The sequence below is a fragment of the Pantherophis guttatus genome, chromosome 1 (genome assembly GCF_059756535.1).
Source record: "Pantherophis guttatus breed Tessera chromosome 1, ASM5975653v1, whole genome shotgun sequence".
NCBI classification, from domain to species: Eukaryota; Metazoa; Chordata; class Lepidosauria; order Squamata; family Colubridae; genus Pantherophis; species Pantherophis guttatus.
In genome coordinates this window covers 38,590,999-38,663,087 of record NC_142063.1, presented here as the reverse complement: position 1 = coordinate 38,663,087, position 72,089 = coordinate 38,590,999, and the positions used below count along the sequence as shown (strand labels likewise).

The window sequence follows — 72,089 nt, the reverse complement described above, 5'->3', positions numbered from 1 at the left end:
TTTAGTTTAGTTTAGTTTAGTTTAGTTTAGTTTAGTTTAGTTTAGTTTAGTTTAGTTTAGTTTAGTTTAGTTTAGTTTGGATTTATATACCGCCCTACTCCCGAAGGACTCAGGGCGGTGAACAGCCAAAGATAAAACATATATAATATAATATAAAATTTAAAAAACAATTTAAAACACATTAAATAAATTTGGCCCTACTGATTAAAACACCCCTATTTTTAAAAGCAAATTAAAATTAAACAATTAAAAGGAGTTAGGCCAGCCCAGCGTGCTGGAATAAAAAGGTCTTGAGGGCACGGCGGAAAGTGCGAAAATCCAGGATCATCCGAATCTCCTGGGGGAGCTCGTTCCAAATGGCAGGTGCCCCCACAGAGAAGGCTCTCCCCCTGGGGGCCGCCATTCGACACTGTTTGACTGACAGCATCCTGAGGAGTCCCTCTCTGTGGGAGCGTACTGGCCGGTGAGAGGCTACCGGTGGCAGAAGGCTGTCTCGTAGGTACCCAGGTCCTAAGCCATGGATCGCTCTAAAGGTGGTAACCAAGATCTTGAAGCGCACCCGGAAGACCACCGGGAGCCAGTGCAGCTCACGCAGGAGAGATGTTACATGGGAACGCCAAGTTGCTCCCATAACCACCCGCGCGGCCACATTCTGGACCAGTTGGAGCCTCTGGGTGCTCCTCAAGGGGAGCCCCATGTAGAGAGCATTACAGTAGTCCAGGCAGGAAGTGACAAGGGCATGAGTGACCGTGCGTAAGGAGTCCCGATCCAGAAAGCGATGCAACTGGCGAATCAGGCGGACCTGATAGACAGCCCTCCTGGCCACAACCACCAGATGCTCTTCTAAAGACAGCCGTGTATCCAGGAGGACACCCAAGTTGCAAGCCCTCTCTATGGGGGCCAACGACTTGCCCCCAATAGTCAGTGATGGCACCAACTGACTATCAGGACGTCGGAAACCACAGCCGCTTGGTCTAGGACTGGTTGAGCCTGAGTCTGTTTCTCCCCATCCAGATCCGCACTGCCTCCAGGCACTGAGACATCACTTCAAGGGCATCATTGGGGTGGTCCGGGGTGGAGATGTACAGCTGAATGTCATCAGCGTAGTGGTGGTACTTCACCCCAAAACCACGGATGATCTCACCCAGTGGCTTCACATAAATGATGAACAGAAGGGAGCGAGAGGACCGACCCTTGTGGCACCCCACATACAAGGTGCCTCAGGGTCAACCTCTGCCCCCCTGCCAACACAGACTGCGACCGGTCAGAGAGAAAGGAGGAGAACCACCGCAACACGGTGCCACCCACTCCCAACTCTTCCAACCAGTGCAGCATGGTCGATGGTATCAAAAGCCGCTGAGAGGTCTAATAGGACCAGGACAGAGGAACAACCCCTGTCCCGAGCCCTCCAGAGATCATCAACCAACATGACCAATGCCGTTTCCTTGCTGTACCGAGGCCTGAAGCCCGACTGGAATGGATCTAGATAAACCGTTTCATCCAGGTACTGGGGAAACAACCTTCACCACAAAGCGAAGGTTGGAGACTGGACGATAATTTGCTAACACTGCCGGGTCCAGGGAAGGCTTCTTAAGGAGAGGCCTCATCACCGCCTCTTTCAAGGTGGCAGGAAAGTCACCCTCCCTCAATGAAGCATTAATAATCCCCTGGAGCCAGCCTCGTGTAATCTCCCAAGAAGCCAGCACCAGCCAGGAGGGACATGGGTCCAATAAACATGTGGCCGCACTAAGCCTACCCAGAATCCTGTCCACGTCTTCGGGGGTCACAGGGTTCACCATAAAGAATAGTGCTGTTAATATATTCCAATATATATTTAATATATTCCAATTTCTTCCTAAGGAAATTGCTTATCTTCAATAACTGTTCTAAATAATTTCTCATGATCTCTCCTCTCACTGGTATGTAGCTGCACACATATCCTCATGCCTACTTTTTTTTTCTTGTTGCAATTTCAAGTTGGTTAATAAGTCATTACTTCTCTGCTAGGGACATTAGCATGGATTTGACAGAATTCCCTAGTCCTTATGTAACCCAGATAAGATTCAGTGACCTTTCTGAATCAGCAGTTGATTTTGCCACTCTAAATTTAGTTGTACACAACACCCCTTAGAATGCCTGAGAGGTTGTATAAACTATCTGAGAAAAAGTGTTTACATGTGGGTATTCAAAAACAAGCGAGGAAGGGAAAATGTCACAATCTTAAAATGATGATAGAATATTTCATATTAATATTTCTCTCCAAGAAAACAGGAGGTTTATTTTGAAATTTATGGTGGAAAATACCATACAATTGAAAGGTAATAGCAATCATAAAACAATTACTTGATTTAAATATAATAACAAAATTCCTAGCTTTTGGAAATGTAGGGTGCCCATATCATATATTGCCAATGTACCTTTCTTGGTCTTCTAAGATACTCCGATATTATTAGAACCTGGAGTATAAAAATGCATTTGCCAAAAGTATCTACACAGGCTGGAATATTTTCAAATGTGTAGATATTTTCTATCTACACATAAACAAAGAAATATTCAGTTTCTAAGAATATTTGAAAAGTAATAAAAATACAAAAATTTGTAGAACTTTGATAGTTCTATGCAGTGGTGGGCTTAAAGTAATTTAACAACCGGTTCGCCTAGTGACTGGTTGGGTGGGCATGGCTTGGGGGGGTGTCATGTGACTGAGTGGGTGTGGCCAACTCAACGTCACTCACAGCAAGGTGGGCGGTGCAGGCGGACTGATACTGCAGAGACAGGGCAATTTCCTACGTAACATTCTGAGCCCCTTCTCCCCACTTGGGCTGACAAAATAAAAGCCCATTTAAGGATCGCGACTGCCAGACCCATTCTCACAGTGGCAACCTGCACTCATCCGAAGTGCAGTGGCAGGGGGGAGGTGTGTCCCTTTAGAAAGTAATGAACTGGTGCGTCCCCCGACTCAAGGCAAAGGACAAGCGGATGGCATCCACCTGTAGACCCCAGGGAAGGTCAGAGGTGGGAATTGGCATGTCCCCTGACCTGAGGTGAAGGGCGAGTGGTAGGCATCTGCCCATAGGCCCCAGGAAAGGCGAGAGGCAGGAACTGGTGTCTTACCAGCTACAGTGAGCAGAGTAGGCGAGGTGTGGAGATCAGTTAGGACACATGGCCAGCATGGTAGGCCATGCCAAAAGCAGGCAAATAGGTGAGGCACAGAGATAAACTGGGCCATGTTGTCTGGGCAAGCAGCGAGCGAAGGAACCAGAGTGTAGCTGGGCATGGGTATTACTCTAGCCACCGGCCAAGGTGGGCAAGGCGAGATAGGGCAAGGTGGGGTGGGGTGGGCGGGGCCAGCCAGTGGTGAGATTTGCCAGTTCGTTGAACTGCGCAGAATCATAACAACCAGTTCACCTGAACAGGTCTGAACTGGCAGCACCCCACCCCTTGATAGCAAAGCAAGAATAAACAATTTTCACTGACTCCTCCAACGACAAAGATTCAACCAGCTGCTCAAACCTTCCTCTAGTTTACCATGCTAATTCCCACAGTGGCCAGATAATTTACACGATCTACATTAATAGTCAGTCAGATGGCAGTAAGTCCCCTGCTATGCTTGATTTTCCACCCCACCCTAAAAAAGGGAAACAGAGTTAAGACCAGAATAGTAATTGCTCAAAAAAAATCCTACTGGGAAATCCCAACAATAGTCTAAAAGCCTAAACACTTCACAAAGCACTGACAAACCACTCCTGTGTCATTACCAAGAAAACATGGCAATTGTGTCCAGGAATTGACACAATCTTTATCTTTTTAAAGATCCCCACATCTTCAGATTTCAAATTCCATTGTTTAATAATGTACTAAATACTTTTATTTAACCTGAATCTCAAAATATTCATTCTCCTTGGATAATCTCAATTTATTCTATAGGAAGATTATTCTATATGAAGATAATTTGGGATGGATAATTTGGGAGAGAAATGTATGTCCCATTACCTAATTCCTCTGCATAATATTATATGCTATCCACATTTTCTCCTTTCATTCCTTTTTTTCTAAGCTAATATTACATGGATAGAGCAAATAACCATTGTAGGAAGTTAGCACCCACCCCTCTCCTAGGAAAATGGGATATTTTAGGAAATATTAAAAGGGCAGAATATTTCCCCTAAAAGGGAGGCAAAATCTCACACACACACCCCACCTTTGTCAATGGGCCATTAAGGCCTGGGCCAGTCTATTCTACATAACAAAGATCTACCTTATTCAAGCAGAACCATAATAGGAATTGCCCAAAGCCCCTTCATTACATCATTACCCAGCAAGGCTCAACCAAGTCTGGGACACAACCTACAGAGTTACCCCTGCATGGCCCCATGGATGTCTGACAACCAGCCAGAATACAAGCTCAAATTCAAAAGTCCAGAGAGGATATAAAATTCATGCACGCTCAGCATCTCTCCCCCCCCCTTTTTTTTTTTTGCCCAAGATCTCCAATGCGTGTGATCCTGTTCATCAATAAACCTTTCCAAACAACTTCCATGAATCCAGTGTCTTTTTCCCCACTTGGAACTGAACCCAGAAGGACATTTCTTCCAACACCATGTCACATACATAAGGTTACAGAACACAGCTCAAGTGTGAAAATATGCACAGAAACATTTTTAAAATTCTGAAAGCTGCAAAATCTAAAGCAATGTGCCAGAGACGCTGTGCTCCTTTGAATTTTGGCTCCCACCACAATGATTTTCTTATTCACCTGATACACAATTGGCAAGGTAAATAGAGACAAAAACAATTTAGCCATTATTCTGGTATAGGTCTTTATTCCAGTTCAGATTGTCAAAGCCATTTAGATTATCTTTAGGAGAAAGTACTTGTTAATTCCCTTCATTTCATATGCAATTATCCTCTCAAATGGCAGCTAGTTCCAGCCAGTCAAGAAAATTTTTGTCAACAGATGTCAACATGTTCCTAGCACTGAAGTATATATTATTTGAACAAACTTCTTATGGGTCTGCCCAAACTCTTCTAAAACTATAGGAGAAGAGCAGGCAAAGCTGGGGGTGGAGCTAAGTGAGTTATAAGCTTAGAGTCCTGGTCTAAGTCCAGCCCCTCTTGAATTCTATTGACTCTTATCTGGTGCCAATGTAATGTTATACATTAGTTGAGTAGATTCTTCAGTTACCCAGTCTGTACATGTTGTGAAATTAAGACATTTTCATCATGTCTTCTAACTGCTTTCAAACATTTCATTCAATGTCACAGCACACTTCATGTCCATAGATCCAGAACTAGTGAAAAAATCCATGGCAGCAGTACTACACAATTTACCTGACTTTACTGAGAGAAACCATATTTACACAGCATTCAAAAGAGACAACAAAAAGCTAAGGAAACTGAATTGGACATGTGGATATGTTATGAGTACTCTCATGAAATATCTATGAACAAATATCTATGAACAATTTCATGAGTACTCTCATGAAATATCTATGAACATTCAATCAATCAGAATAGAGCTGGAAGAGACCTTGGAGGTCTTCTAGTCCAGCCCCCTGCTCAAGCAGGAGATCTATACCATTTCAGACAAGTGACTGTCCAGTCTCTTCTTAAAAACCTCCAGTGATGAAGCACCCACAACTTCTGAAGGCAAGCTGTTCCACTGGTTAATTGTCCTCACTGTTTCTCCTTAATTCCAGGTTGCTTCTCTCCTTGATTAGTTTCCATCCATTGTTCCTTGTCTCGCTTTCTGGTGCTTTGGAACTTAAATTGACCCCCTCCGCTTTGTTTCAGCCTCTCAAATACTGGAACACTGCTATCATGTCCTCCCTAGTCCTTCTTTTCTCTGGACTAGCCAAACCCAAATCCTGCAACCCATTCTTCATGTGTTTTCGTTTCTAGGCCTTTATTAATTTTAGTTGCTCTTCTCTGCATTTTTCCAAAGTCTCAACATCTTTTTGGTAATGTGGTGACCAAAACTGGATGCAATATTCCAGGTGTGGCCTTACTAAGGTTTTATAAAGCGGTACTAATACTCATACTCATATCTTCTTTTTTATTTAGCTGGCCCTCTCCCTCATGCAATGCCCTTGTATGGCATCCAATTTGTACACGTTCATAACATGGCTACCATGACAGACTAAATTATAACCATCCATTTATCTAAATACAAAGTGGTACAGTAACTTCCAGTCACTCTATCTTTTCAGGAGACACCTTATCATCCTGCTTTACTTTTGCTGTTCTTTTGGGCAGAAACATTTTTCAACCAAACAGCGGGCTATAGTCAGCCACCATTTTTACTTCTAAGAAGGCCTACAATCCTATGGGAAACCCAAGGGCATTCTTGTCAAGAAAGAAGCTGACACTTTGCTCTATAGCATCACAGTTTTGCATTTTAGAAATTAGAAGTATAGTTTAAAAATAGTAACTGGCTAAGGGGGACAGTCTGGCAGATGACATGGAGATGGTTACAGAGACATTGTCATCTGTACAGACTTTATTGTCTATCCTTGTTATAGAACATACCGGTGACTATATTAAAGATGTTCAGTTTACAGATTAATTCAACATTTGGCATTGTGGATATATGTGCATGTGGCAGAGAGGAAAATCAAAGAAAGAGAAAACTTTAACTTACTGCACCTGTGTATAGTTTGCCAATTGCACAGTGGCAGATAGGACAGCACTCCAGAGGGTCAATGTCATTGCCCAGAGGATCATTGGTTACCCTCCCCCCTCTTTGGAAGAGCTTTATAGCTCCCGCTGCCTTAAGAAAGTTCAAAACATTCTTAAAGATTCATCTCATTTTGGGCATCCTTTTTTTTTTGAAATCTGGAAGATGTACAGGATAATAAAAACAAGGACAAATAGGCTGAAAAACAGCTTCTATAGTTACTAACAGTAACTATATTGAATTCTACTGTATAGTGCAATATTAATGCAATATCGGTTTTCAATTTAATTGTATAGAATTGTATAGAATGTGAAAATAAATAAAATGTACACTGATTTAATTTCGTTGTATGAGGTGCAATGACAATAAAGTAAACTAAACTAAACCAGAAAAAGTAAAGGAGATAAATGATGGCTGAGAAAGCAAGCCAATAGACCAAAAGTTCAGAAAATCTTAGTCAGTCTCAAAACTAGGCTCCTGGATCATAGGTTATACAAAATCTATCATGTAGTCTGTTGTATCCTCCTTATGTTCATAGGCAGAGGTCCTTCTCCACCTAGGAAAAATACAGTAGCCACTGCCTGGTCCCACCTCCCTGAATGCACTATCTGCTGGTGAAAACACAATTGCTACTTCAGTTTTTGCCTCACCATGGTGTCCATACATCAACTGATTCACAAACACAGATTGGTAGCAGAAAATTGGCTCACTGGAGCATACTGATTATAGTAGCAACAACACAAATGCTAAAATTCAGAAAATGGAGAATAGTGAAAGAGCTCAAATGGTTACACACTATGATTCCACATCTGCTGTGCAATGTTAAATTGTAATTTTGCACAAGCAGTGTCCCTTCAAAAAAGCATGACTAGTAAATGCAATGAGGAGTATCTAAACGTGAAATTTCATTTGGACCATAGATCAACTCATTCCTTTAGTAGTCAGGGATTTCTGTTGAAGAATATACTTCACGAGTATATTTGAGCTAAGGTTTGTTGTTAAAAGGGGGAACAATAGCTCAGTGGTTAAAGACACTAAGCTTGTCAACTGGAAAGCTGACAGCCTGGGTTCAAGACCCGAGCACCATGAGATGGAGTGAGCATCCATTACTTGCCCCAGCTCCTGCCCACTTAGCAGTCTGAAAGGATGCAAATGCAAGTAGATAAATAGGGACCACTTCAGTGGGAACGTAACAGCATACCATGTGCCTCTGTGTATAGTCATGCTGGCCACATGACCACAGAAATGTCTCTGGACAATGCTGGCTCCCTCAGCTAAGAAATAGATATGAGTATCACCCCCTAGAGTCGGACACGACTGGACACTTTTACCTTCACCTTTTTGTTGTTATTATGGTATATAACAGAGTTCAAGTGGTGAATAGATTTTGTGGGTATGGGTAAAAATGAAAAGAAACTGAAGGCCTATACAAATGCAATTGTAATCACCATAATCTGATTTGCCAAAAATAAAAAAAAGGAACTCCCACACCCTTAAAGTCAAAAATGGAATGGAGATGTCTCATTGGAGATGTTTCATTATCTGATGTATTTGGGTCCACAATTTGAAAAACACCATCATAATTCTTTGGGAATCAGGCAAAGGGAAGTGAGATGACTGAGTCATCATGCATTTAACTGTTTAAATTTGCAGGCAGCAGTTCGTGTGGATTTTAGAGGGGAGTCGTTTCTAATCCTGCCAAATACGTCATTTGTTACTGAGTCTTTATCCTTCCCTCTTGATAGTTGGCATCACACCTTCTGCAAACAGTGCATTATTCAATTGGATAAAGGATTCATAACTGAGGCATAGTTGTGCACCAGAGATTTTTTATTTATTAATCAATTTTATATAGCTGCCTGAGTCACCAACAGTGACTCATTAATATTTGTGAACTGCACAAAGGTTGTTATTTCATTTTATTCATTAAATTTATTGGATGCTTATCTTACCACAAAGTATGGATAATGTATGCCAAAACATACAGTAATTGTTTATTATAAAACAATTACACAAATTGCCATCAAAAGGTAAGCAAAGGAAAGAACTTTACAAATCTAGAGTAGATATAAAAGACACAACCTTGAAAAAAAAATATGGTTAATATTAGAAAAAAATTAACAATGTTAGTACTAGAAGCAAATATTATTTTTTAGAGGTGTATCATCCTTTGGGTATTTGCATTGTATTTCTGTTAAAAATTGTACAACTTTGATCTTCTTAAGCTATATAATTTCTACTGAGACATGCTTGTGTTTCAGCCTCTTGAATAATGTATTTTTTTAGTTCTTTATCAAATAGTACTACTGGTTCTTCATTTTTTTAGGAGGAAACAGGTCTAGAAATAAATATATGAGGAGTCCTTCATTATCCAAACTAGGTAACATCATCAGGACTAGCACTGATTATGTTACCTAGTTTGGGTAATGAAACATCTGCAAGAAAACAACCAAGCTCAGAGAGCATCAAGGACCCCTCATTTCAACTCAGTGCTACAAATATTGTCCTTTATTTGTTATTAAATATATGCTTAATTTTGCTTCATTTTTAATTTACTCATGGAATTTCCCAGGTGGGAAGGAGTGATCCTTTGGAAAGTTTAATCTATTTTTTTTTAAAGTACACACTCATTCCACTAGATAATCAAACATCATAAATTAACCTCAGGTCTGAAGGAAATTCATTCAGTTTTCTTAATTGATTTGGATGCCCTTTGTAAAAAAAAAAAAAAAGAAGTCATAAGAAACAAACAGCTCAGGTACTGAAACTATAAAACACAATAAACTTTCTGTAACAGTTAAAAGTCTACTTCTTAGCAAATGTGGAAACTGGAAGTTTTAAAAGAACAATACTGAAATTATAATTTTCTTTGGAGATGTTACCTACTAAAAGAAGAAGAAATGCAGTTGTGTAATAGCCTTCTTCCTCATTTCATTTTGCAGCGTTCTTGCTTCTCACGGTAGACAAACAGATGCATCCGAGTGCCTTGCAACACAGACTGTAAGAAAGCATGTGCACCCCTCCCTCTTTTCCAGTTTTTTGACCAACCCATTGCTACATCCACATTTGGAACTGATCAGGAATGAAGAATTAATACTGTAATTCTTTTAGAGAAAAGTTCAAGAAACCTGACCAAAGATCATGGCTTCAGGGTGCAATGCCAAATCCAGTTTCACTAAACAGCATCTTCAGACCCTCTCCTTTGATACAGTTTTGTTTCATAAATATTTCATAATTTAATGCAGGATCTGATTCGATGTGCTGAGGAACTCTAGCTGATCCACCAAGTAGAAACAGATGGGATCATTGTGCAGGATTTGGCTTTTTCTACAGAAGTGAAATAACAACACTGTTATGCAAGACAATAAACATTTAGTTGCAATAGTCATCACAAGAATTTCTTTTCCGGGATTAGCTACATAGCAATAGCACTTAGACTTATATACCACTTTTACAGCCCTCTCTAAGCGGTTTACATAGTCAGAGTATTGCCCCCAACAATTTGGGTCCTCATTTTACCCACCTCAGAAGGATGAAAGGCTGAGTCAACCTTGATCCTGGTGAGATTTAAACTGGCAAATTGTAGGCAGCCGGCATCCGGCAGTCAGCAGAAAGTCTGCAGTACTGCACTCTAACCACTGCACCACTGTGACTCATAAGGACCAAAACAGCCTCTCCTAAGCCTGTTATTGTGCAGTTGTGCTGGACCACAGTTCTTATCATCTAGAGGTATTGAGGACAAATGAATCATGGAGTCAGTCATCCAAACTATCTTGAGAAGTCCATAGCTGGAGACAGCTGAACAAGATTACTGCAACTTCTATCGATTTGCTAAATTCCAATAATTAACTTTCTCCACAGGAAGGAACTGAAAATACACAAAAATAGGCTGCCAGATCCTTTTGATGGAAAATAATTGTGCATATTATTTTATTTAAGGTCTTTACCCACAGCCACATAAATACACACCAAACAGATGGGTGGCACTGTCAGTTCTGACATTGCTGCAATAGACAATTCAGGAATAAATTTTAGGTTTATGGAGAAGAGGACATTAATTCTTTTCTTCTTGCCACATGTCATGTGATTCCTCCCTTCTTTCCATCCCCACCTCCCATTCATATGGTAGCTGCTATCAGCCCGAGGCAAAGCTCCTCTTGGCATTATGGGACGTTTATACTTAAGAGTAAGGATAAGGTTGGCATACAGTTTTGATTAGATTTATACTAGGCAAGCAGCTTAAAGAATGACTTTTTACAATGGCTCAGTGAACCTGTAAATATAAGGACCAATATACTGAAGAAAAACCAATCTATGCTGGGATGCAATTAGCAGGGTATGCAGGGTATTTATTTTTGCTTTGAGTCTACTATACAAAAGCAATTTTAAATCTCCATCCCAGACTGACCTAAATGTGTGGAAGTCATGACCAGGTGATTGCAGCTTCTTGAAGGTTAACAGAAGACAAAAACTGGTTACTGAAACTTTTGTTAAGTCAAGGACTAGCAATAGCACTTAGATTTATATACCTCTTTACAGCACTTCACAGCCCTCTCTAGGTGGTTTACAGAGTCAGCATATTGCCCCCAACAATTTGGGTGCTCATTGGACTCACCTCAGAAGGAAGGAAGGCTGAGTCAACCTTGAGCCGGGTGAGATTTGAACTGCCAAATTGCAGGCAGCCGGCAGTCAGCAGAAGTAGCCTGCACTACTGCATTCTAACCACTGTGCCACCATACATACTCTTTCATACTATACATTCTCCTATTGACTACACAAAGGAGTTCCAAAAGAATAATCTGTGTGCTATACCATCTAGGTCAGGGTTTTCGAACTGGTGGCCCGCAGGCCGGATGTGTCCTGCGCAGGCCATCCCCACCCCAACTCTGCAAAGGGGAAAAACATCATGTAACGGCAACATGACGCCGCGAGTTTGACATCCGTGATCCAGGTCTTTATATCCTTGATCTTAAATATTCTCTTTATATAAATTTATCAATATATTGATAAAAATATATTTATTAGATATTAATAAATAATAAGCCACTGTTCCTATAGTGTAGGAGAATATTTGAGGCATCCCACAATTATCTCTAATTGGATCAACTTAAATAGCTACGCAGGTGTTCAAATTTTGTGGGAAATTCCATCACCATTCCCTAATTCATACAACAGTGTATTAAGTAAGTTAGAGGGCATGATATGAGTCATCAAGATTTCTAATAATGTTGTGGGTGCCACAGATGAACAGAGCTTCAGCCTGTGAGTAAAAGAGAAATGCAGAGTCAGAGGGAAAGGCAGCTGTCCTATTCATAACCTTCATCCTCTGCCAGTAAATGCCTGACAATTAGGAGGAGTAAAATAACAAGGTGTTTTACCTCCAGCTTCCTCCACCACTCTAAAAGTAGCCAGAAAATATGGAAGGCACAAATTGATTTTTAGGGCATAAATATATCTGGACTTAATTTTCTCATCTGAACTATACCCACCCTTTTCTAAAAACACCATGTAACTTATCCTTCTTCAACCTGCTGGTTGTCTTGGCTATAGTTCCCATTATCCCCAACTAGCATGGTAACAGGAAATAATACACCCTGGAATGCAACCCATCTGGTGAGAGAATCAGGGCAGGGAAAGCCAATGAGAGGTTTTCAAGTCAGCACAGAGTTCTGGTTGCAGAGAATTTTGGCCTACCATCCTGTTGATCACCTGCTGGTGGGTTTTAGAGCCATATATCCTTCCACAGCTATATTGCCCAAGAAAGAAGAAAGAATACTAAGGTTATTAGACGACAAGAATCTAGTATGTATTAATAAAAGAGAATATATGTAGCTCAGGGTTAAAATGAGGGGTCCTGGGTGTTCTCTCTCTCTCTTTTTTTTAATTTGATTTATATGCCGCCCTTCTCCGGAGACTCAGGGCGGCTTACAATGCGTTAAGCAATAGCCTTCATACTTTTGTATATTTATACAAAGTCAGCTTATTGCCCCCACAAACTGGGTCCTCAATTTACCTACCTTAGAAAGGATGGAAGGCTGAGTCAACCTTGAGCCTGGGGAGATTCGAACTTACAGTAATTGCAGACAGCTGGTGTTAATCACAATGCTATCAATCTGCTAAGCCACCAGCAGTTGGGTGGTGGCTCTGAGTTGGGTTGTTTTCTTGAGACGTTTCATTACACAAACTAGGTAACATCATCAGGGCTTATTGATGATGATGTTACCTAGTTTGTGTAATGAAACATTTGCAGGAAAATAACCCAGCTCAGAGAGCACCAAGGAGCCCCCTAGTATTTATTGGATGCCTGGTGCAGAAAGAAAGAGGGGGGGGGTGTGGTGGTGGTTTGAATAGAGGATGTGGCTTTTAACTGAAAGGTTTGATTTTCTGCAGAGGAAAATAACTGATCTTTGGGTGACCAAGTACACCTTCAAGAGAAAACCACTCAGGATAGACGCGTAATGGTCTTTCCAACATGTAACCACCGCCATTTAAAAAAAAAAACAGTCAACCTACACAGTCCAAATCAGTTGGAGGTGCAAGGCAAGTCTGCTATTCCTGCTCAAGGAGAAGTGAGTAAGCAAGCGTGAGTAGAAAAGCGGCTATTCCTGTAGCTGCACGCTTTTGCCCTCGGCTTTTCCTTTCCTTTTTCGGCGGACAAACGGTTTGGCAACGGACCTGCCCTCTCCATATTTGGGACGGTGAAGTGGGGGGGGGGGGTGTCCAAGCTTTACTGTTGAAGTGTCGGAGTGGAGGAACCGAAGAAAGGCGCCCGCCCGGAGTTAACATCTGCCTCTTCGCCTCGCGCTCTTCTGCTGGCCCTCAAAAACGCGCGGAAGGGCGAAGGGTTTTTTTCCCCCCCTCCTTTGCTAAAATGCTAAATGTTTCCAGGCTCCCCGGAGATGTAATCTCCCTCGAGTGACTGCCGCTCGACTTGACCCCGGAGACAAGAGAAGCCGGGACTGATGATTGGAAATTCCACACTTTCCGGGAAATTTCACCAGAGGCTCATTTCGGGCAAGGCGGAGTTTCCAAACCTTTTACACCCCACCCCCTCAGGGTTTCGCCTCCCCGCCTCCTCCCTGTGAATATAAGCCTGAGCATTGGCAACTTCTGGCAAAAGTAGAGCGCGTGTATCATCAGCCCGCCGTGGAGAAAGACGGTTCGCCTGCCGCCTCTGACTTCCAGACACCGAGTAAGTCGTCTCCGACGCGCTTCTTTTCGCCGTCTGACCCCTCGCGCTGACTTACTCAATTCGGTTAAAAAGATCTAGCCCTCGGATTGTGTTTTCGCCACCTATTCTAATCTTGGTTACTTTTCACCTTGGTGGTGGTATTATTATTATTATTATTATTATTATTATTATTATTATTATTATTATTATTATTAAATCTTTGGTGAAATTCACAGCCTTTGAGGCTGGTTAATAGCTCAGCAGCTGGAGTCCTAACCAAGGACCTAGGAACTGTTAAAGTATCGTCGGAGGATGTAAGCTGTTCCGAGTAAAGTGGTTTTTTGTAGAGTCAAAATGTTCAAGTCCGGCAAATTTAGAATTTCTAAATAGCGGGGTAGCCCTTTGGGTATTGCTCCGAGGGCTCCAATTACAATCGGGACAACACACGATTTCTTTTTCCACAGTCGCTCAACTTCAATTTGTAAGTCCCGGTACTTTGTGATTTTTTCTTGCTGCTTATCTTCAATCTGTGCATCACCAGGTATTGCAATGTCAATGAACCGTACTTTTTTCTTTTCAACTATTGTTATGTCAGGTGTGTTGTGGACCAAGTCCCTGTCAGTCTGAATCCTGAAGTCCCACAAGATCTTGAGTTTCTCATTCTCTAAAACTTTCTCAATCTGATGTTCCCAGTGGTTTTGGCTGTACTCAAATCCAAACTTCTGGCATAATTTCCAGTGAATGATCTTAACAACGCGGTCATGGCGTTGTAGGTAGTCAGTTTGTGAAATTTTGCTGCATCCACTGATCAGGTTGTTGTTGTTGTTGTTATTATGCAATGGAAAGTGGTGGATCTCGCTCAAGTTTTCGCACCCACCCACCCCAATCTGGTTTATTGTCGCCTTTTGCTTTCTATGTCTGCTGCCCTTTTCCTTCTTGGAATTGCTCAAGAGAGGGCAAAGTAAACATCATACATGGGTTTTGGCAACAGCAAATTCTTTATGTACAGTAATAGACTTTCCGGGAAGATTCGCCTAGCCTCCTCCCTGTCTTCTGTCTGGGCCCAGTGTTTCTCTTTGGAAAAACTACAAGCCACGGGAATTGACTTCCAGGAGCTTCTCGGTTGACTTCAATTGACTTCAATTGACTTCAATTGACTTCAATTGACTTCAATTGACTTCAATTGACTTCAATTGACTTCAATTGACTTCAATTGACTTCAGTTGAAAATAAGGCCTCCCGGATTTAGGGGAGCCCCTGGTAATCTATTAAGTGCATTATGGCAACTATGGCCAGGGAATTCCCATGGCCAGGAATTTACAGAATTGGAAACCACATGCTAAAAAAACTATAAAACTTAGACTTTTGTGCAAATCCAGCTATTGGTGGCTTGTAAACTATGACTTATGGGTCGCCTTTTCTAATCTGATGATTTCCAGATGTGTTGCAATAGCAATTTCCAATGTTATAATTTTATGAATATCCCACACATTCAGTAGAAAGACTTGCTTAATATAACATGCATTCTGCCATGTATGGCTTATTCAGTCTAACAGTTTAACAAACCACGGTTTAAAACGTTTGAACAAAACTGCAGTATTTCAGTGATGATTAAAAAGTGAGGCAAGTCAATATTAGTGGTTTTTAAATTTGACTCAACCAACAGGTGTACAATATTCTGAATCATAGGTACACCATGTATTCAGGTCTTATATTACATATTTTATTTATACATGACAAGAAAGCCTAAATTTGTGGTGTGTTTAGGACTTTAACCAAACCAGGCTGGCTAGTTGAATTGTCTCATAATAAACCAGGATCTGAAAACAAGATTTGGCTTGAAGGAGAATAATCTGTCAAGAGATCGTGGTTTGATTAAAACACTAGAGGCAAACCATGGAAGCAAGTTTTTCTTCTTCTAGTAAAGGTTATGGAAGGATGGGGCAGCTGTTGGGGTGTAGAAAGAAATCTGCTTATCACAGAATTTCATCTGTCTCCAAATATCCTCCAACATTAGCAGCCCAAAGAAACCACAGAATTCCAACTTCCATGGGCAGTGATCCAATCAAGCAAGTGTGCCAAGCCATAGAACACAGATGGGCCTGAAGATAAAAGGTCATCTTTAGGACTAGAGGTTTTTTTTAGATTCTTTCAGGAGGCTTGAAATGCCAGGTTTATTTCTTTTCATTTTAAAAATGTACATTTTCTTCTGAAATAGGGTGAAATAAAACTTTCATTTGTGTCTAAAATTACATCATATTCATAACCCAAAGTGCAGAGAGTCAGCTTTATGCAGTCTTCCTTAACTGATGATGTTTCAAGCAATTCCGTTTATATTGTTTGATGAAAAGCATTCAAACCACAGAACAATACTGTAGTTTAGTTGAAATTAGTGAAATTTATGAAAGTACTTACTTATTTGATTGGAATGTGTTCAAGTAAAGACTTTTGTTCTAGTGTCAAATGCTTTTTCATTTTCTTAAATACCCCTCCTTTTATTTTTGCAAGCAACATGCTAAAACTGGATATTAAAATAGCATTAATAAAACTGATTTGATGCATTTTCATTGTTTATATTTTGAACAGATTTTTACTTACACCTAATGTTTTTCACTTATGACCATTTGCTTAATGACCATTCATATTAACAGTTGTCCCATAAAGGGTGCTTTATGACTTGTAAAGCACCTCTGACCATCACAAAACATTGCACCAAACCCTCCCAGACACATGATCAGAGTGCTAGGCAACCTGTTCACATTTATTTGCCAAGGTCCCTATGAATATGTGATTGCCATTTGCACCCCTTCCTTAGAAAGAGCTGTTGCTGGCAGTTAAGAGTATGTCCTGTCATTTCTCGGGCTGGTTGATTGTCCTTGAGGTTGAAGGATTTTAGCTCTGTCCTTGCTTGCACAGAGCTGAAATCCTTCAGCAGAGAATCAGCTTCGTCTAGTGCCGTGATGGCAAACCTATGGCACATGTGCCACAGATGGCATGCAGCTCCCTCTGTGGGCACGCGAGCCATCGCCCCAGTTCAGCTGTCCTGCCAGCTAGCTGGTCATCAGGTCTCTGTCACACATGCGTGGGTGGGTGTGCAGGGGGGCCATGCGTGGGGCGCATGCACAGGGGTGGGGCACGTGCGGGGGTGCACACGCATGCTTGGGGGCAGGGTACGTGCAGGGGCTGCGCACACGTGAGGAGGTGGGGCGCATGCGGGGAGGGCACGTGCACTTTGGACACTCGGTTGGAAAACCACTGGTCTAGTGGTTAAGGCACCAGGCTAGAAACTGCTGACACACTGTGAATTCTAGTCCCATTGTGTGCATGAAAGCCAGTTGAGTCATAGCCAGTTCTGTCACTATCTCTCCATTCAACCCACCTCGGGGTGGTTATTGAGGAAAAATAGGAGGATGGAATGTTAGGTATGATGAAAACTAGGATGAAAAATAAATTTGTAGTCTTTTAAAACTAATTAAATTGAACAAATTTTGAAAGTATATATTCTTTTTGGAACAGCATTCCCCAACCTTTCCAGCTTTGCGGACCGGCATGGGACCGAGGGGATGGTTGTGCATGAGCTGCGTGCCGGTTCTGAACAGGCCATGGCCCCAGGAGTTGGGGACCCGGTCTTAGGATGTATAGATGTGATGTGGGGGAAAATGCAATTCATTGGGATGGATTGACAATCCAGTGTTTAATCGTAATGGCTTTTAATATAAACCATGATGTTATCCAGATATTTTAGACTTCAGTTTCAATCAGTTCCAGGTAGCATATCAATGGCAAGGAATAGTTCACACTATAATCCAAAGAAGGCACCATTGTTTAGGCACTTTGCTCTGAAGGACTTTTTTAAAATGTCTGCATTTATAATTCTGGAGTGTAGTTTGGGAAAGGAAACAGTTCACATCATGTGTACTTTCCCCATAATTCTTAAGTAGCATTTTAAACTTGGAAAATTATAGAGCCATTGTTTCTAAAATGCAATTAGAGCTGGATTATGGTTGTATTCCTCCCTTGAGAGACTTGCTGTCAATATTTTCCTTTTTCCTTTAAAAGAAAAATAAACAGTGGTGGCTACTGCTCATGTATTTTTCAGTCATTATTTTGCTTTAGGTCGCTATACATTTTCTCTGCCTTATGGGGAAATTTTGCCTTGTAGTCTTATCAGTTGTGCATGGATTTAGAAAGGGAAAACATAAATCTTTTGCATAGATAATTGAGACTACACGGACATTCTCCTTGCATTGTCTGTAGTGGAGGTGGACCAAAGTCAGCATTATTTACCAGAATTAACTATAGTCACCTGCAAAAGTCTTTCATCAGCAGAACAAGTTCTTGATAGGATCATCTGCTTTCATTGCATATATTTAGGGTTAACCCAAGATACATGGCTGAGATGGAGCAAACATTGAAATGTATCCTGAACTGCCACATTGCTTCACAGTCACAGTCACTTGAGGTTCTCGTTTAATGACCCATACGGCCTTTGTTTAACAACTGCAACTGGGATTGCTGGAAGTGCTGTACCTAAGCCACATTGTCTGGTGACATAAATTGCTTAGTGATGATAATGCCAGTCCTAGTTGCTATTGTAACCTGAGGACTGTCTGCACAATATTGAAACCTTCTAACTCATAATTGTTATGGCTCCATTGCCTGAGCCTGGGCTATCGACAGATGCAGACTCTGAGAGTGAGGAAGAGGAGTTGGCAAGGCCTCCCTCTCCAGGACCCTCCTCTCTGGCAATGCCTCCGGAGGACACCAAAGGCCAAAAGATAGGCTCAGAGCCAAGCACGTCCCCGCAGCCACAGGTGGACAGTGACGAAGGAGATAAGTGCTGGCTGGACCCTCGCCAGAGGCGCAGGGAGAAGCGTGCGCAGCAGAGGGGAAGGCGTGCCAGAGATTAGCTGAGTCAGTGGACCACACCCCACAGGGTATAAATGTGGGTGTGGTGGCCGGTTCAGTTTGTGACGAGCAAAAACTAGAAATAATCCATGATCTCTGTGTTACTGGACTTTGCCTGCTTTATCGGACTGCATTTGGATTAATCCTTGTATTGTTGAAAACTCTGCCTGTTTTATTGGAATGCTGGCAGTCTAATCTTTGTTTTGTGTGAGTAAAGTCTGAATTGGCAGCTAGCCACTGGGTTGCTGCCAGCTTTATCATCAAAGAGTTTTGTCGTGTGGTTTATTAACTCCGGGCCATCTGTGGGGGTGCGTGAGTGGAACGGGGACAGAACAATAATATCAAAAGGTATTTTATAAACCCTACAATATTTTATCCATTTTTCTCACATATTGCAGAATACTATAGAATCCAAATACTGTAAGATAATGTTAAACATCATAATTTAAGCCTCAGAATATTTTTGCCATCTCAACTAATGGGAATACATTGACATAGTATATTGGGAATGTTTTATCTCTGTTTTTCCTATAGTATTACTTGTCTTTTTATTTACTGAATGAAAATTATGGAGTCTGATAATTTCTTAATATAATTTGCAGGGTCTTCCATAGAAGAAGATGCTAAAATCAATGCCTTTTTTCTATAGCAGTCCTCCAAAACCTAAACAGACTGAAAACAAAAAGATGGCCAAAGCTTCGACATCTTCTGAATCAGATTCTGATTCATTGTCAATTGAATCATCCTCTGAAGAAGCCCATCCAAAAAACCACATGAGAACTGAGAACCACAAGCAGATTCCTCCCCTTGAATATTTTCCTCAATCACCTTTAGAACTCACTGGAACAGACCATGATAAAGACAAGCAGAAAACAGGACTAAGAAAAATGGTTCGTTATTTATTTGACAGAGGTGGGAAAAGAAAAGAAAAGAAACCTCAGGAGGAAAACCGTCAGCCGATTACAGGTACAGAATGATGATCGTATGGAAGGACAGCCTGTCACTATATATTAGGGGTCCCCAAATGGCACTTTTAAGACTTCACCTCTCAGAAGGTGGACTTTGTGGACTTCACCTCTCAGAATTCCTCAGCCATCCAAGTTTGGAAGCCCCTGCTATATGTTGTAGTCCAGGTTGTAGATTTACAAGAAGAGTTGGCAAAGTAGGCATTAAGCACTCAAAGTATCCTAAGAGTCATCCACAGAATCTCAAAACTGAAAATGTTTTTAATTGAATGGTGAAATACAAAATTTCAAATGTGAATTGGCTGAAATTTCACTAGAATTAGCCATCTTGAAATTTTCAATCTTGTTTTATAAAATTATATCTGCTACCATGCAAGAAAATGGCATCTGAAGTAGTTAGTGGGCTTTGTGTAGACAAGAAGGGTCATGTAGACCATCATGTCCAATTTGATGCTTAATGCATGATATATGAACCTTTTTCACCCCCAAGGACTGACATGATCTACAAAAGAGAAGGGTCTTTCTTTTAATTAGAGAGAAAGAGAGAGATTCACCCATGATTCTTCATGAAGTGCTTGTGATAAGACTTATTTTTTGAATTCCTTCCCATAGAGATTTTCCTGACATTATTACTATCAATCTGCTTTTGATTATGTGCCATCAACTCAGAAGAAAATCTTATGATCACATCGATTTCCTCCATGATGATCAGTCCCTAACCTGATCCCTCAAGTCTTTCAAAAGTGCCCTCATTGCTACTGGTTGTCCTTGTATTCTCTTTTCTTCTAGCCTTCTCAGCATTAAAGCCTTCAGTAGAGAGCTAGGTCTTTATATAATGTGTCCAAAATAGAATAATTTAGCCTGGTCATTTGTGCCTCAAGTGAGAATTCTATTCAGTGATCCATTTGTTCATTGTCTTGACTGTCCATTGGAATTCTCAGAAGTCTTTTTCCAACAACAGCCTTCAAAAGAGTCAATATTTGAATATCTTTTCCAAGGCATTCATGGCTGTTCTACCAGGTGCTAGTCTATAGCATATTTCATGGCTTCTTATTCCTTTACTTTTGATGGTCAATTCTAAAAGGCAAAAGCTATTTATCACTTCAATATCCTAATATTATCAGCTCTAAGGCTAGTAGTTACACCTGCTGGCACTCTTTTCGTCTTCTTTATATTCAATTTTAGTCCGATTTTTTCATTCTGTTCCTTGACCTGTATTATTAGAGTTTGTAGTTCCCTTGTATTTTCAACTATCAGATATCAGCACAATGCAGTATTGATGTTTCTTCCTCAAATTTTAAAACCATGGTAAGATTCTTCCACTCCAGCTTCCCTTAATGTGTATGTTCAGCGTATAGGTTGAAAGACTAAGTCTCTGTGCTTCAGAACTCTTTGCATCACAGATTTATGATAAAATTGTGCTGATGTACACATTACTTACCATTATTCAGAGAAATGTCACAGGGCAACTGCTACTCATTGACACTTCAAAGAAGAACATTATTCCTCTGCCAGTGAACTCCTGATTTATTTTGATTACTATGAATCATAAAGGAGTTCTATAAAAACCCAAATGGATTTTGGGGTATCAGAAACATAACTTTCTACTCGACTGAGACACAAACCACAATGTAATAGAAGTATATTGCAGTCAACTTTGCAGTGGTCAAAATGTTGAACCAGGTATCACTCCCAAATAACAGACAATACTTTTGTATCCATGGAATATAAATTCTTTGTAGTCAGACCGAGCAATTAAATGTATGTAAATTACATATTGATATAATTCTGCAAATGATCTTAATTGATTAAAATATTTTTATTAGATTCCTAACGTGCCTTTAATTCAAGAGCTATTGGCACCATTTGTACAATAATGCAAATAATATAAATCTCTAGAAATGAGATATTTGGGATTCAGTAGGCATCCAGAATAACAGATATTTCCTGAATGATGCATTACATTTATTTTCAAAATGGACTGATCAGTTCAACAAAATAAGGTAACAGACCTTTCATTGACTAACAGTGAAAAATAAAGAACTAGCAAGATATAAGGCTCCTGGACCAGTATTTTGTCTGCTTATTTCAGTTTTTACTTGGAGAGAATTTGCATCCTTGAGGAGCATAAGTCCAAAATGATGCTAAAAGCTTATTAAGATCAAGAAACCCTGTGGGATTTCTTTTTCTTAGTTGAGATTCCATCAAGGTGAGCTCACACATGGTTTTCCATGGTTGAAGTAGTATAAGTTGGGGATGATCCCTTAACCACTCAGCTGTGAAGTACAAGACTTATCCCAACATAGCATACTCAGAAACTGTTTTTCCTCCTTTTTAAAATAAAAAATTGAAGTCCTGGAGAACAACTTTAGAGTTGACAGAGACCGATCTAAATTTCTTATCTCCTTGAAAAGATAACTACATTTTTAGACTGAACTGCTCTGAGTAGACTTCACTTGAAATTGGGGGAATGTAACTTGAATGAATTAGTAACCTGTCAATCACGTGATATTGATTTCTACTTTGTTTTGCCAGTTGACCAAATCAAGAAGCTGATTAAGAGCCAAAATTTTTACGAAGCCAGTCAATATCTCATCATGCAAAAAAAATCCAACAGCAATCTGGACAGCAGAAATGATGAAGAAACATTGGGCAATCAGACTGAAATTGAGGACTTATTAGAACTTTTATATCAAGAGGTCTTCAACATCATACAGTCATCTATCAGCATAGCATCAACAGAACCAGAATTGCTGAATAATGCAGTGAGAGCAGTTATTATGTGGGTGGAGGAGGAGGAGGAGGAGGAGAGATCTATTCATTCCCAACTCAAAACATGGAAAGAGGAATGGAGGAACACTATCCAGAAATCTGTAGAAGAACGAATGAATGCACCTTCTTTGGTTTATAACAGGGACCTCTCTACCACTGGTAACACTTTCTTGCATATGGGTAAGACTATGAAGAATGACATGATCACAGTGGTGCAGCATATTAAAGGCCGTTACCCTGAGCATTTTCAGGTGTGCAACACTTATGCAAAGTTCTATCACCATTACTTTTCATCTCAGATGAAGATATTTGCTGAGTTTGAATTGAACAAAGATGACAATTACCTTCTTCTCAGCTGGGCACAAAATTTATATCCAAAGTAAGTAATGATTTATACTGTATCTGGTTTTTTCTGCAAGTCTTGCCAATTTAGACACCGATCAATTCCAGGCAAGGTATAATAAAACGTGTGCAATAGCAATAGCACTTAGACTTATATAATGCTTCACAGTGCTTTACACCCCTCTCTAAGTGGTTTACATTGTCAACATATTGCCCCTGTGATGATCCAGGACAAGGCACGAAGGCCATACAGCCAGCTGAGTATTCAAACTCCCCTTTAATGCTCCAAATTTCCCCCAACATTCTTGGCAAGTCCCAGAGCAAAGTGCGTGCGCGCACACACACAGACGCCTCTGGATGTGTGCAGTCCAACAAAGGAAAGGAACCAGGAAATGAGTCTACGGAGCAAGGAAGAAACAAGTCCTGCAAACTCCAGACATCTGCAATGGCATACAAAATTTTACAAATTCAGTGTTTGTTCCTGACAAACATCCCTCCCCACAGCATCTCCTTAAATCTCAATCCCCAGGTGTGCCTTTTGAAGAGGGGCAGGGCGCTCTCCTCCAGAATGTGGGAATTCTGTGGGTCGCCCTGTGCTGTTCCTGCCTTCTCTCCACTCTTCATACTCTGGGATCAGGACAGGGTGGTCTTGTTTATCGCCTGAGCTCTGTCACTCCTCATTTCCACTCCTTGCCCTCTCTCAGTCATCCTGCCCCCGTTCCTCCCTGCTAACAAGCCATCCTAGTCCTGAGGGGCTCTGGGCTGCCTTGTTCTGCTCCTCTCCACATTCCTACAAAGCCACCCCTCGATCTCCATCGGCTCAAGCTCCAGCTCGTCATCCTCCACAGAGTCAGGCTCCGACGGGGGCATGACAGCCCCCAACAATCTGTGTCCTCATTTTACCGACCTCAGAAGGATAAAAGGCTGAGTCAACCTTGAGCCATTGAGAATTGAATTGTTGGCACTCAGCAGAATTAGCTTGCAATACTGTATTCTAACCACTGCACCACCACGGCTGTTAATAAATATATAATAATAAAACAAAAGCAATATAATTATAAAAAATAAAAGGAAACAAAAGCGGATGGTGAATCTGATTAAGTATAATTACACATAATTTAGCAGTGGCCCAACCAACGTGACCATAAAGCCTAGGAGAACAATTAGGATATTAAGGCTTTCCAGAATGCCAGCAGGATGGAGACCACACAAATATCATAGGGAATCTCATTCCAGATGCAGGCATCACTCCAGGGAGATAGACTTCTGTGGTCCTCTTAGACGACATTGTTTAACTGAAGTGACTTGGAGTCCACCAAAGTTTATTGGATTGAATTAGTTAGTATGATATCATGGAAGATAAGCAGTCAGTCAAGTAATCAGGCCCTACGCAATATAGGGCTTCATAAGTCATACCAACTTGAATCACTCCAGAAACATACCAGTAACCAATAACCTCTTAATGTGGAAAGTAATTGGCCTTCAATTTTGAGATTCCTATTAAAAATGCAATTTCCTTAGGGGAAATTGTTTGCCGAAATGCACATTGGCAGGGAAATATGAAAATATGTTATTCTGAAAATGTTCACCATTTTTCATGCAAATTTTTAAGGAATGTTCAAACCAATATGAAAACTAACTATAAAAAAATCACGAATATTACAGAAGTTGAAGTCAACAAAATCTTCCATCCCTAGAAGATAATGCCGAGGTAGATAAACAAATAGTTTAAGCTGGTGTAAAGCAGCCCTATGTTGATCAGAATAGGCTTAAGAAAGCATCTTTCATTGTTACCTGTTCGGCTGTTATACAGTTTAACCTGTTCAATAATGGAGACAGCTAATGGGGATTATCAAGAAGTTTGGCTGCAGCATAAAAGGCAGTCTTGAAAATATCTAAATGTAAGCTGCCCTCAATTACCGTTTGAGGAAATAGAACACTGACCTGGTATGGATATTCAAAAGCAGTTTTCAATGAACTTTGAATAATTGTCCTCAGTTCTCCCCACTAATTCAACTCCTCCAGTGCTTTTTAGATTTCTTGCCGGTTGCAAGGTGGGTTCATCTAGCCTTCTTTTTAAAATGTTGTTTTAAATGCATTTCCCACTCCTGTTTGAGTAGCTTGGATTGTCACTATAAAGGTTGTCGGTATCAATTATTTTTTGAAGACTAGGAGTCTTTAAAAGTCAAATGTGAAATGTTGGTCATACAATATGGGTGGTTTTCACATTGGAATCCAAGCATTCTGTGGCAAAGAGCCTACTTTCACATCTGCTTTATATTGCGAGTTTTTGGGAAATTGAATCAAACAATAAGGGAAGAATATATTACCAACTGATGAGATACTTTTTGGCTATTTCAGGGACATTAAAAACAACAGTATTTTAGTTAAAGAGTTGGATGAAGCTAGTCTTGGAAACTTGTTGCCGTTGGGACGGATCAAACAGCTCGAACAAACTTACTTGACTCATGAAGTGGTAAGAATTCTGCTTATGTTTTACTCCATAGCTTTTCAAGTTAGTTATTATCTTCATGTAAGAATTTGTGCAATGTGTCACATTTGTTCTTCCATTGTAGATTCAACTTGTCACTTTTCACAGTGGTTGAGTTCTCACATCTCACCCATCTGAGGGTTCAAAAAAAAAATCAAGATAGCGGGTGCAACTTCATGATCAAAGCCCTGCTTTTTTTTTTCTAACACATAAGGAGTAAGCTTGGATTCTGTGTTCACACTTACCATGTTGGCTTTTGGGATTGCCCCACCCCCAGGCCCATGTACTGCAGCCATCGTTTTGTTTCTTTAGCTTTGATTTAATGTGGCATGTGAACAAAACCACTGTGGTTGTAAGCTACTTCTAATTTAATATTACACTTGAAACTAAACTACTGTCAACTTGCAAGTCTGAAAGTACAAATCTCGGCACTGTCTCTTTTTGCCACCTGATTAATTGGAGCAGATCCTTTCTAAGTTTATTTCTCTGCCCATTGCTCAGTTGTGGACTACTCCCCTTTTTATCTGATTGTTCCCTAAGCAGCATCTCTTCCCCTCTCCCATCTTTCAGGGTAATTCCCACATTCCATTACAGCTAATACAGGTTATTCAGTACTGCACTGCTAATACAATGGGGAAAAACTCCATCTTCACTATGTAATTCCTGTTTTGATACAATCATCGGGTTTTTTCTCACTGTTCTTGGGTAGTTTACAATTTGAAATGTAGATGCAAAGATTTTTCTGCTCCATGCAGTCCCACACTCAGCACTTGGCGTCCAATATACAGTACATGCCAGAACCCAGAATTGGATAATGTCTCCCTGGTGCTGATATCTGTCCTTCCGCTCACCTATCCCCAGAAGAACCTAATTAGGAAGCCAAGGGCTATTGCAGGAAAGTTCATATGTATTCCTAAATATTATAGGTGCTGCTATTACCAGAGAGGGTAACAACTCTTATAGGTGGAACTTTCCAGAAGACACTTCATTACGGATGGACCATTTTGGCTCTTTATTAGCTTTCATTCCACAGCCCCTACATAGCTCACTTGGATAGGCAAAGGCCTATTAAACTGAAGCCCAGCATTCAAAATCCTTGTTCGTTAGCTACTTTTTCACTTAGTGGAGGAATTGTAGCATAGTGTGCAGCAGAGTTGCTATTCAGTCATTTTAAGAGCACTTTAGATTTAAATATATGTGCATTTCTAGAGAGATAGCTGCTAATTATATATTTTGGTCTTCTTTTCTCACAAAGGATTTTGTTAGATGTTGTCTGGACAATTGTTTGAAAATAGAAGTCAAGAGCTGGACGCAAGGGGCAGAACCAGAGATATTGGATGATTATTATCATAGTGAATTATCAATAGATGCTATAAAGGTAAATAACAAATATTTTATATTTATGTATGTATTATGCAATCAACTCCTGAAAAATTGTTCCAGGACCTCAGCATTCCTGTGGAAAGATCCATAATTATAGATCTACCCTGCTAGTGGAAGCACCTCAAGAAGGCATTCCTGGACATTCAGAGTAATCTTGGTTCCACTGGATCTTTTTTTCTTTTTTTCCCATCAGCCCATTCCCAGTTCTAGCACACTACTATAGTTGAATCTGGCAGAGTAATTTTCAACTAATTTCAGTGTGAGAATTAAAACGAAAATATATGCCAAGACAAAAAATGGAAAGCAAAACTACCATATTTTTCAGAGTATAAGACGCACCTTTTTTCCCCCCAAAAAAGAGGGTGAAAATCGAGGTGCGTTTTATACTCTGAATGTAGCCCCACCCAGCTTCTCAAACGGAGGTTTCAGAGGCTGAAAAAAGCATCAGAAAAGAAGCTTCAGAAAAGAAGCCCCAAACAGAGCTTCAGAGGCTTTTTTTCTGAAGCGCTGTTTCGGAGGTTTTCAGAGGCAGGAAAAAAAGTTTTTTCTGAAACAGTGTTTCAGAAGTTTCAGAGACAGGAAAAAAAGCAAAACAAAAAAGCAAGACACAGGGCTCACAACCAAGGAACCTGTTGCTAAAATTCACCTCTGGGAACAGCTGATTGGGGGTATTCCGGGAGGCCGATCCACCTGCCAATCAGCTTTTTTCTTATTTTCCTCCCCAAAAACTAAGGTGCGTCTTATACTCCAATAAATATGGTATTTTTGTTTCTACCCTGACTACAGCAAGTCAATAAAACTTTGAAATAATGGATGGCCTGATGTGAAACTTTCTAATCACTATTAAGGTCACTGGTACATTTGCAGTATTCCTACATTCAACTATTTCATTCCAGATCTTTGGACTGTCTAATAAACTTTTAGATTGATTTATTTTTGAGAATTGTGCAAACAGAATCCAGATGTTCTTATCCATTGGTTTGATTAAGACCATTTTAAATCATTTTTTTCTATGATTTGAACCCTGTTTTTCTGACACACACATTCTCATATTCTCACACAATTACTACTACTACTCCCCAAAATAACACTACATAGACCTACAGACCCTGGGAAGTCCCCTATCTATAACATTTCCCATTTTATGTCACAATGAAAATTAAAGATAGAAAACTAAAATAGATTTGGTCTGTTTTACTAGAGAAAAGCAAGCAAGTTTCACTAATACAATGAAGGTTTACTGACAAGAAATAGTTTTTTTAAATATTTACATATATAGAATTTTATTTTAAAAAGAGTTCAAGCAAATTAACTGAAATGTATATTCCAGTTAAGGGACCAATGCTAACTAGACTCCCAATGAGATTAGTTGTAAATGCAGATACAGAAAGTAGAGAACCCAGGCTGAGATCAAAGGGTGGGGACATGCATCTGATGCTCAGCAGTGATGACATGCCCTCGGGATTCTTGTCCATAATAGTCTTCTTTTAACCCATTCATGTCTATCTTCCCAATCCCATCCTTTCTGATTTAGACTTTTTGATTGGCTCTTTACTTTGGCTGCTTTTTGCCTTTTTTCTTCCTAAAATGGTAATCTTGCAGCCCTACCTCCAGATTGCTCAGGTTTTGTGCTTACTCCAGGCAACCAAGAAATGTTTCAATAACACTGCAAGCTTCCTCCTCCTAAAATGTGATCTTCACACCTGCTTCCTGCTTTACCTCCATCTACAGATTCCATAGAACTTCAACCAATTGGGATTTCCCCATTTTGCATCACCTGACAGAGGAACAAACCACATCCTATTGCAACTTTTAACTTGGCAGGTTTAAAGAAACAAAGTTGCAGCTCCAAAATATGCTTTAAATATTAAACAATATGCATTAAAACATAGCAAACCAGTGCAAATTCCAAAAATTCAATTCCAGTTTCAAAGTTTCCCAACATCATACTCTTATTTTTGATTTGAAAGTGTGTTGACATACACCCTCAACATTCCTGATTATTGGAGCGGAGTCACAGAGTTCAGCTTATAACATAAGCAGGAAATACTTAATTACAGAACTGGGAAAGTTTGTCATTCTGGAATAGAAATGTTGAAACTGTCACAAACATCCTTAGGAATTTCCTGATTTCAGTCAGCCTGGAAAAGGAAGCTTGCAGTACTAATCAGATGGGATTGGGCTGTGGAGGAATGGGTTGAAAAATATGGGCAAAAAGTAACATTTGAAGATCAAAAACAGAAGTTGTAATCTATTTTTTTCTGGAACTTATTTTATTATTTCATTTTCAAATGGTATGCATTTCTTTCTGTTCCTTGAGATTATCCCATTTTGCTTACTAATAAATCTTGGTATTCTGTGGGAGAGAATGTTTAAATTTATGATTATGTTTGTGGACTGGGAAAGTTATGTATTAAAAAGTTAAAAGTACTAATTCTTTGATTTTGGGGGGGATGGATGTTTTAGGCTATCTATGCAGCACAAACGCGTGCCGAGGGCATCACTCCAGAGGTGGGCCACCAAATGTCAGCTTTACTTTTGACAGAACTCTTGACTTTTCTGCAATGGTAAGATAGCAAATTGTTGGTAAAGTGATATCGTGGCATGCTTGGCTACCAGTGTAAAATTACTAATGATTGTTTTCATTTTTATTACCTCTCTAGCTACAAGAAAGTACTGGAGACATTCATTAAAGAAAATAAACAGAATAAATATTTTGAAGCGATAATAATTGCAAACATTAACAATTTCCAGAATTTCCGGTAAGAACAGAATCATAGTACTACAAATTTTTTACATAGTAGGGTTGTGCAAAATGTTTGAACCTTCTCATTTTTTTTTTCTTATCCATAATTTCTTTCACTGCATTTACCCCAAGCATTCTTCTTCATATTTCTCATTAGCATATAACTACACATTTCCATAGCAGTTTATAATGTAATTCTTTCATTACCTTCTAAGCCACTTCATCATTCCTACCCTTTTACATCCATTTTCCAACCATTTTCTTAGGAGATTCATCTTATACTGTTTCCAAATAGGATTTACAATCATTGTACTTTCTCTCTAGTTTCTTTCATTTTCCCTCCTTTTCATCCATGTCCATTTTCCCCCAAAACATACCTTGTTATTTTCAGAAAATTGTCTATCAAACAATCTGGTCTCATCCATGTATCCTTTACATGGATTCTTTTAGTCATTCATCATAAACAATCAAATCAGGATTTATGATTCATTTTTCCAGGTGTACATGTATGAATACATTTAAACCATTTATTCAGAATAAAAAGATTTGTTTCTAAGCAGATATTATTCTTATTCATTTTTGTGTCTCCAAAAGGCCAAATGTTTTTTTCTAAATGCTCTCATTTGGTTTTCACTATGTATTCATGTTGTCCATCAGAATAATTATTTCCTCCTGGATCACATCTGTACAAACTGTTGCATAATGTGTAATTCTTCCAGGATACCATTCGGTATCCGAATGGATATGAAATGTCACCCACAGATATATCTACTTTTATACATACTCATAATAACCTAAATGAAAGTATGTAATGCTTTATTATAGCCCTTTATAATAATTTTTATTTATTTATCAAATTTATTTGTTGCCCATTTCTAAATCTAGGAGACTCTGAGCAGCTTACATCAAGATAAAACAAACGTTCAATGATTATAAATAAAAATGGATTCAAATTACAGAAGTTAAGATGAGCTAAAAAACAAAGAGTTTGAAGGGGAGAGGTGGGATGCCTTCTCTGTTAGTGTTCCAACCACCTCCAGCCAGCAGCTTCTCCTTCAGGACCTCATACCAGTCAGCATGGCCAGATTTTAAGGCTTTTCCTGAGGAGGCTGATCTTACTTTCTGAGGTATAATGTTCTAAAGCAGGGGTGTCAAACGCACGTCATCATGGCGTCACATGGCTTATTGGGACTTTTTTTCCCTTCGTTAAACCAGACGTGAGCATGCATCCAGCCCACGGGCTAGGAGTTTGACAGCCTTGTTCTAAAGGTTAGGAATATTGGCAAAAAAGAGGCTCTTCTCCTGGATCCCACCAGCCAAAATTCCTTGGCTTATGGGACCCATATTAGGTCCATTCTGCCAGCACGAGTGGGGTGGGCCAATCCCATTGGGGATAGACAGTTCTGCAGATATCCTGGACCTATGCCATAAAGGACTTTAAAGGTAATAACCAACATCTTGAATTATACCTGCAAGCAAATTAGCAGCGAATGCAACTTTTGTAACACTGGTGTTACATGTGCCTCCCTAGGGGGAGCTCCAGAACTATCCACGCCTCTGCCTTCTGGATCAATTGTAGATTCTGAATGTTCTTCAAGGGTAGTCCCAATTAGACGTAGAGTTTCACTTCTCCGCATATATTCATCAACTCCACTCCGCATACTGTGTCTGCTTTCATTCAGACATTTTTCCCATTTCTTTTCACAGACAATTTACCTGTATTTTTTTTTCTTTTGTTAATACATCCTTTTTAATATTTAATCCTTTTATATTCCAAGTTGCAATCTTCTGTGTACCACAGTCATCATCAAATGGAGGGAGAGGGAGAGGGAGGGAGGGAGGGATTTATGCTGCCCATTACACAGTTGGTCAATTCAATCTTTCATATGACATTTTTTAGTAAAACAGGAGAAGGTATAATAGCAATAGCACTTAGACTTATATACTGCTTTATAGTGCTTTACAGCCCTCTCTAAGTGGTTTACAGAGTCAGCAAATTGCCCCCAACAATTTAGGTCCTCATTTTACCCACCTCGGAAGGATGGAAGACTGAGTCAACCTTGAGCCTGATGAGATTTGAACTGCCAAATTGTCAGCAGAAGTAACCCGCAGTACTATACTCTAACCACTACACCACCCAATATCACTTTGTTGCTGCTGAATTGTGGTCTTGATTTTGCAGCTCAGATCTTATAGCCAAAAGTCAGGATTTGGAAAGCTTCAAATACCCACTTGTTATGCATGTCTTCATTTAACGCTAAAAGGAAGGTATCCTTCAAGTTGAGCTTCAATTACAATGACTTCATGGCCTCATCTGTTTTTTACAGCAATATGGAAGTGGTTTCCATTGTTCTAGTCTGGATTTTATTTTAATTTGCCAGTCAACTTGTGCTGCAATCCTGATATTCCCTGGAGGTCTGCTCTCAAAGTTCTAACTTGACCCAATTTTGCTTAGCTTCCAAGCACAGACATTAGCTAGATGCTGCTTCCTTTTGAGACTGAATACTAAACAGCTGCAATATATGCAGACTTTTATCCAGAGTTGCCTGGAGTTGGGTGGCATCTAAATTGAATAGATTACATTAGTATTAGCAACCATTATGATTATTGCTGCTGTTATTTTTCTGATTTGTTATATATACTTTTTTGGTTAAGATTTGCGTAGCATTGTATTCACTGGATTTTGTAAGCTGTTATAAGCAAAAAGAACTGAAGTTTTAAAATAGCTGAAGAACAAGGCCTTTAATTCATTGTTAATTGGATTTTCAGGACCCATACGGAGAAAAGCACAGATTCAACTGCGAGTGATGTTAAAAGGAACATCTTTTCCATACTTGATGATCTTCAGACGACTGGGTTTAATGTATTCCTTGATCCCTTGTTTCCAGAGATACAGGTATTCTTACAGATATATACTACAAAGCTACTTACCCAGCTCACTCAAGATCCTTTGCTGCCTGAGGCAAAGCATAAGATGAAACCTAAACCTTCTCCATTCAGTGAAGGTGAATGAATGACTTTCTCTGGAGTTCTAAGGATGGAAAAACACCTTCATCCTACTATACTGCGAAAAGCAAACTACGTTTTTTGATAGTTTTTTCTTCTACTGGAAGGCAACAGCAGGGGGAGGGTGGGTGGGCATGGATTAAGAAGAATAGCCACAAGTCTGTCAGCCTCCCAGAAAACTACCCATTCCCTGATGAAATAATTATCCTTGCCCTTTAATCTTCAGTGGAAAAATAGTGTCTCCCAGGAAAACATTTTTAGAAAGTGAACAATGTTAAACAAATCCATAACCATCTTAAGAATGTCTGGGAAAAGTTGCATAAAAATGCTTATAATAAAATAAATTATAATGAACTAGAATAGAATAGAATAGAATAGAATAGAATAGAATAGAATAGAATAGAATAGAATAGAATAGAATAGAATAGAATAGAATAGAATAGAATTCTTTATTGGCCAAGCGTGATTGGACATACAAGGAATTTGTCTTTGGTGCATATGCTCTCAGTGTACATAAAAAGTCAAGATACATTTGTCAAGAGTCAAGGTACAACATTTAATGATAGTCATAGGGTACAAATAAGCAATCAGGAAACAATATCAATATAAATCGTAAGGATACAAGCAATGAAGTTAGTCATGCAGTCTTAAGTGGGAGGAGATGGATGATAGGAACTGTGAGAAGACTAATAGTAATGCAGCCTTAGTGAATAGTTCAACAGTTTGAGGGAATTATTTGTTTAGCAGAGCAATAGTGTTCGGGGAAAAACTGTTCTTGTGTCTAGTTGTTCTGGTGTGCAGTGCTCTATAGCGTTGTTTTGAGAGTAGGAGTTGAAACAGTTTATGTCCAGGTTGCGAGGGGTCTGTAAATATTTTCACAGCCCTCTTTTTGACTCGTGCAGTATACAGGTCCTCAATGGAAGGCAGGTTGGTAGCAATTGTTTTTTCTGCAGTTCAAATTATCCTCTGAAGTCTGTGTCTGTCTTGTTGGGTTGCAGAACCAAACCAGACAGTTATAGAGATGCAGATGACAGACTCAATAATTCCTCTGAAGAACTGTATCAGCAGCTCCTTGGGCAGTTTGACCTTCCTGAAAGAACATTCTTTGTTGTGCTTTTTTGATGACGTTTTTGATGTTAGGTGTCCATTAAGGGAGCAATGGAGCCCACTGAGCTATGAAAGAGAAAGGACAGTGAAAGTTTCTTCGTTTATAATTTTTCCCCCAGTCATGTTTAAACTAGCAGAATTAGTTGCTGCTTGAAAAATACCTAATCAAGTTTTTCCTCAAAGAAGGGGGATTTATGGGAATTTCTTTTCAAAAAACTGAAAAAAATTTAAAATTTGTTCCTCAGACGCTTTTGAAAAAGTTTAATGAGAAGAAATGGGATTCCTGCAGTGGTCTTATGGATGAAATAATTACAGCCATGGATGCCCGTATCCGTGTGTTCAAGAAGCTTAAAAACCCTCATCGCCAGGTGAGCTAATGCAAGGAACTGCAAGTGCAAACATTTTTATATTTTCAAAATTTAATACTAAGAATGAAGTAAGCCAATTCATGCAACCTAAACCTTGAGGAAGACAAATAAGAGTTAAATGTGGGTTTTTTTAAAATCACTTTTCATGATGTGCATGTGTATTTCCATCATTATCTGTTTCCCTTTTTAAAAATGTTTTACATGGCTTTGAAACGGTCATATTGTGCGAGGATCAGTTGTTAAGTCATTTTTTTTCAGTGCCGCTGTAACTTTGAATGGTCACTAAATGAATGGTTGTAAGTTGAGGATTTCCTGTAATACGTAGCCCCAAGAGATTTTATTTCAAGGAAATACACAAAAAATGTTTTCTTAGCATTCGTCTAGAGCACCTCTCCCCAGGCCATAGAAACTATTTTGGTCTTAAGAGAAACCAATTATGTACATGTTGATGGCATTTTTATAACTCTGTATATAACACAGTAGAATTTGTTTTCTCCCCGTAACTGATCTAAGAAAATTAACCTCTGCTTCTTCTATTATAGGTTATCATGGAAAGAATTCACCTCCATCTAGTCCAAAAATACATTCAAAAGCTTATGTGCAGAAACACCACACTCAAATCTCCTGAGAAGCAAAATCAATTGTCTGAACTTATCCAAAGTCATGCCTCTACTTTGTACACATTTTGCACAGAGAATGTAAGTCTGCATCTTCAGTCCTGTAATACCAGTCTGGATGCCTTGTTGACCTTGGGGCATCCAGTAATGTTCACTTTAGAGTGAAAAGACTTTGTTGTTTAACAAATAGATGATCTGGAGAAACAGATAACAGGCTTAAACTCAGGTAGCCAACTAGCACCTACGCTATGAAGTCATATTTTGGCAGTAAAGGGGACAGGCAGACTTGAATCTTTGGTAAGCCTACTCTCATCTCTTTCCAACCTAAATCCAGGGGTGAAATCCAGCAGGTTCTGACAGGTTTTGGAGAACCGGTAGCAGAAATTTTGAGCAGTTTGGAGAACCAGCAAATACCACCTCTGGCTGGCCCCAGAGTGGGGTGGGAATGGGGATTTTGCAGTATCCTTCCCCTAGAGTGGGGTGGGAATGAGGATTTTGCAGTATCCTTCCCCTGCCATGCCCACCAAGCCACACCACGTCAACCAGAACCGGTAGTAAAAAAATTTGGATTTCACCACTGCCTAAATTCCACGATCTTCTGAAAAGTTCCTGCTAGATTAAGAACTGTACACCGGTTCAGTTCAGAGTACATGCTTTGCATACAGACATTCTCTACTCCTGAGCAGGACATTAAAAGCTATCAGTCAGTGTATAAAAGCTACTGGTCAGTGTAGATCCATGTTTTAGATTGTTTTAATTGCATGTTTCAAGTCCAATACTCTTGACTGTTAAAGAGGCTGTTCTAAAGAGTAATAAGGAAATACATAGAAGCATCAGGGAGACTATGTACAAAGTACTGCTATCCGCTCCCCTAAGTTAGGGGAGGTTCTACCACTTTGTATCCAATGATTATTTTTGGAACAGGAGCAAGAAATTAGGGAAATACACCTTTTGTTCTTGTTGTTGCTGCTGCTGCTGTTACCTGTTTTATTCATTAAACATGAACATTTAAAAATGTAACACAAATATTGACTGGCGCTATTGGTTGGTACAGGTTGCTGCCAGCATCCTAGGTATCAACCAAGTATCTTCTTAAAATGTACAATGTTCCGAGTAGCGCAGTTTTTTGCAGTTCCGCTGGTGTTATTGCAGGAAGTTGCAATTTCTTGATGTATTCTGTAAAATTCTTGGACCTAGTACCAAGTGCCCCAATGACAATGGGTATCACTGTTACATGTTTCATCCATAATCGCGTAGTTTCGATGGCCAGGTCATGATATTTATTCTTCATCATCATCATCATCATCATCATCATTATTATTATTATTATTATTATTATCATCTCTTATTATTATCTCTTTTATTATTATCTATTATTATTATCAATACTATCATACTATCATACTATCATAGTCAAGTTACATCATTGGAGAGGGTGCTGCTGAAATTTTCAGTACCACCTACTCCAATTTCAGAAATTTGGTTGTTTATTGAAGCAAAATGTTTGTGCTTCACCTATTCAATGTTCGATGTATATGTCCTTGCTTTTACAGATAATGCTTGACTTGCCACCATTCATTTAGTGACTTTTAAAGCTACAGCAGTACTGAAAAAAGTGACTTATGACTGATTTTCACACTTATGACCATTGTAGCATCCCCATGGTCACATGATCAACGTTTGGGCGCTTGGCAACTGGCATGTACTTATGACAGATGCAGTGTCCCGGTCATGTGATTACCATTTGTAACCTTCCCAACTGACTTCTGAGAAGCAAAGTCAATGGGGCAAGTAGATTCACTTAACAACCATATGATTCACAACAACTACAGTGATGTGACTCATTTAACAACTGTCTTGCTTAGCAATGGAATTTGGGGACTCAATTGTGATCATAAGTCGAGGATTACCTGTACTTCTAGAAGAAAAAGTGTACTTCTATTTTTTTTAATATAAACTTTATTGAAAGTTTTTAAAAGAATATAACAACACAAACTAATAAATAATTAAAAAAACAAAAACAGACAGAAAAGAACAAAGACAAAGGTACAGAAAGAAAAGATAAAAAGAAATAGAAAGAAGACGCTTCCAACTTTCTTTGCAGCAAATAAAAGAAGTATGATTACAAAATTATCTCTCACTATATAAAAAGTGTATTTTATTTTTCAGTGAGGCTGCAAAAAAAAAAGTTGGGGGCATGCAGGCTTTCGTTTGCCCATCTCCTATTTTCAGCATTATTTCGAAGTATATGGATGAGAGAATTTATAATTGGTAGGAATTTGCTGAGTGAAATATTTAAACAGTCTATTTTATTTTGTTAGGGGTCTAATGCCACATGGCTGGAGTCTGCTATCCCAAGCTTGGCTGAAATCATCAGACTCCAAGATCCAGATGCTATTAAGGTTGAAGTCAGTGCACTTGTCAGTAAATATCCTGATATCAGGTAAGGGGGAAAAGTCTTATGAATTTGCTTTTAAGGACTAACCCAATAACAATTGATTCCTCTGATTTTTTGCCACTAACACCACCAATCTACACTAGAATGGGCAATTTGTGCATTTCCCACCATCCCATTTGAAACCACAGAATCCCAATTTTGCATCCCTCAAAGTTGTCTATGGAGATTCTCAACCACCCAGGTCATAGTTTTATTTTATTTATTTATTTTATTAAAATTTATATGCCGCCCTTTTCCCGAAGAACTGGGGGCGGCTCACAACAGTAAAATCACAATAAAACAGCAATAATAAATAAGATTAAAAGATTCAATTAAAATCCCACAATTAATTAAAACTCCCAAAACAGAATCAGACAATTTGCTTAAAAAGCCATGTCTTCAGGTCTTTGCGGAAGGAATGGAGATCAGGGGCTGTCCGGAGCCCGGTGGATAACTCGTTCCAGAGGGTCGGTGTCCCAAAGTTGTCCCAAAGGTGCATTTTTTTCCAAAAGGCAACTGGACGTTCTTGGGTTTTTGTTTAAAAAAACATTTTGCTTCTCATCCAGAACTGAAGAAGCTTCTTGGATGAAAAGGGAAATGTTTTCAAAGGAAAAAACAACAACAAAGTCCAATTGCCTTTTGGGGGGCGGGGGGGGAGTCCCTTTGGGATCCCTCAGAATTCCCTCTAAATGCAGTTTCCAAAAGCCAGGCAACATAATTTCTTGAAATCGCAAAAGGTTTTGAGAACTAGTTGCACTAATTGTATACTGCATCTAAACCTCTTTAAATTTAAGTGAAAAATGAACATTTCCACTGCACTGATTTGAGCCACGCTTATTGTATCTTTGGTGGCTCCTAGGCAGGACATAAGCAGAAAAAAAAGATTAGATTCTCCTGCAATTATCCTATGAAATATATATCAAAATTTGCTGCAGTTGGGTGGTATACAAGTAGCTCTTGACTTACGATCGGTTGCTTAGCAACTGTTCGAAGTTACAACCTACTTAAAAAAGAGGACTTACAATCCGGATTTGAGGTTCCAATTGTCATTCCACCCCCACCCACGCCCACATTTATGGCCATTTGCAGCCTCTAACAATCGGATGACCACATTTTATAGCGGTTTTGCTGAAAACCAGCACTTCTGGCTTTTGACAAAATCTTACCTTAACCTTTTTGGGTTTTTGTCCCTTTAAATTCCTCTTGCATCCTCTTTTTCTCCCCCCATACCCGTTAGCCGCTATTTTTATGCTGGGGGTTCCAAGTTTAAAAATAATTCTTTTTGTTGTTACTTCGCCTGTTGATTGGCTGTTACTCACCCGGCTTCAAAAACTTCATTGCATTCACCGCTCCTGCTCAATACTTAGTCTGGTTGCCCCAGCTCCTTGACAGCCGCAATGGCTGCTGCCCCCGCTGCCGAATCGGAGAGAGATTCCTCTGACCTTCAAGGAACTTGCCTGTTCTTCCGAGGTGCCTCTTCTTCCCCATCCCTCCAGGATGGTTCTGGTCCGAAGACCCCTCGGCAGCGGTTCGTCAGTCTGGGTTTTCGCGGTGCTCATCAGAGCCCACTAATTCCCCACATTCGCTTAACCACCACCACAAATAACAAATGAAAAATCATTTAATTTTACATTACATTGTAAAAACGAATGTAAAAACAGATCTGTCACTAACCTGTTTTACAACCGTTAGGATTTACAGTAACCATAATGGTGAATCATACTCTCAAATGAAGGCATCAATACTTCTCAGTTAATTTCTCAGTTAATTTCTCAGTTCACTAATTTCTATTAGTTCCCATGTATAATGAATAACAATAGAATGAGAAATGCAGCTTCTATCCTGAAAAAAACAAGCAGCACTCCACGAGAAATATTTGTTGCTGAGCAGCTTCCTTTTTCATTTTTTCCTGTGCTATTTTTGTGGCTGAAAGGGGCACGTTGAAGCGTGTTTCCATTTGCTTTGAATATCTGTTGTTGTCCTTTATAAATAGTTTGTTTTTCTCTTCCATTCAGTTATGCTACTTCTCAGTTTTCTTGGCACAGTTTTTCAGAAGTAGTTTGCCATTACCTCCTTCCTATAGCTGACAGAAAAAAAACTGACCCAACCTAGGTAGTTTTGTGTCTAAGGTGGGACTAGAACTCACAATCTCCCAGTTTCTAACCTGCTGCCTTAACCACTACACCACACCAGTCTGGCTCCTTATAACTGTACACAAAGCTGAAATGACTACTTCTCATCTCAACTCGCCATTTTTCTCTCCACGTTGCTCTGTCATTCTTCATGCTTTGTTTTTTTTCTTTTCCAATACAGACGGAGACATCTCTATGCCATCTTGCACATTAAGCCCTTATCCAGTAGCAACCTTAACAGCATTTTGACTGTGCTAAACATTCGTGGAGATGCCACATTGCCATCATCATTGCTATTTTCAGGCATTAGGCTGCCATTTCCACTACCTTGATTTGAACTACGCATATGGTACCTTTTGTAACTTTCTAGGCAGGATCGAAGCAGAAAGAAAAGTTGGATTCTTCTTGAACTATCCTATGCAATATATATATCAAAATTTGCTGCCGTTGGATGGTATACAGGTAGTCCTTGACCTATGACCGGTTTTTCAGAAGTAATTTGCACCGCCTCCTTCCTACAGCTGAAAGAAAAAGACTGATTCAAGATCATCTAGATAGCTTTGCACCTATGTTGGGACTAGAACTCACTGTCTCCCAGTTTCTAACCTGATGCCTTAACCACTATACCAATCTGGCTCCTTATAACTGCATGCAAAGCTAAAAATTTCTCATTTCATCTCGCCATTTTTCTTGCTACTTTACTCTGTCATTTCTCACCCTGTTTTTTTCTCTTTCCGATACAGAAAGAAACATCTCTGTGCCATCTTGAACATTAAGTCCTTACCCAAAGCCACGGTTAAAAGCATTATGAGCGTGCTAGAAATTCATGGAGATGCCACACTGCCATAATTATCACTGTTTTCAGGTGTCAGGGTACCATTTAAATAACTGGGATAGTTTCCATTTATGGAAAAAAATGTATTTAATGAAGTCCTACTGCTGGCATAATTGTATAACTCAATACTCAACCCTGGAAAAAACAGTGAAGTTTAGATGGAATGTCACACCCAATAACAGTTAGTCCTCAGTTTTTGACCATAATTGGGACCAGATTTTCTGTTGCTAAACAAGGCAGTGGTTAAGTGAGTCACATCGGAGTTTATGACTTTTTTTGCCACAATTATCAAGTAAATCACTCCAGTTGTTAATTTGGCTCCCCCCATTGACTTTGCTTGTGGGAAATTGTCTAGAAAGGTTGAAACTGACAATTCAAGTGACCATGGGATGCTGCAACCATTATAAATAAATGCTGTCTGTCAAATGCCTGAATTTTGATCATGTGACCATGGGGATGCAGCAACAGTTGTTTTCAGTGCCATTGTAGCTTCAAATAGTCGCTAAACAAATGGCTGTAAGTTGAGGACTACCTTTATATAAATCATCTTGCAGGAAGCATCCAGTACCTTCATGCTGACTCATTTTCCCCTATAAAACTAGGGGCTATATCTCCTGCAAGCTACTATATACAGGTGGTACATATAGGACATTCAGAGATTGTTTCATTTTTCTGCTATTTGTTAAAGCATTTGCCTGGAAGAACATATGTTTTGCATGTGATTTCTGTGGGACAGATGGAGTTAAGAGAACAAAGACCTTTGTGAAATTACAGAGGATACAGAATGAAAAGAGCACTTTAGGCACAGCCTTCGTTAAGAAACAAAATCCAGTTAAAGCTCTCTCACATTAAACAAATGACCATATGGAAATCAAATGTAAATCGAGCTTTGCCTATTAGCCTATCGTTATAAAAAGGCAGTTTTAACTCAGCGTTTTGTTTACAGCTCCTGAGATAAGAGCTAGTGTGGTGCAGCATCACAAACTGACTAGAGCAGAGGTGTCAAACTCAAGGCCTGTGGGCTGGATTTGGCCCTCAGGGTGCTTAGATCTGGCCCGGAGGGCTGCTCTGGAAATAGCGAAGGACCAGCTCATGGTGCCTTTGCAGTGAAAATGGGCTCCTGAGCTCCGTTTTCGGCTGGGATGGCCGCCTGCAATCCTCTGCCAGTGAAAACGAAGTTCGGGAGGGCCGCATGTGGAGATTGGGAGCCTGTTTTCGCTGGCAGCGCACTCGAGCCACCACAGGCACCCCCGACATCAAGCTGGCCACGCCCACCCTGGCCATGTCCACAAGGGCACACACAACCCTGATGCAGCCCTCAATGAAATCTAGTTTGAGATCTCTGGACAAGAGGCTGCATTCAGAATCTTACTCGGCTATATAAAACGCAGTAGGTGATTTGGAGCTATTCATTCTCTCCCTGCTTCACTTACCTCACAAGGTTGTTGTAATGAAATAAATGAATGAACACTGTGCCTCGAACGGCAGAAAGACATTACTAATGGTCCTCGTTTTATGATAATTGAGCCCTAAATTTATATGTTGCTCAGTGAGAAATTTGTTAAAAGTGCGTTTTGCTCCATTTTAAACTTTTCTTGCCGCCTTTGTTAAGTGAATCACTGTAGTTGTTAAATTAATAACACAGTCATTACGTGAATCTGGTTTCCCCATTGACTTTGTCAGAATGTTGCAAAAGGTGATCACACGACCCCGGGACACGGCAACCGTCATAAATGTGAGTCAGTTGTCAAGCATCCAAATGTAAATCATGTAACCATGAGGATGCTGCAATGGTCATAAGTGTGAAAAGTGGTCATAAGTCACTTTTTTCAGTGCTGTTGTAACTAAGCTTGTTGTAACAGTTACTAAGCAAACTGTTGTAAGTCAAAGACTACCTGTTTATACATATTAATAATATCTGTACATAATCGTTGTGAATACAAACCTGTTGCTGTGTATAGTGTGCTTTATTTTTAACTATAACATTGTTTTTCTAATTAAGATATATTTCTACGTATTTTTTCTATGTATTTGTTCTTAGTATTTTTCAAATATGCATTAAAATGTAATATCAGATAGCTCGTGTTCGTCCCTTCTCCAGAACATAGGCATATACAACTGTAGTCAAAAGAGCAGGTTTAAAAGCAAGGGGATAGATGCTGGTGCTCCATAAGAAAGAACCTCCATGGGAATACACGTTATAAAGTAGTATAAAATACAAAAACAAATAAGAGAACAGTGGGGAGAAAGGGAAAGGGGGAAAGAAAAGTGAGGAAAGATAGGGGAAGAAAGAAAAAGAAACATTGACTTCCGACTCTCTCTGTTACAGTAGAATAGGAATGTCAAACTCAATTTCATTGAGGGCCACATCAGGGTTGTGTTTGACCTCTGGGGGCCAAGGTGGGCGTGGCCAGCTCGACATCACTTGTGTCAGGAGTGCCTGTGGTGGCCTGAGCGCTCTGACAGCGAAAACAGGCTCCCAAGCTTCTGCAACCCTCTGCCAGTGAAAATGGAGCTCGGGAGGGCCGCATGCGGCCTTCCTGAGTTCGATTTTCACTGGCAGAAGCACTGTGGGCTGGTCCTTCACTGTTTCCAGGGTGGCCCCATGGGCCAGATCTGTCCCCCGGGTCTTGAGTTTGACATCCCTGCAGTAGAATAAGGCGTTAACAACAGATCACAACTTTTTGTTTTACCATAATAGTATGAATCAATCATTTCTATAAAGATCTATCAATCTAATTTGGGTAAAACCCAAAATCAAAGTTTCATTCTAAGAACATCCATGTAGCTATTGTAGATTCTATCAGCGGTCTCATCATGGGTACTTCATATTCTGGAATTGGGATGGTAAGAGAAAAAAACTGAAACAGACAGAGTGAGAAGTCTGGGCTCACAAAAAGAACAGGGCTTAGATTTCCCAAACAATTTTTATATCTTATATTATATTTTTATACTATAGGAAATAGACTGAGGACTGCATTTTCTTTCCAAGGACATAGCAGATCACAGAATACGTTTGAAGCATTTGTGCTCTCCTTTTTACAAGTAAAACACGTTTACCATCACAAACCATCAAAATTTTAAGTCAGTATTTTTCTCAAAACGTTATCCTAAATTAAGGTCTTATGGATTTTTTATTACAATTCACACAGGTCTTAGCATGCTCTATTGATCTCAGTTGGCTTAATTTTGCCCTTTTTGGGGCAATACTATGAATTACCATCAAAGTTTTCTCCAAACAGCAGACAAAAATAAAATCAATGTATGAATATGTTTATAATCCATGCACAATTTTGTATTTGCTTGTCGGACTGTTGAAAATGGATGAATATCAAGGAAGATTAGATGCAATTATTAAAGGAAAAAATAATTGTACTGAACTGTGTTCGATGTAATCTCAACATTCTAGGTGGTCATCCTTATTAATAATAAAATATCTTCATAGCTAATAGATTTGATTTAGGTTCATTGCTTGATGGAGTCTAAAAACACATATATTCACTCTAGAACCATGATGGCGAACCTATGGCACAACCTAGAGCCCTCTCTGTGGGCACGCACACCATTGCCATCTACTCTTCCAGGTTCCATCGCGCATGTGCACCGGCCAGCTGCTCTCTTCTGGGTTCCAGTGCTCCGGCACGCACTCCAGTTTTGGCACTTGGTGCCGAAAAAGTTACCCATCATTGCTCTAGAAACAATCAATTTATTACAGTCTTAGACCAGAGACCAGAACAAATTAAAACATTCAGTAAACATACAATTAAAAATTCTAGTATAAAATAATAAATTACAACTAAAATCTATAATAAAATCCAGTCTGTCAATTATACATGGTCTAACTATACCACATTTACAATCCATAAACTATGTGGCCCGTTGTAGGTTCAACGCTAAAAGGGAAAGGATTAAGGAGTGGAAGGGTTTGCCATATTTGTTATATAACATAACTATGGTGGAGAAGACACGCGTTTGTGATGAATCCCCAGTGCTGCTGCGCAGAATCTGGCCACCTGCGCATGGACTGTTCATCCTTAAGCAGCCACTGAAGATAGGTAATGTCAGAACATTACCCAGAATACTTAGCAGTTATTGGTAGAATATGTTTTTTCCTAATCTCCAACTAAAGGGAACATCTAAGGAGCATGTGACCCACAGTCTCCACCTTTCCTGACCCACAGGAACAGAGTCTTTCCATCAATAGTATCCTTTTATACTTGCTGTACAGGATGGCCAATAGATACATGGCACCGTGCGAGCGAAAATGCTTTCTGGTGGTTTGCTGACTCCAACTGGCATCTGGAGCAGAAACAGTGAAACTTTTCCTAAATCCGCCTGCCTCTCAATGTCCTCCACCCTTTATCGCAAGGTTTGTCTTGCTAGTCCATCTTGAGTATTGAAGCTGGGGAGAAGCCTAGTTTGGCAAGGTTGGACTTGAAAGTCTTGATCCATGACAAAGAAAATTTGTCTTGGAGGATTAATGGAGCAAGCCCTTGCAGAAAGAAGTTAAGCTTTAGCCAGAGATTTAAGGACGCTATACAGATTCTTGCTTCGACTTCTGTCAATCCTGTCTCCAGGCGCAGAAGTGCATTTGAGACACAACGCTGCATCTGGAGAATTGATCTAATGAATTTGGATTGAACTATTTCTAATCGTGTAAAACACAAAGCTGACAGTCCGAGCAAAGTCCCATAAAGGAGCTATGCTAGCGACTTGGCCAGAAAAAGCTTAATTGCAGCAGGGACATAATATCCTCCCTTAGTGAAGAAACTCTAGAAACTAATAATTTCCCCAAAATTATTCGAGCCTTACGCAACCTAGCATTTTATGAACATGTTGGGACAGCACGTGGATAATATCAGTTATAATCCCAGCATGTTAGGACAGCACCAAATTGGTGAAACTCAATTAGAGCTCTCTTGTTATAATTTTGTAAGATTTATAACTAAAAGGTTCAGAAATTGTGAAATCCTAGGCTACTGAGCTTGCTTAGCTGCTGAGCCAGGTCAAGATATAAAATGGAATTTGGATACAGAAGTTAGTTTTGCCAAATATTTCCACCGTTTACATTTTTAAATGGCATAAAAATTAACATTTTCTTTAAAACTACTTTGAAATACATTGCTATAGTTTAAAATAACCCAGAGTACAGAAAACTATAGGAAGAAAAGGGTTGAAAACAATAGAGGATGTAGAACCAGCTCTGTGATGGGCCAGGATGAAGCAGCTTGCTTCAAAGAAGAGTTCTTTGGCTCTGTTTTTGAATCTGAAATGCCTTAGGTAGAACATACGAAGGTAGTTCTTATATTTGGTCCAATACATCAAAGTTTGAACCAGGTTTTTAAATATACTTTCAATGTAATTAATTCTTTTTTAAAAATCATTTCCTGATATTTTAGGACCTATGTAGCTGCTGAGGTATCTTAACAATGAAATCCAGTACAAAATTAACTTCATTGAAGAGTCAGTCAGTCAAATATTTATGACAGCCAAAAGAGCAGCGCAATTAAAAATGGTCACGAGTATCTAATTTGAAAATCTAGAATAAAACAACAAATAAAATCTATGTTGAAGTCATCATTGGCAGCCTATCAGTTGAATGTAAGAGCACAGCCTAAGCTATAATGTAATATTAGTCCTTAAATTGTGAAGGCCTATGGTTCTTAGTTACTAAAGTATAACAGAGTGATAATATCAAAAGATTTACTGCATTATTTGTTTCAAATGATTATAATGGATTATTCATTGGGTTCCAGCGAATCTTTAGTGCTGCTGCACAGAATCTAATTAGCTGTATTGTAACTAGGATCTGTTCATCTTTAAGCAACCATTGAACTGTCACAATGGCCAAGATAACCTATTAATTATCTGGAAAATAAATTTTGTTCAAATGACACTATAAAAAAATAGCAACAAAGAAGCATTATTGTGCCAATCAGAAGTTTTCACCTCTCCGGAATCACAAGGATTTGAAAAGAAGAGAAAAATCTGAAAAAAAGTTAATAAAATTAGAATAAAATGACAGATAAAATATATACAGGTGATGGAATGAACATCTATCTAAACTAAAGACTTTAATCATCACACAAGACATCACCAAAGAGGGGGTGTTAATCTGAATCCTTGAGATTTTCACCATTGGATGTAGCCGCTGAGAAGGCCATTTCCTTCTACCAATCATTTCCCTGCAGAAGTTGGAGGTTCCCCAATGAAACTTGAAGGAAGTTGACGAGGGATGATAATGGATGACAAAATAATGCTGGCACAAAAAAAATATGCCACGACAAGATATCCTAAGCAAGAGATTACTCTTCCCTTTAGTCACCTCCTTGCCTTTTTCCCTTGGGCAATATCCATGCAGAACTTGGAAACATAAATCAGCTGCGTTTGCAGTTTGTCTCCTTGCTCCTCTACAAGATCACATTCTTAGCATACCCAAATAAATTGGCATTCACAAGAAGGAAGAAAGTAACAGCAGCAGTAGCATTACCAGAGCTAGTTATGATGATAACGTCAGCAGTTATGCTAAATCCCAGTTAAGGTAATATATGTTTTGAAGGAAATGTTTGCATGTTTACATGGCAGATATGCCAGTTTGTCTAGTAGTACGTGCTCCTGTTGTAATATCATTTCGTATGTGGTTAACAGTCCATGGATAGTGTAGCTCTTTTACTATAAAATATCAGATGGAACATGAGCTTGTTTTTGTCAATTGTTGCTTCAATAAAAATATTTTGGGAACCACAGACTGAAAAGTACAGCTGTAGAAGAAACTAGCACTATTGGATCAAATCTCATTTATGTAACTGAGCTAGGATTGACTAATGCACGCCAGATTCTAATACAGCAGAACATGAGAAGAATGTGAACTTTCTAAAGAACAACTGAATTTTCCAAAAGACTCATGAGAAGAATATAATAGAAAAAAGGATGGAATGACCTTACTTGCACCAAAAAATAGAAAATATTGTTCCTGGAGAATGTCTACATACCTCACTACAATAATGGAGACTCTGTACTGTAAATGACTCTAGACATGCTGAAAAAGTAAAGTACTTTGATAAAACATGGTCAAGATTGTCAAGATCCTGTCTAAGAGTATTTGGATACTCATAAAGCAATTATCTCCGATCTGGCATCCTCTAGTTGTGTCAAACAATTTCCAGAATTCCCTAATACTGTAACCTTTGGAATTTTAGTTGCAAGACTGCTGGAAGAAGATTAGTTTAAAGATACCATAGAACAGGGATGTAAAACTTGCGGCCTGCAGGCCAGATGTGTCACGCGCTGGTCACGCCCACCCCCCGATTTAGCAAAGGGGGAAAATTCATGATATATCACGTGACGCTGCCATGATGAGTTTGACACCCCTACCATAGAATAAGAGTCCCACCCACTCACTCTATTCCATTAACACTCTACAAATCTGGTAAAAACCACTAGAATGACTTGAGATTGTTTTTGCCCATCACACTATCCAAAGTGGTAGCTTTACTGCAATCCCACAGAACAAGCTAAATCAATTATTACACTAACAATAGCTGCTATAGTATAGTGATTAGAATTTTGGATGGCAGGCTCAAGTTCAAGTCCATTCTCAGCAATGGAAGTTTACTGCTGATTTGGGCCATTTTCTTTTTCAGCCCAATCTATTCCATGGGGATTTTGTTGTGGGGAAAAAATGCAATACTATATATGCTAACTTGAGTTCTTGAAGAAAAGATTGATTATAAAGCTAACAAATTTTAATCAACACCCATGTAAGTAGATTTCAAGTCTTCCAGATTTCCACTTTAGAGTACCATTCATTCAGAAGATTTTTTTCTAGTCTGAAAGAGTATGCTAGGTCATAGGTAGCATTCTCAAGTGATTCTGTGTTGTCCTACCTATCATAAAATAGGAAGGATTCTTGTAGGCTATCCATCCCAACATTCTGCTCAATGAAGAAAGCCTAAATTAAGTTGCATATACATCTACATATATAGATATATATCTGACCTTGTAAGCTAGGAAGAATAGAATTGTAATTCAAGTCATCTGTAAGACTATGATTTATAATGTTGAACTGCAATTCATAGACATACATCCTAAATCAGGAACAGGCAATCTGTTGCTCTATTGTTTGGCAGTTTAATTCCCAGTAGCTTCTGCCAGCATGGCCAATTATTCTCCAAAAATAGCTGGAAGGCACTATTAATATTTACAATGCATGGAAATGTTTTATAGGGCTTGTTGCAACAAATGAAAATGCCACCCCTCTGGAAGCAATAGTCATCATTTGTCAAACCCAACATTGCTTATTAATCACTTGGTTGTTTAAAAAAAAAAGCAAGAACTACTGTACACCTTAGCAATAGGAAAAAAAGTGGGCAAGCTATTTTCAAGAGAGACAAGTCCAAAAGACCAAATGTACTGCTTCCACTTGCCAAATCATTGTAAACTCCTTCCTGACAGTCTTACATCTTTATCTAAGAAATGATTTCCTAATGTAAAACCATGAAACATTTTGGCTACAGAAAAAATATGCGCAAATTAAAGGACTTGCAAACTAGACAGGATGAACTAAAATAACACTTTTCTATCAAAAACAGCAACCAAGAAACTTTGAAGAATGGTAATTCAACAATAGATCCATTGCTCGTGAGGGAAGAGATTATACGCTGCAAATCCAAACTTTGCTTTGCTTTTCCATTCTTGGATTGACCATAACTTTACTTTGTTTATAAACTTTGTACAGTATCATGCGCCACGCCAGACAACCAACTGACTCATCCAGTAGAGTTTGAAATTTAGAGATGAGGGGATTTTTTTCCCCCATGTGACTGCAGACATCTGCATTCCTTTCTACTTCGTCTCTATTTCATTGACATTAAAGAATCTTTTCCCCCTAACAAATTCTTTCTCCACTGCTAGCAGATGCCAAGGTAAGCCACAGATCCTGTGTAGCTAGAGAAGTCAACTACATAGGTATCAATGGTGAAATGTAAAATTTGTTACTACCGGTTCTGTGGGCGTGGCTCGGGGGGGTAATGTGACTGGGTGGGCGTGGCCAACTTTTTTTTTTTATATTTACTTTTAAAACCATTTTTTCTACCACCTCTTCGGCCGAAGAAGTTGTAAAAAAGAATGCTTTGAAAAGCCTCTGACGATCCCAGCTGAGCAGCGCAATCATCAGAGGCTTTTTTTTCTACTTTTAAAAGCATTTTTCAGCCGAAGAGGTTGTAGAAAAAATGCTTTTAAAAATTAAAAAAAAAAGCCTCTGATGATCGTGTGGCTCAGCTGGGCATCGGAGGGGTGTGTGGCAGGGATATTTGCTACTGGTTCTCCAAACTACTCACCACCATTGGTACCGGATCAGGCGATCCGGTCCGAACCGGGAGCATTTCACCCAGGGGTGAAATGTAAAATTTGTTACTACCGGTTCTGTGGGCGTGGCTTGGTGGGGGGGTATAATGTGACAGGTGGGCGTGGCCAACATTTTTTTTTTTAACTTTTCAAAGCATTTTTTCTAATGCTTTGAAAAACCTCTGCCGATCAGGCAACTCAGCTGGGATCATCAGAGAGGCTTTTTAAAAAATACCTCTCTGCCAATCAGGCAACTCAGCTGGGATCGTCAGAGAGGCTTTTTAAAAAATACCTCTCTGCCGATCAGGCAACTCAGCTGGGATCATCAAGAGACTTTTCAAAGCATTTTATTTACAACCTCTTCGGCCAAAAGGTTGCAGAAAAAAATGCTTTGAAAAGCCTCTGACAATCCCAGCTGAGCCGCGCGATCATCAGAGGCTTTTTTTTTTACTTTTAAAAACATTTTTTCGTCGGAAGAGGTTGTAGAAAAAATGCTTTTAAAAGTAAAAAAAAAAGCCTCCGATGATCGTGCGGCTCAACTGGGCATTGTGGGGGGTGGGGGGCGCAGGGATTTTTGCTACCGGTTCTCTGAACCACCCGCCGCCATCGCTACCAGATCGGGCGATCCGGTCTGAACCGGGAGCATTTCACCCCTGATTTCACCCGATAGGTATCTTCTGAGGGACAAAACAATCAGTAACAACTAACCATGTCTGTGAAATTATACAGAACAATGTATCACAAGCACAAGTTTGAGAAAATTCACTTGTGAAAACTGCCAACTCATCAGATGCTTTTGAGTGGAGGGGACAGAGTAGCCGTGGCAGAGTAACCAAAGAATTCTAGGGAATGCTACGCATATAATTTGGGAGACTCTTGGTTTGAAATGGTTTGAAGAAACAGAATTTAAGCATATATTCAAGACCACAATAGAGTTAATTTAAAAAGAAAAACAAAAAGTTTTTTGTTTTGCTTTTGATAATACACCTGCGTAAGTGACTGTCCGTTTTTTCTAGAATTTGCATGCATCATAAAACAAAGTACATTCAGGCTAAAGGGAAAAGGGTACAGGATGGAAAAATGCAAATGGGGTGACAAAAGAAGGGAAATTGTGGATATTGTTCCTTCTTTTTTTCCCACCATGGCCTTTTTTCAGTGTTTCCAATAACAAAAAGTACATTTTGGGCAATATATAAATGAAGCTAAAAATTAATAAATTCATTAGAATATTATTTTTTACTGGGACTGCTGTTGATTTGTTTTAATCAGCCCAATAACCAGAAACCTTTGTTTGTTTGTTTGTTTGTTTGTTTGTTTGTTTGTTTGTTTGTTTGTTTAGAAAATATATGTGCTGCCTAGTACTTAACAGCTCTGGACACCTCACAAAATAAAGTAAAAGTATCCATTAAAATAATCAATCATCATCATCACTATTGTGGAAAAGAAAAAAGTTTAGTTCATTTATATTGCAATACTAAGTGATGCACGAATTGAGGAGAAACAGTTGGAAAAAATAACAAAACATCTTGATTTGCAAATTGAAGTTGAGCGATTATGGAGGAAGAAATCAACGGTCGTACCAATAGTAATAGGAGCCCTTGGAGCAATATCCAAAGGACTGCCTAAATACATGGAAATTTGGAACTTATTAGACCTAAATATTCTGACTTTCCAAAAAAAGCCTACCCTACTCGGAACTGCCTATATACTCAGATGCTACCTTAACAGCTCTTAGGCCCTTGGTTAGGATTTGAACTGTTAAGTTTTTACCAGTATCAGACTGTGAATCAAATTGAAGATTAAATCTTAAATAATAACAATATAAAGTATGTGAATAAGAATAGAACAGTGATATTAAATAGTCTAGAAAAGGATGTACTGTATGTCCATTCCTCATCTGTAAAAAAGGAAAAGCCAACTTTGACTCCAGTAGCGATTTATTTCATAAGAGTCCTGCCGTGGACAATTTCTAACTGGTTGTGCATGCCAAAGGCAGGACTTGCAATAGGTATTTCATTCACAATATGTGAGGGCAGGTGGACTATATAGTCCTTTTTATCTATTTATTTAGCATATGGCATATCATACATGGACTAGCAATATATATCAAAATTTCACCTAGACTAGGAAAATACAATAAAATATAAATGTTAAAAAGATATATGTTCAAATAACAATGACTAGGCCATCTAACCATTGAAGTGCAGCATTGTTTATACTGTATATTTAAAAAATCAGATACTGGACCAGTATCTGCTCTCAGTTTACAGTTAGTCATTATGTGATCTACAGTTTAACGTGGGACCCCACAGTAATAAAGTACTTCAACTGAGTTGAGAAGGCCATCAGAATCCAGTGAAGATGTTTCAGCAAGGGATTGTGAGAATGCCAATTTATGATAGCGCTATTTATCATTTTTGTTGTCACATTCCAGGCCACTTGCAATTTCCAAACCAACTTTCAAAGGTTACCCCATACCAGTGGTGAAATCCAAATTTTTTTACTACCGGTTCTGTGGGCCTGGCTTGGTGGGTGTTGTGTGGCTTGGTGGGCATGGCTTGGTGGCGTGGCAGGGGAAGGATACTGCAAAATCTCCATTCTCATCCCACTCCAGGGGAAGGCTATTGCAAAATCTCCATTCCCATCCCACTCCAGGGGAAGGATATTGCAAAATCCCCATTCCCTTCCCACTGCTGGGAGAAGGATATTGCAAAATCTCCATTCTCACCCCACTCTGGGGCCAGCCAGAGGTGGTATTTGCTGGTTCTCTGAACTACTCAAAATCTCCGCTACCAGTTCTCAAGAACCTGTCAGAACCTGTTGGATTTCACCCCTGCCCCACACAGAGTATATTACAACAATTTCAGCTTGAGGTTACCAACACACAAATCACCAAAACTCAAGTCTCTCTTCTCCAGAATAGAAACAGAAAGGAGCGATGTAGCAATTAATCAGTGGTTGTAGCTTCCTCCACCTTTCAATTATCTGGTATGCTATTTTAGAAACACTTCTTCAAAAAGTGGTCGCAACACTGTAATTGGATGTCAGTTCTGTTCTTTACTTGCTCCTATGAAAGTCAAAGTGATACCCTGGTTAAATATTAAACTATGGCCTGAGAAACCTGACTTCAAATCCAAACTTCAGTCATGGAAACTAACAGGTGAGTTGGGTGAGGGTCTCCTCTCAGCCCAACCTACCCAGCAGAGTTGTGAGGATAAAATTGGAGGAAGGGGTGCCCCTTTAAATAATCTTGAGCTCATTGAGAATCCTGCTGATTATGGTAGTGAGAAAATGAATGAATGAATGAATGAATGAATGAATGAATGAATGAATGAGAGACGGGATATTAAATGCAATATACAAACAGAAGTGTAGGCTGGATGAAAATGTTCTCAACTATTTTTTTCAAAATCCATTTATCTTTAAAAATATCCAGATGGTTTTAATTAAATAAACTTATTTGATTGCATAAAGGAAAGGAAAAAAGATGGCATACTTATTATTCCTTGGATATGTGTTTGAGGGAATAGAATAGAATAGAATAGAATAGAATAGAATAGAATAGAATAGAATAGAATAGAATAGAGAATTCTTTATTGGCCAAGTGTGATTGGACACACAAGGAATTTGTTTTGGTGCATATGCTCTCAGTGTACATAAAAGAGGAGATACATTTTTCAAGAATCATAAGGTACAACACTTAATGATAGTCATAGGGAACAAATAAGTGGGAAATGAGGAAAAGCTAAAAAAAAAAGTGAATGTCTATGTTTTTTTAAAAAAAATAATATTTTTGATTGATTCCATTCCAACAAGTTTTCATCATAGCTTAACATGAGCCTAGGGGCAAATCTTGTTGAATCAATATGCTTCTTTCACACATTTCCCATTACCTGGTGACATTTGGCACGTACTCAAAAAGCTTTTTGCTTTTCACGCAAAAATTACGCTTAAAGTGGATTTCCAGTTTGTGACAATAGTCCTATTCTGTAGAGCATTTGGACAAGATATAATTGGGACAGAAACTGGTTCATTTTTATATAGTTCAGTGTATTGCAATAAATGAAAAATATTCTTGTACTGAGATATACTGGAGGAACATTTATAAAGTAGATAAATGAAAGCAACCTGTTAGATTAAACAAAAGGGCACCTAATACAACATAGTATTTCATGTAATGGCCAATCCAGTGGTGGGTTTCTACCGGTTCACCCCACCTCAGCTTTTAACTGAGAGTGAATAAAAGGGATATAATCTGAAACCTTTAAAGTTTATTTATTTATTAAATACATATGCCACCCATCTTACTATCCAAAGCAACTCTGTATATATAAAAATATATGCGCATGAGAGCTGTCTAAGCAGATGGAAATTCCATTCTTTTTCCTCACTCTTCCTCACACAACCAGAGAAACATGTTCCTGCTTCCTTTTGTCCCTGGATGCCTTGGAGATGATTTACTGTAATATTTCACATTGTCAGGAAGCAGAGACAATGATGGGTACACCCATAGTGCTTAACTATTGTAAAAGGTTATTTGGCTTAGTTATGAATTCTATGGAATCATCCGTGACAAACTTGTTTTATGGCTTAGCATTCTGTCTAAACCAAAACTGAAGAATCAGAACAACGAATAATTGTAATACAGAATAGAATAGAATAGAATAGAATAGAATAGAATGGAATGGAATGGAATGGAATGGAATGGAATGGAATGGAATGGAATGGAATGGAATGGAATGGAAGGGAAGGGAAGGGAAGGGAAGGGAAGGGAAGGGAAGGGAAGGGAAGAGAAGAGAAGAGAAGAGAAGAGAAGAGAAGAGAAGAGAAGAGAAGAGAAGAGAAGAGAAGAGAAGAGAAGAGAAGAGAATTCTTTATTGGCCAAGTATGATTGGACACACAAGGAATTTGTTTTCAGTGCATAAGCTCTAAGTGTGCATAAAAGCTCTAAGTGATAAATCATGATCATAGTCATCATAAAAATACAGTCGTCATAAATCATAACATACAACACTTAGTGACAGTCATAGGATACTAAATAAGCAAATATTTGTACTAAATAAGGATAAGGATATACTAAATAAGGATACTAAATAAGCATTGTTCACCCAAAGTCTGGTAAGTTAAACAGAGACAAATCATACATGCACAGATAACTATATGTCAAGTCTATATGTCAAGATCTTTTTTCCCCCTTTTAGCTCACATTGTTCTTCCAAATGATTGAAAATGTCCTCTCTCCTCCTCCCCACCTCCTTGTTACATCACAAGTTTAATGTTGACGTAGTCAAGATGGTTAGACTAGAAGCAAGGAACCCAGGTTCTACTGCACCCTTGACCATGGAAGCTCATTTGATGACCTTGGGTCAGACACTTTCTCTCAGCCTGACTTACTTGACAGGGTTGTAGATATAGAGAAAAAGAGAAGAGGGAACATTACTACTACTACTACTACTACTACTACTACTACTACTTCTACTTCTTCATCATCATCATCTCTATTGTTAGGAAGAATTATTAGAAAGATAGCAGCAGAAATACTGAAAATCTATCATAGCAATATACAGTAGTTGAAAGATAAATATATATAGAAAATTGTATAAATATTGCCTGTTCAGCAAGTCCTCTCTAAAAAGCAAGCTGTTGCTTTGGAGTCCATGATAATATGGAGTCCATATAGTATGAAGATTAATGGGGACCCTGTCCCAATAAAAGAGTCCAATTTACCATCTATAATTAACCTATGGAATTTGCTGCATTAGGTATGAAAATGATCATAACTTCAGTGGTCTTAAAAAAGGATTGGATAAATTCATGAGGTTTAAGTTATCAGCAGTTAGGAATTTTAATGTATTACTGCCTGCAGAACCCCTGGGGACAGACCAGTAGTGGGTTGCCCCCGGTTCGCACCGGCCCCACTGCAAACTAGTAGTAAAGGTAAATAGAACCCACCCCTGGGACAGATCTTTAATATCAGTTCTAGACAGCGGTGAAATCCACTTACCTTCGCTACTGGTTCAGGAATGGGAGCGCGTGCACTTCTTCTGTGCATATGCAGAGGGTCAAAAAAGGACGTAATGATGTTCCGGTGGGTGGGCGGAGCCTCCTGCTGCCAACGCTACTGGTTCACACAAGCCGGATAAATCCAGCTGGATTTCACCGCTGGTTCTAGAGATAAACAGTGGAAATGTTTATATGAGACAAATGTTGAATCAAGCAGGTTGTTTTCTATGTTCTTATGTCTTTTTATTGAGTTGGAGTTCTTAATTTATTTTTCTAAAGGAGTAATTATCCAAACATACTCCATCTCTTTACTCCAATAGAGCTGCCATGAACTTCCAATGTGTTGCAGCTTCTAGTCTAATGGCCACCAAGAGAAAATGTATTACCCCTTATGACTGGTTTTTTTTAAAAAAAAATGCTGGTCTTTTACAACAGAGGAAAGAAATAAGTCATCATAAGAAATAGCTTTCCTCTTTTATGCCTCCTGTGAAAAAACATGGGGCCAAAACGTCACAACCAAAAAGACATTTGACCCAAATGTCATAATATATCTTTTCCATTTTTCCCCCAGCATCACAGAGCAGCATTTTCTGTATTTATGTGAAAAGGGGCCATGACCTTGCTGACAGGGTTAATATCAGCCTGACATTGTTAAATTCCTCCTTTTCCTCCAGGCAGCTCATCACAGCGTTGAAATTCACAGTAGAAAAGCCTGAGAAACAAGATAGGCTGCAATAGGAAACCAAACACTGTCTAGGGAAAAACCCATCCTCCTCTCTAAGGTAAAGGGCATAACTCATCCCTGAAATGTGAATCATAGATAAAGAGAAAGAAAGTAGTTTTTAAGGAAATTGCATGACTTTTCCTGAATATTTTCTAAATATGGTGTCTTTCAAATTCTTTGCACGTTACTTTCTGTTAGCCCCCAGATAATCTTCCCTCCTTTATCCCTGAATATAGAACTATTCTCCTTATGAAAACAAGAGATGGTGAAGATCTGCATTTGATTAATATAATGCTTGAGTTGAGAATAAAGACAAATCAGAGGTGGGTTTCAGCAGGTTCTGGAGAACCGGTAGTGGAAATTTTGAGTAGTTCAGAGAACCGGTAAATATCACCTCTGACTGGCCCCGCCCCCATCTATTCTCTGCCTCCCAAGTCTCAGCTGATCGGGAGGAAATGGAGATTTTGCAGTAACCTTTCCCTGGATTGGGGAGGGAATGGAGATTTTACAGTATTCTTCCCCTGCTATGCCCACCAAGCCACACCCACAGAACCGGTAGTAAAAAAAATTGAAACCCACCACTGAGACAAATGTTTTGTGATGGCTCTCCTCCTTTCTCTGTGGTAGGTTCCAGTTGATGTTGGGGAGGGAGGAAAGGCAAATTAAGCCCAAGGTGTAGGGTGCTTCCTTGCTCAGATCTTTCATTGTTCCTCTTCAATATCTACATCAGACTACTGGAAAAGGCAGCATGGAATGTGGAATCTTCAATATGCTGATGATAACCAGTTATACATATCCCATGCTATAGTAACGTTATCCAGTATTGGCAGAATGCATGGGACCATAAGGTCTGGATAGGGAAGAACCAGCTTTGATTCAAACTGAAGCTTTGACTCTGGGTGTTTGGCCTCTTGGGTCTGGTGAGGTGTCATCTTTGTTTCTTGCTGGAGTAGCATTCCCATTGAAGACAGCTGTTGTGCAATTTAGGGGGCCTCCAGGACTATTAGCTCTTGCTTGAGGAGAAGTGGCAACCATAGCTGCCTATAAAGCCCTAGTAAGATCACACCTAGAGTACTGCATCCAGTTTTGGTCACCACACTATAAAAAAAATGTTGAGACTCTAGAAAAAGTACAAAGAAGAGCAACCAGGATGAAGGCACCTGGTTTTGTTGCTAAGACAGTGAGCTGCCAATAATGAAAGCAGATGTCCTATCCAGAGTTTTCTGTGCACTGAAATACCACCATCTAGTGGAAAGATTTTAATCTTGGTTGATTATATAATCCACATAGAAGGAGTAAATCGCCTTAAAGACTAAAAAAGGTCTTTCAAAGTAGGTAGAAAAAGTAGTTCATTGCCTTTGGAGAAAATAAGTCTGCCAGGCTTAAATATAATTATTCTCTTTTTACCCTGCCACATAATTCTTTGTCTGGAGTTAGATATTACAGAAAAGCTAAGATGGAACTAAAATTTGGATCTGGTTTACAAAGTCCAAGGTTCAAGTCCACTTTTACTCCTTCTCCTATTCTCTCCCATCTCCAGTGCAGTGATATCAACAGTAGGACATGATTGTGAAGAAAACACCAAACCAGTGACTTGGGGAATTTAGTGGCAGAACCCTGGAGTTCCCCTTGGTCAAAAACTTGAATGAGCAAAAACAATATTCCACAATATACTGGTTATCTCTCACTAGAGTAAAATTCAGCGAGATTAGAGGGTGGGGGACAATGTTTGCTTTGCTTCTGGTCTTTCATATGTCAGGGTTCCAAGTAACACCCCCAACAAAAGAAAACTCCAAGGCTTGGATTTCCTCAAAGTTACATTTTATTAGAGATGTCATATTGGCACATCTGGGAAAACCCGAATCTGAAAGCTTCCAGGGTTTCCCCACCCAATGGAAAATTCAAGTCCCTGCCCAATACCCACAAGTCCATCACATGGTCCAATTACTGCATCCCAGCCTCCCAGTCCCAACTGGACCAGCCTCCCAGTTCTAGGTGCAGGGCAAGACGACCTTGACTTTCAGAGAAAGGAATCTTATTATGACTATGTATCACCCATGCGCCATACAATCCCCCCTCCCAGTTTCCCATGGTAGGAAATGTGGCAGGCCTGAAGGCACAACATCAGAAATAACTTCCAGGCTGACATCATGTTTAGACCATTCCATGAGATTGCATGGCAACACAAAGTTTGACAACCCCTTTTGATCAATTACCATATGTCTAGAGTTAACTCCAGCCTGCAGTCGTCATATAATTACCTTTTTTTTGCTTTTATGCTACTGCCCAGTTTACTTGGGCCTGATATATACAGAAGTGACCAAGGTGAGTACGTAGAGAAAGCTGCACTTGTTGCCAGGTGTAATTCAATCAATCAAATGCACAATGCTAGGATATCTTTTACTGCTGAAACCTGCCCGCTTTCAGACCTTCCTTACTAATCATGGCCCCACAACTGTGATCATATTGTGAAGTTGGCAGCTTTAAGACATATGGACTTCAACTCCCAGAATTCTGGGAGCAGAGCTGGCTGGAGAATTCTGGGAGTTGAAGTCCACAAGTCTTAAAGCTGCCAAGTTTGAAGATCTCTGCCCTAGAGCACAAGGAGCATCTGGGGGCCTTGAGTTGTTTTCAGTCCCAACCACTATGGGCAATCACAGAAGTTGCATGCCAATTATTTCTAAATCTTGTGATTTATGCAGATGGTGTTGTTCCCATTTAAAAAACCTTACGTTTATTTGTTTTCTCTGCATTGCAATAAACCAGGGATGGGCAAACCTGCAGATCTGGAGGCATATGCAACTCTGGCATCACTTTTTTCCCCAGAGCTTGGGACCTGGTCTCAGTACATCAGTAAATTCTTGTGGCAGAATTATTCAAAGCTGTCAGAACAGGCTTCTATCATTTTGAGGTCAGTAACACAGAAACATAGCACACATCTTAAAGTAGGTTTAGCACAATCTATAAATAAATATCCCCATCCTCCTGCCCAGAAAAAAAGGGGGAGGGGGACTCCTATTCTCCCATCCAGTTTATATCATTGCTCTGTCCTGTCCTTGCAACAAAAACTGATAATTTCTGCATGCATTGTATGCTTCTTCAAACATTTAGCAAAATGGCTTATTCAAAGATATTGCATGTACGTAGAAGCAAATATCAAGGAGTGGGATCTGCCACAAAATATAACAGCAGGGAAGACTCCATCAAAATCCTCCATTCCGTTTTGTCCAAGAAACATTATAGAGCCACTGATTCTACTCCACCATTACTGGGCTGTACTTTTAAAATAGGTTGAGGGGTCCTTGGTGCTCTCTGAGCTTGCTTGTTTTCTTGCAGATGTTTCATTACCCAAAACTAGGTAACATCATCAGTGCTGGAGAACATAGAAGAACAAACACATCAGGACTAGATTCAGCAGTCCATCTGCATTTAAAAGACAAAGGGCATTCTTTTGAAGACAGCAGAGTCCACATTTTGGACAGAGAGGACCTCTGGTTTGAAAGAGGGGTTAAAGAGGGCATTATGTCAAAATTGAATAGCTCTCTCTCAACAGAAGGGGAGGGATAGGACACCATCTCCAATCTACAACTTCTTGGAACTTTCAACAGTTCCAAGAAAGCTCCACACCAATTTACACCATTCAGGTGACCCTGATGACACAGATAAGCCTCCAGGTGACCTTAACCACCTGCTAAAAATGCAAATGACCAGCCGACTACAAAGAGTATAAATCCTTCCATTCCCCACCATCCCGTCAGAGCTGAAGAAGCTTCTTGGATGAGAAGCAAAACGTCTTCAGAAAGTCCAGTTGCCTTTTGAAAAAGCACCTTTGGGACGATCATCGGTGCTGATGATGCTACCTAGTTTGGGTAATGAAACGTCTGCAAGAAAATAACCATGCTCAGAGACTACCATCATGTCAACCCTGAGCTACAAATATTCTTTATTAGTAAAATAAGTTGGCTCTGTAAAATCTGGGGTTCCTCTGTGCTTGCCAGTTCTCCTGTTTGTATATGGAAGGTCCCATGTTGGCTTTGGAGGAGCCAATATTCAATCTGTGTTGTTGCTATCAATGTATTATGTGTCCTAGGAGCCCTGAGTTTTTTAAATAATACCCAACTGTTTGCCTCCTTCTCGTATTCGGCATCATTTCAGGGAAATCAAAACTGAAACCATTGGCTATGGAATGCTCTGACATTCTTATACCCTAATTTGGAGGAAAGCTTAGAGCTTTTACATGAGGTCACCCTTTCCATGCTTGCTGAAAAAAACATCTATTATGGACCAATGAGAGATAAAAGAAAGCTGTAAATCTCAAGTACAAAAACAACCCTCCCTTTTTGCAAGTTCACTGCTCTGTTTTAAACCATGAGAGACACAGGTCTGATTTAGGGCAAGGGAGTGAAAACTAAGCCAAATGACATCATGCTTTTATTTCTGGTATCAGCAACTAAAGACCAATTGTGAAATGTGGGATTTTTGGAGAAGAGTTATTATCAAACTTGGCCAAGTTCTTTCCTCGCTTTTGATTTCAAATATACTTGCACTGCAATAAATGTCAGCAACATTTTACAGATGGCAGCCCCCAGCTAAGCTTGACTTATGTTGAAAAGTAGGATCAGATTGGTTAGCACCAGGATGGGAGACCACCATAAAATCCCATAATTGTTGGCTAGAGTGGAAACTTGAAAAAACCTGGAAGACATTTTGACATCGTTGCCAAAAGAACAACACGGGCAGTTGGGCACCCATGCAATCACTAGAGGTCGAGCTTGGTTAAAAGTTGACTTTATTTTGCAAGGGTCAGATGTGCTAAGATTAGGAAGACAATTTTTGGCGTGGCCTTCGTGTGATGCATCTGACCCACGGGCTGCCAGTTTGACACCCCTGGACTAGAGCATGTAAGGGGAGGGAATTCATGTTATCATGTCTTTGAGTTACAAAGCACAGACAATAGAAGACTGATCAAGTAAGTCTTTGAAATCAGCAGAAAAACAAATGAACTGATCACAAACAAATACAACATTTAAAAATGGACTTAGAGCTTGTCCGGATAGTTTTTTGAACATCAGTACTGTAGGTGGGAGGGGTAGATATGGCGGGAGCAGGGGGCCATATCGTGTTAGGGGAGTGCGCACTCGCTGTCTACGAGCGGTGGCGTGCTCCGGCCCCCAAGGCTCTACTCGCTCCTCAGGTTGCATAGACCCTCAGGACCCAGGCCTTCGGCTGATGCTGTGCAATGCCAGGTCCGTAGTAAATAAAGCCCCCCTCATCTGTGATCTTGTTCAGGAGGGGGGTGCGGACCTGGCAGGTATTACGGAGACCTGGTTGGGCCAGGGGGGGGGTTCCCCTCGTTGAAATGTGCCCGCCAGGTTTCCAAGCATTCCATCAGCCGAGGTCACAGGGGAGGGGCGGGGGGGTAGCGGTTATCATTAAAGAAGGTCTGAGACCGAGGGAGGCCACTGTTCCTCAGACGGCCGGCTGTGAATCCCTTTTTGTGAAATGAGGTCATGGGGTTCAGATGGGTTTGCTGATCACGTACCTGGCTCCCTGCCACGTGGCAACAGCCCTGCCCGAGCTACTCAACGTCATCGCCGCGGTGGCGGTTGATACCCCTAAGCTTATGGTCATGGGGGATTTCAACCTGCCGTCCGTGGGCGAGACGTCAGAGATGGCTCGGGAGTTCATGGCTTCCATGACAGCTATGGACCTGACCCAGTTAATTCATGGCCCTACCCACACAGGGGGAAACACGCTGGATCTGGTTTTTGTCTCTGGACAGTGGTTGAGGGATCTTGATATAGGGGATATAGTTACTGAACCCTTGTCATGGTCAGATCACTTTCTCCTTCGTCTCGACTTTCGAACCGCTGCACCCTGCCGCAGGGAGGCGGAGCCGGTAAGATGGTTCCGCCCCAGGCGCCTGATGGAATCTGACAGATTCCAGACGGAGCTTGGGCCATTTCCTGAGGTTCTGGCACACGCCTCGACTGGAGACCTGGTGGCCGCCTGGGATAGGGCGGCTGCTGGTGCTCTGGATCGGGTCGTGCCTTTGCGGCCTCTGACCCGGCGCCGATCTCAATTGGCTCCTTGGTTTACCGAGGAGCTGAGGGAGTTGAAGCGCCGGAAAAGATGCCTAGAGAGTAGTTGGAGGGCCAGTCTTCTTGAATCTGACCGGACACTAGTAAGATCCCACATTAGGAATTACTTAGTGGCGATAAAAGCAGCGAAATGTAGTTATTTTGCTGCTCTTATTGCGTCATCAGATAATCGCCCGGCCGCCCTCTTTAGGGTGACCCGCTCCCTGCTCCACCAGGAAGCGCGGGAGGACCCCTTGGAGGGTAGAGCCGAGGATTTTGTTCAGTATCTGTATGACAAAATCACTCAGATTCGGGAAGATTTGGACTCCGACTGGGTAGTCTCAGGGGGAGAGACAGGGGCAGGTCTTGAGAATGTTATCTGGGATGAGTTTGATCCTGTGACCCCTGAGGACGTGGACAGGATTCTGGGTAGACTGAACACGACCACTTGTTTATTGGACCCGTGTCCTTCCTGGTTAGTACTGGCTTCCCGGGAAGTGACACGAGGCTGGCTCCAGGGGATTATAAACGCTTCGCTGAGTGAGGGTGACTTTCCCGCTGCCTTGAAAGAGGCGGTGGTGAGGCCTCTCCTCAAGAAGCCTTCCCTGGACCCGGCAATGTTGGTAAATTATCGTCCGGTCTCCAATCTTCGCTTTGTTGCGAAGGTTGTTGAGAGTGTGGTCGCGCAACAGCTCCCCCAGCACCTGGATGAAACAACGTATCTGGATCCGTTCCAGTCGGGCTTCAGGCCCGGGTACAGCACGGAAACGGCATTGGTCGCGTTGGTTGATGATCTCTGGAGGGCTCGGGACAGGGGGTGCTCCTCTGTCCTGGTCCTGTTAGATCTCTCAGCGGCTTTTGATACCATCGACCATGGTATCATGCTGCACCGGTTGGAAGAGTTGGGGGTGGGAGGCACTGTGTTGCGGTGATTCTCCTTTCTCTCTGACCGGTCGCAGTCTGTGTTGACAGGGGGACAGAGGTCGACCCCGAGGCCCCTCATATGTGGGGTGCCGCAAGGGTCGGTCCTCTCGCCTCTCCTGTTCAACATTTATGTGAAGCCGCTGGGCGAGATCATCCGTGGTTTCGGGGTGGAGTACCATCAGTACGCTGATGACACCCAGCTGTACATCTCCACCCCGGATCACCCCAACGATGCCCTTGAAGTGATGTCCCGGTGCCTGGAGGCCGTACGGATCTGGATGGGGAGGAACAGGCTCAGGCTCAACCCATCCAAGACTGAGTGACTGTGGTTTCCGACATCCCGATATAGTCAGTTGATGCCATCACTGACTATTGGGGGCGAAACATTGGCCCCCACGGAGAGGGCTCGCAACTTGGGCGTCCTCCTGGATTCACGGCTGTCTTTAGAGGAGCACTTGACGGCCGTGACCGGGAGGATTTTTCATCAGGTTCGCCTGATTCGCCAGTTGCGTCCCTTTCTGGATCGGGACTCTTTACGCATGGTCACTCATGCCCTTGTCACCTCCCGCCTGGACTATTGCAACGCTCTCTACATGGAGCTCCCCTTGAGGAGCACCCGGAGGCTCCAACTGGTGCAGAGTGCGGCCGCGCGGGTGGTAATGGGAGCGACATGGCGTTCCCATGTAACACCTCTCCTGCGTGAGCTGCACTGGCTCCCGGTGGTCTTCCGGGTGCGCTTCAAGGTTTTGGTTACCACCTTTAAAGCGCTCCATGGCTTAGGACCCGGGTACTTGCGGGACCACCTACTACCACCAATAGCCTCCCACCGGCCGGTACGCTCCCATAGAGAGGGGCTCCTCCGGGTGCCATCAGCCAAACAATGCCGACTGGCGGCCCCCAGGGGGAGAGCCTTCTCTGTGGGGGCACCTACTATTTGGAACGAGCTCCCCCCAGAGATACGGAGGATCCCGGATCTGCGCACCTTCCGCCGTGCCTTAAAGACCTTACTATTTCACCAGGCCGGCCTGGCCTAATTTTCCCCCTCTTTTATAAAAGATTTTTAAAATTTTAAACATCTTTTAGTATTTATATATTCAATTTTAAATTGGTTTTAAAAGTTTGGGGGTTTTAAATTTGTCGGGGCCAAAATTATTTAATTTGATTTTATTCTATTTTTTAAATTTTGTATTGTATGTGTTTTTATTGTTTGGCTGTGCACCGCCCTGAGTCCTTCGGGAGTAGGCGGTATAGAAATCTAATAAATGAAAAATGAAATGAAATAAATGACTATGTAACAAATGGAAATAGTAAAAGAACAATGAATTTAAAAAGTATCAGTTCTTTTCTCTTTGCACTCCCTTCTCTGTCTAGATAGATAAATAGATAGATAGATAGATAGATAGATAGATAGATAGATAGATAGATAGATAGATAGGTAGGTAGGTAGGTAGGTAGGTAGGCAGGCAGGTAGGTAGGTAGGTAGGTAGGTAGGTAGACAGATAGACAGATAGACAGATAGACAGATAGACAGATAGACAGATAGACAGATAGACAGATAAACAGATAGACAGATAGATAGATAGATAGATAATTTGCTTTCTTCTCTTATTGTAGGTTTTTGTATGTATTTTTCTTCAACCAGGTATTTTCCTACGTAAACCAAGTTTCTCAAATTGCAGCCATAACTCAGTGAAATCACATCCATTATCCTAGGCTTCTTCAGACAGCAAGCATGCATCCAATAGGCAGCAAAATGCATGCTTGCTGTCTGAAGAAGCCTAGGATAGTGGATGTGATTTCACTGAGTTATGGCTGCAATTTGAGAAACTTGGTTTACGTAAGAAAATACCTGGTTGAAGAAAAATAGAGATAGATAGACAGATAGACAGATAGACAGATAGACAGACAGACAGACAGACAGACAGACAGATAGATAGATGGATATATAGATATAGATATAGATATATATACACAGCCCCACAAATCCTAGCTTCTGAAGATGTACTACATACGCACTGTAATGTTCAGCAGGTTCAAATGTAGTCTATGATCAATATACCACCCCATAGGCAGGAAAGAACCATGATTCTACAGCAGATGTACCTTCCGTGCAAAAATTACAGGCACTTTTGTGTCTACTTGTAGCTGCCCCTGTGTGGTATATCACTGAATTGAAGATGGCAACTACGGACTGACTCCACTCATACAGTGGATACTGCCCCTCCTGAAAAGGAATATAAAACATTGCTTAAGCACGATCTTCCATATCTTCTTCAGATCCAGGTCTTCAAGTATCCTTGATTCCTCTGTAGTGGTCCCTTTTCCTTGCTCCTTGGCCGTTTCCAAAGCAGTGGAGCAACAGGTTGGACTAGAAGACCTCCGAGGTCCCTTCTAACTGTATTTTATGTTCTAGGTGTCAGCTTTGGAAGCCATATTAGGCCAGAAGCTTCCATGCTGCCACCTTCTCATGTGTGGGAAAGTAGGAGGGGGGATTTAGTAGAGGGGTTGTCTTTAGACATAATAGCATTCTTCCTTTCGATCAAGGTCAGGGCAATCCTGCATCTGGAGAAGGAGTGGTCGGAGTGAGATGTCAAGATGGGATGGTGGTTGATTGGAGCATGTGATTGACTGAGGAGTGAGGAGATGGTTTGGGGGGTTTTGATTTACTGAGGGAAAACTCGGACCTCTCAGATTCGGGTTTTCCCAGATGTGCCAGTTTACCTATTCTAGTAAATAGAACTTTGAAAAATGCTTGCTTCAGAGTTTTTACTTGGAGTTGGGTTTTTTTCTGGAACGCTGATACTAGGTCTGCCTTGAGAATTCTGACACTGGTTTCATTAAACTGATTCAGTATTTTCTTGGTTCACCTTAAACAAATAGAGACAATTGGGGATTTTTCTCTTCTTAAATGTGATGCACAACATTTAACTGCACAACCCTTCATATATGTACAACACTGGGTATAAATTAGGATTTTCTCCATGCTTAATTGATATAAGCAGTACTGTTTTCCCAAACAGTACTGTTTGTGGCAAAATAGTATCCAATCATCCTGCATTTAAATATGCTTTGCTTAAGGCAGAGGTCAGTTACTTTTACAGTTGCCAGATACCACTGAATGATTTAATGCAATGTTTTAGGCCTCAAAAAGTAATTTTAAAAAACTGAATGTAAAAAAAACGTGCCAAATTTCATGGGATTGTGAGGTCTCCTTTGGATGACTCCTCTGACTCTTCCTCGGAGGCCGGCTTGAGGGGGAATGAGTGCATTCCTGGCACATCAGGAATGGGGTTAATTAATGACTCTGAACTGCCGGCCAAAAGAGATTTATAGGCTTTGGCTGGGAACAGCTCGCAAGTCAGTGAAGAGAATGGGGAGAAGCTGCCTTCCATGGTGGATCTCAGAGCACACAGGGCAGAGATAAGACAGAGATAAGATAAGCAATGGAGATCTGTCAGATTTCTCGGGAGAAGGCCCCATCTGTCTTGATGGGCTGCGCTGGAAATCTATTTATCATGGCAGGAAGAGGGAGGCATTGCTGGGAACAGGTTTATGGCTGGGTGTGATTGTTCTGTGTGCTTCCTGCCTTGGAGATGCTGAACTTCTCTTGCCAAGTGAGTTCTCATGGATGTACTTTCAGTTTTGCTTGGTGGATTTAAGTTTTTTTAGTGAACGTACTTGTTGGAGCAGCTTTCCATTTGTTTTGTGGACTATTGGCCATTGCCTTGTGGATTAAACTTGGCCTAGTTGTGGCTGGCTTTATTTGGGACAGTTCTGAGGCCGGATGAAGGAAACTGCTGGGGAACATTAATAAAACTCTCTATAAACCACACATGCGTGTGTATGAGTGAGTGGGGTAGCACAGGGATTTGCTAATCTCATGGGATCTCAGCCTCAACCATTTTATATGGCTTCCCACCTCAAAGGAATCAGGATTACCATCTTGAAAATCAGTGAGTGCTATCCAGCAAAACAATATCTTGGAAGAATGAATACATCTTTTGAAAGATAACAATAGCTATAGTGCTTTTTGGTATTAGAACAGATGTTCCTCATTTAGAGTCCTTCCCAGTGGTGGGATTCAAATAATTTAACAACCGGTTCTCTGCCCTAATGACCAGCTGGGTAGGCGCAGCTCGGTGGTCATGTGACTGTGTGGGCGTGACCAACTCACGTTGATGGCCACTTCGCCTTAGTTGTTATAATACAAATAAGGGTTAACCATAGAGGCAGTTTCTGTAAGCAGGGTAATAAAGATTAGGCTAGAAACAAAACCAGAATGTTTCCTTCCTGCCTTCCTTATAGGATTAGCCCTGTAAAGTGGGAAAAAAACAAAATGAGATTTCTTCCAACATCCAGTTCTCCGAACTGCTTAGAAAGTTAACAACCAGTTCTCCCAAATTGGTGCGAACTGGCTGACTCCTCCCCAAATATATACAACAATTTTCAGCATTTTAATCCAGTGACCTTTCCTGAAACCAAAAACTGAAATTATCTTCAAGGCAAGTCATGCCAGAAGAGTCTTGGGCTCAGATACCTCTCTGGTTATTGATCTATTAATAATTATTAGATGTCACATTTCAAGGTGAATAAGTAAATTCTCATTTATGAGCATAAAGCAACACAGCAATCATAGAATACTTCAGTCAGAAAATAATCTCGGAAATCAACATTGAGCCCTGGTCGTGCAGTGGACAGAATGCAGTATTGCAGGCAAACTCTGCTCGCAGCCATGAGTCCGATCCTGACTGGGCTCAAGATTGACTCAGCCCTCCATCCTTCTGAGGCGAGTAAAATGAGGACCTGGATTGTTGAAGGCAATATGTAAATAATGCTTCTATACTGTAAACTGCCCGGTAAATGCTATAAAGTATGATATATAAGCCTAAATGTTATTGCTAATGTTATTGCTATTGCTAATTCTATCCTGATTCAGTGAAGGAACACAATGTAAACTTTCTAGCACAAGCATTCTAACTTGTGACTGTATAGATTCTCCCGCCAATAAAGGAAAACCTACAGTATTCCCTTGTTGGAAGAAAAATCCATCTGCTTCAGGTTCAAGCCGAGAATAAAATAAAATTATTATAAGACTGAATGAAAAGAAAGTTTAATGATGAACAGAACCATGCACAAAGACAGTGTGCAGTCCTGGGTCAGTGAACAATTAGCTAGATGAGTGCCAGGATTTTTACACAGGTCCTGAAATGCTGTTGGGGTGGAGGTTGTGCAGTGGTTGGGGTGGAGGTTGTGCAGTGAAGGGGCTTGTGTTCTGAAACGGTGTTGGGCAATTCCTAGTGTGACTAATGGCTTTTGTCCTCTGATGGATCTTGGGTGAGGGGCTGCTGTACTAATCCTACCATTCTGCTTTTGTTAGCTGTCAAACTTTGCTGCAAGGAGTTTTGAAATATCCTGTCTTGAATGGATTTCTGCCTGCAGTATTTGCTTTGCTTATGAATTGAGCCATCTAGATAGTTGGCTTCGTCTTTCAATAAGCTCTTTCTCTCCTTAAGTGCTGGCATCTGCTGTGGGCTATTAAGAAAGACTGGGGGCTGTTTTCTGCCTCTAAAAACATGTTTCTCCTTTAGGGAAATATAATATTCTGCCTTTTTTAATATTTCCCAAAACATTTCATTCTTCTGGAGGGGGTGGGGCTTCCCACACCCTTACATGACATCCATTTAATTCTGAGGAGGTTTCTTATTATTTAGAATAATTTTGATACCTGGTAATTTTTATCAGGTTCTAGCTTTATTTTTTATCTTTTTTTATTATTCATTTACTATTTTAAAAAAATTACCTCCCATCTCTCAGTCTGAGGTGGTATTTTTTGAAATGGAATGGAATGTTAGGAAATATAGGGCTTCCTATTCTTCAGACATTTATTCACCAAGACCAGTATCCTCACTATATTAATAAAATACATATTGTCTATACATACATTAGTATTCCCAAGGAAGTCTAAATGTCCTTCCCTTCCAAGGGAGGACAAAGCAATAAAAATATGAATGTAATTCATGATCTAATCCCTGAGAAAACAAAAAGCAAACAAAAAAACCCCATTCTGTTGCTGGATTTCTCTATTCAAGTCTGTAAAACTTTCCTAAACCTTTAAAGAGACCTGGCCTTAAAACAGCTCAGACAGGGATTGGAAGCATTCCATCTAACAGGAATGCCAGGTGAAAGCAAACAAATTAGCTAGTCTAAAGGAACATATCTGCACCTGCAGAAGTCTCCATTCCAGGCTCAGATGTTGAAGAGAAAAATTGTAAAAGGAGATGTTTGCTTCTGCCTTTCTTTCTTTGTTTATTCACTTTTTTAGCCATTACAGTTTGATTTTACAAATTGACAGAGTGGAGCTACAGGGGAGGCTGTACAATATTTGTTTTAAAACCCTGTCCCTGAGAATTTAAAAGAGAAAGGGAGTTCTCTTCAGCATCTTTTAGTTCCCACTAGATGGCGCTTGTGTGTTGTCCCTAGATGGTCCTTCATTATAGGTGTATGGATAGAATCTCTGCATAGAGCTTGTGACTGCAGCCTCAATTCTCTGTGTATTTGCCACCAGAAGAGATTCAAGAAACCTGTAAAGAAGATTCGTATAGGTCTGTCCAGGGGTGAGCTGCTGGGGGTTCTCAGGGATTCAGGAGAACCTCTAGCTAAGATTCTGTGCAGTTCGGAGAACCCCCAAATCCCAGTTCTGATTGACCCGCCCATCCCGCCTCACTCCTCCCAGGAGTGACCACACGGCCCGTTTTGGATGCAGGTAAGTGCAGGGAAAAAGTGCACAGAGGCTTGGGGAGGGCGAAAAATGGGCCTACTGGAAGTTTGGGAAGACTGTTTTCGGCCTCCAGAGGGCTTCCAGAGTCTGGGGAGGCCGTTTTCACCCTCCCAGAGGCTCAAGGAAAGCCTCCGGAGCCCGGGGAGGGAAAAAACGACCTCTCCCCCGCCACGGTGCAGGAGGCCGACTAGGCCGTGCCCACCATGCCCATGCCCACCCAGCAACCGGGCAGAGAACCCCTTGCTAAATTTTTGAAGCCCACCCCTGGGTCCGTCTGCTTTCAGTCACACTCCGTGTGTATGTGTATGAAGATATTCACAGCTAATTTGTCCATACTCTAAAAGTACATAAGAATCTGACTTGTGTAGATCTAAGGCAAAGCTCTCAGCTGCAACCTTACTCTTTCCTTCTCTAAATTGCAACACACTTGGTTGCACAAACAGATAATGAACAGCCATTTCAATATTATGGTGTCTGGACATGGGAGTCCAAGTAGCCATCTTTTTGCAGGTGCCTGACACGATTTGGTCTCTGCTAGTAGCCAACAGACACTTTCATATGCTATGTATACCATCTTGGGCTGCATGTTCCATCACAGAGAAAGATTGGCACTGATGTGTCCAAGAGTTGAAGAAAGCAAAATCAATGGAACTGGGAAATCAACACTCAAAACACAATCAGTTTTGAACTTCTAAAGTGGTTGTGACTTTTGGCTATAGCTGCTTGCTATAAGCTGCACATTTAATCGATACAAATCACCTTTCAAAAAGGTAATAGCATTATTATAAAAATATTAAATGGTGCTGATGGTTTCCCCTCTGAATTCCCGTTTAGGCGGGAAACATTTAAGGAAGGGGTAAGTCCTCAAATTGGAAAATTACCAATTTTGGGTGGCAAGATTTTCTGTTTAATTTACATTTTCAGGGCTTGGTGTGGAAGTTTGTACTAAAAAGAAACCTTTAAAAAAAAAAAAGCTGAAATGTTTCCCATCCAGCTCCACACTGCACTGATAGGCATACCTCATACAGTCTTTCAAGGTCAGAATAATAGAGATAAAATTCCCTGGGGCATAAAAACGTTCAGCCCTGAATTAAGGGCTGCCCAAGACTTTCTACTGTCTGAGAAAATAAATTATAGGCAGAAGAATATCCTATTCAATAACCAGCAGTAGATATAAAACCCCCTTCGAATTAGGGCTTCCTTGCCAGAGCCCCAATGTGTAGATTACACAGGTAGACAGCATTTGGGGGAGATTAATAGTTTCTGACAAAGCAAATAGGGCAATGTTTATCTACAAGAGCTCCCATGTTTTAGCACACTGGATGACAACCATTATCATTAGGAATTAAGTTTTTTTATTGCCCCAATTAACTTCTCAGGACTACCGGATGGAAAACCCCATCCATTCTGTGTTCCTCCTTACATCTCTTTTCTCAAGGTTCCTTCTCCTGTTGGATTTGAGTCTTAATTGGCCCCTGATAGTAGAGTGTCAGGTAAGAGAACAAATTAAAGGAATTAATGGATTGAGAAACAATTCAGAACCTCATTGCTTGAACATTTTGGAGAAAGAGGGATTTTTTAAAATTAGAGGACCTATCCCAACTTCATAATTGAAACAAACTCTTATTTTCAAAGATAGGTCAACTGGAGTTTATGATTAGAGTCTATTTCAATGGTAAAAAAGGAGAGATTTACCCATCAAGAAACTGAAGCTTTTGATTTGTGAGGCACCAACATGCTCTCTGTGGTGCCTTAAGGATAGGATTTGACGTTAAACTAGCCTCCACCGAGACGAATGGGCAAGATGACTGGTTTATGTTTTAAAGTAACTGAACTAATGTACATTAATATCTAAAGCAGGAATCAATCTCACATTTGATAGATGAGAGCCACAGTGAACAGAACAATGATGCTACATAGCTACATGCTATAAAATTCATACTACATACTTTGTCAAGTTTCCTGTCTCAAAATGATGGAAGTTATGCCATCAGTTTTCAGCATTGATGGCAAAAGCAAATCCAAAACTTACAAAAAAACAAAAGGGCCCAGGGCCCACATTAGGCCTGGGATCATTGACTGCTCATACATGATCCAGAAAGAAAAGGCTTAAGAGCAGAAATTATAGTCTGAGCTTGATAGATTCATAAATTTAAAAAAACTATTCCAAAAGTTAACAGCTCTTCTTTTCATAATCTATACATTCCTAACAATCCAGGATTACTATGATTTGGAAGCTGGACATGTTGCAAGGCCTTGTTTCCCAAAAGATACACAAA

The 72,089-nt window shown here is 40.3% G+C and overlaps 1 protein-coding gene across 2 annotated transcripts; it reads left to right on the top strand.

Moving 5' to 3' along the window:
- Positions 1–13,266: 13,266 nt before the first annotated feature.
- LOC117666016 (tumor necrosis factor alpha-induced protein 2) lies at positions 13,267–42,032 on the top strand. Of its 2 annotated transcripts, none has more exons than XM_034418527.3 (12): positions 13,267–13,868; positions 19,358–19,721; positions 22,256–22,871; positions 25,196–25,310; positions 26,581–26,703; positions 29,175–29,275; positions 29,372–29,470; positions 32,224–32,350; positions 33,813–33,935; positions 34,478–34,633; positions 36,874–36,995; positions 39,303–42,032. In XM_034418527.3, exons 2-12 carry the CDS (start codon positions 19,376–19,378, stop codon positions 39,451–39,453), a joined length of 2,079 nt encoding a protein of 692 aa, XP_034274418.2. In that variant the 5' UTR covers positions 13,267–13,868; positions 19,358–19,375; the 3' UTR covers positions 39,454–42,032. The 2 variants fall into 2 exon arrangements, with proteins under 2 accessions (XP_034274418.2, XP_034274419.2); XM_034418528.3 differs by having other exon boundaries at positions 13,776–13,868; positions 39,865–42,032.
- The last annotated feature ends 30,057 nt before the right edge of the window (positions 42,033–72,089 follow it).

Excerpts from the sequence above, each read along its gene's own strand:
- LOC117666016 (XM_034418527.3), top strand. The coding sequence starts at position 19,376 with ATGCTAAAATCAATGCCTTTTTTCTATAGCAGTCCTCCAAAACCTAAA. Across the intron at positions 22,872-25,195 it reads GCACAAAATTTATATCCAAA|GGACATTAAAAACAACAGTA; the intron begins GTAAGTAATGAT and ends TGGCTATTTCAG. Across the intron at positions 32,351-33,812 it reads CCTTGTTTCCAGAGATACAG|ACGCTTTTGAAAAAGTTTAA; the intron begins GTATTCTTACAG and ends TTTGTTCCTCAG.